This window comes from Saimiri boliviensis, chromosome 6 (genome assembly GCF_048565385.1).
Source record: "Saimiri boliviensis isolate mSaiBol1 chromosome 6, mSaiBol1.pri, whole genome shotgun sequence".
NCBI lineage: Eukaryota > Metazoa > Chordata > Mammalia > Primates > Cebidae > Saimiri > Saimiri boliviensis.
Window position 1 is genome coordinate 25,959,523 of NC_133454.1, and position 72,089 is coordinate 26,031,611.

Here is a 72,089-nt window from a genome sequence, read left to right on the forward strand (position 1 = left end):
GCCCAGGTCAGTGGAGCCAGTGGGAGAGACACTTTCGGAAGCTTTCTACACTCTTTTAATGGAGCAGAAGAGAATGGCGGGGATGTGGAGAAAATGTCCATTCTGTCTAGATAGGAGCAGGGATTTGCTTTTTCTCCCTGATCTGGTGATGGGGATGAAGAAACACGCTAGGTTCCTCACAGCATCATGGTCGGGGTCTCTGCCTGGGTAGGGGCCAAAGGATCTGGTGTCCACCAAAGACAGGACTGGACAAGTGCCCTTCTGATGCCACCACGGCTGTTCTGTGGCCTCCTCTGTGTACTCACTGTCCGTGGCTTGCACTTGTCTACTGGAAGAGAAGTTCCAGCCGTGGGCAATGGGGAGAGGGGCTGAGGGCAACAGCAGAAGCAGACGGAAATGCGGAGTTCAACCCCGGTGAGTCAGTTACCTGCTGTTAAAATCAAATGGTGCCGTGTGACACATGACCTCAAATGTTCATGACTCACACCTGCAGCCATTTTGTTACGTGTCGTGATTTTGTCAGGCAGTGCACTGCTTGGCAGGCGTTGCTTTGATCCACGTGGCTTTGGAAGAGGCCCTCTGGAGGCATGAAGTGAAGGCGGACCTGGCTGGGGCTCAGGGCGGCTCCGCTCACGTGCCCGGCGAGGATGGGAGGTTGGGCCCAGGTGGGCTTATCCCAGAGCCTGCCCGTGGCCTCTGTGTGGGGCTTGAGCTGCTCAGAGCATGTGCTTGGACTCCCAGGGGGAGCAAGAGAGACCCCGAGGAAGCATTCTGAGAGCAAGCACTGTCACGGCCGGAAGTGGACGTCAATGGAACGGCGGGAGGAATCTGACATAGCCGGCTCCATCTCACTTCTGACCTCACAAGCCACCGCCTTTGCTCACTCCTGCATGCAGGTCAAGCTAATCACAGGAAGAATTCAGATTATAGTTTAACTTTAGAACTGACTGTCGCTATTGAATCAGACCTCTGAGGAGACACATACACACACACACACACACATAACAGTGCTATTTTAAAGATTCACAGGAACAAGGTGGATCTCACAAGCAGTAGACCATGAACGTTTTGCGACCTCCTCGGGCCTCTTCTGACATCCAGCGGTCACCAGTCACCTCCGGACCTTCACCGTTCCCTTCCTCCTTCTCTAACATAGAAGGAGCCTCAAAACGATCAGCTTCAGATGGCTCTTCAGGGCATTAGTCCCCCGTCTTCCCAGTCTGCTGACTCCTAGAATAAAGTCCTCATTCTAGCCCCAGCACCTTGCCCCTGCACGTGTCTGCTGTCGCGCGGCCAGCAGTACGAGCCTTGCACTTGGCTGCGGTAACAGCTCCCTTAGGTCCGGGCAGCAAAGCAGGTACGGACACGGTCACTGCCGGCATCCTCCGCTGGCTCAGCTGTCTTACTGTCTGCTCAGGACAGGGCAGGGGACACAGCCCCACCTCTCAACGGGGGGTGCGCAGCCTTCTGCAGTTAACTTCCAATTCACCTCACTGCTCCTTTGAGAGAGTAACAGAAAAACAGTCACCATGAGGAAAGAAACTGTGCAATGTGACTCTGAGCCTTGGGCTGCTCCTTCGTCTCTAAAATGTGTTGCTGTTTTCAGTCCTGACTGGAGACACTCAGGGATCCGGAAACGTCCTTGTCCTGAAGACCCTCGCACTCTAGGGAGGGAGAGGGTCTGACCACTGGCCAAGCTTCAGGGTGGACTCCAAAGGCCCGGTGTGGGTCCAAACCAGGGTTTCTAATTATTTTACACACTTAACTCCAATAGAGATTTGGGGTTCCAAATTCTGCATCCAGCCCACATCATACCTCAAGGGCAGATTCTCTGGGAAAGGCTGCGCATTCACCTAAGGCCACGGTTCAACACACACTTGACTTCCCTATGCCATGGCTGCCTGTTCCTCCACAGGCTCTGGAAATGGCCTCCTGCCATGGCCTTGTCCTCTGCCTCTCTATGGGATAGCTGTCTGTATGGCCACAGGGCTAGGGCACTCATCTGCCTCCCCGGGCACCTGGTCACTGCTGCCTCCTGTGACTGAGGATGTACCTATCTATCCCTGGAGCTGGGACATCAGGGTGGGGAAGGCCACGTCCAGCCTGGGCCTGTGGGGACTCACTGCCTCTCTGGGCACCTGGTCACTCACTGCTCCCTCCTGTGACTGAGGATGTGTCTATTCCTGGAGCTGGGACATCAGGGTAGGGAGGCCATGTCCAGCCTGGGCCTATGGCCTCTGGGTCTGGGCCGTCCTCGGGAGCTCTGAGAGCTGAGTACCATGGAGAACAAGCAGGAATGATTTCTACATCCGGGAGGATATTACTTCATCTTTTAAACTCATCTTCAGTCACCGTAATGCTGTTTTTCAAAGAAACATGCCTTTGGGAAGAAACAGAATTGAAAATGAAGATGTTCCTGATACAGGACTTCTGAAAGGAGCAGCAGCAACAGAGTCCCCAGGGGTGAGTGGAGAGGGGACCCTGCCACAGAAAGGAGCGGGGACAGGCAGGGGGATGGCTCTCCGAGGAGTGGTGGCGCCCCCCGGGAGGGCGACTGCGGGGCACGCCAGCATTGCAGACCACGGAGGCGCCAGTTTCAGGCCACAGCAAGCCAGAGCCTTTCCTTGAAGTTTCATTTGCTTGGAATCCTCCTCTCTTGATAGATTCTTTTAAAAGTGCCAGAGCATCTGCAATTCTCTAGTTCCTGAAACAAAAATAGTCTCCAATTCTCACTCCTCTCCTTGGAGATTTGCCCATCACCACCCAAGCCCAAGGAGGCAAAGCTTCCCAGAGGACATATGGCTTATTACCAAGGCGAGAGAAGATGGTCTTGTGATGGTTCCGAATTAACCTCAAATCAGTCTCCCCGGAGTGTCCTGGGGGTGACCCTTCCTGCCTCACAAAGACCAGGACCTGACTGCATCCAAAGGCCTGACATGCGTCTTCCCAGGGGAAAGTCAATTCCGTGGCCCTGAGGGTGCTGGCTTCTTTTGCTTTTCATTTGCACGCAATCCTTCTCTCTACCTGACAGGATCTTCTAAAAGTTGTGAACCTTTCTGACCACTGCACACTGGCCTCTTTGCTGGCAGGGAGGAGAGGAGAGTGGTTGCCGAGAGCCTCAAGCTAAGCAGCACCCAAGAAGAGCCCCGCCTCCCCTGCCGGGCAGCCCTATGGAGGGAACTCCCGCTCAGCTGCCGGTCTGAGCACCAACTTACCTTTTCTAGCACCATGAGCTGAGTGTGGACCTCTGCTCCCCAAACCTGGTCCTTTCAGCAGTCCCCTGGTAGGATGGAGGCCGTCAGCTTCATCCACAACAGCCGCAGGAAGCCTAGGGCTCACCCTCTCCTTCTCAAGCACCTCTGAGGCCATTTCATCCCACGCCTGCCCCAGCTCAGTCTGCAGTGTGACAGGCTCCTGCCAGCGGGGCAGTGGCCTTTGCCATTCCCTGGCCTGTGTCCCCACTGGCAGCGACAGTCACCCTATAAGAACCCAACTCATGTTATCCCGTCTCAGCTTTCTCTGGCACAGAGTGGCAGAACACAACACAAATATGATGGTTCTGTCATTAGAGCTGGACACAGGTCTCACGGGTTCCAGCCAAGGCACCCGCAGGGCTGCGTTCCTCCCTGAGGATACTGAGGGTCCAGCTCCTTGCTCATTCTGCTTATTCAGGTCACCGGGGGAATTCAGTTTCTTATTTTAGGACTAAGGGCCTCTGACACACTCTTCTACCCTCCTCTTTGACCGACATGTGACCACGTCCAGCCGGCCCAGCTAGGACATCCAGGAGAAGCTCCGTCTCCGGGTACTTAGTACCCCCTGTATCTGCACAGCACCTCAGCATCTAAAGCAGTGTGTTCACAGGTCCTGGGAATTAGGGAGGGGACATCTTTGGGGCACCATTATTCTGCCTGCTGCACCCCCCTGGCTTCCATGCACCTGGGACTGAGGATGTATCTATCCCTGAAGCCTGGGCATTGGACAGGGAAGACCATGGTCAGCTGGGCGTATGCATTGCACAGTGGCTTGCCTTTGTTCTAAAGACAAAGAAACACGGCTTAAGAGGTCCCGGAGCTTCACTACAATTGTGCCATCCATGAGTTTCAGTACCGGCATCAATAGGGAAGGCCTGGGCCTGGGGCCTCTGTATCTTCCTGGTGTAGACCCAAAATGTGTGTTCAGGGGTGACTGAGCCCTCCTTACTGGGGGCCGTCTGACCCTCTAATCAAGAAAACAGAACGGTTTTCAGATCAGGCTGCCCAGTGTGTCTGGAGGGACGTAACCCCAATTAGGAAGCTCCATCCTGGAAACACTGAGCATCTGCGGGGAGCGCAGGGAGAACTGGGGGCCAGAAATGGGCCAGCCATGCACGCACGTGTGCTCGTGTATGGACTGTGTGTGTGTGCACGGTGGGGTGCAGGGATGCTGAGAGACTCTCTGTCAAATCCCTCAAATCCCGCAGTATGTTTTTAGTGATGCTCAGGTCTTCACTGAGAAAACGCTACTTGAGTTTTTAGCAAGCCTTTGCTGCAAGGTGGCTTATGCATGTGCTCTAAAGGGAGGTTTCCTGGGTCAGACCCTGGCTCTGCCCGGCTCTAGCTGAGGACTTTGGGCATTCCACTTGGCCTGTCTGTACCTCAGTTTGTCATCTATGGAAAGGAGATAAAAGAAGGTGATAACAATTTAACTGTAGACAATACTCCTTCGGGTTTGCTCTGTACTAGGGCTAACATAATTGCTTCCTATGCAATACTTCTGGCAGTTCTGAAACTTTTCGAGGTGGGTTCTGTGACAGCTTCTGCCTCACAGACAGAAACATGAGGCACACGAAGTTAAATCATGTGCTCGGGGCTGAGGGCTAGTACACGCAGATTCAGGGTCCAGCCTGGCTCCCTTTCCAGGGCCTGCCCTTAGCCCTGCTCCTACTGCATCTGGACTGGGGCAGGTCAGAGACCTTGGACAATGAGGTTGATTCCATAGGCAACAGGGAATCATAGAAGAGCTTGGAACTAAGGGAGTGTTGTCAGAATAGAGTTCCAGGCAGCAATGCATGGATGGATCGGGTGGGTCTGGAGACAAGACCTGTCTAGGTAGAAGCAGGATGCCCAGCACAGGGACAAGATGGAGTGGGATACTGGGTGCCTCAAGCCGAGTGTCCTGTTGATGAATTACCAGGCCAGAGTTTGGGGAGAGCATGGGACAGTTGGGTTCTGGAGCATCAGAGCTCCCCATGGCTGCTGGACTGTTCCTCTCAGAATCAGCACACTGAGTGATGCCTTTTGGGGAAGGCGAGGCAAGCCATGTAGCTATGAATTTACCTACAGTGTCTTTTTTCATGTGGGAATTCATTTTTATAATTTAATGCAAAGAATCTCACAAGGAAACCAGGAAAGGCAAGGCAGCAGGGTTCCAGAAAGCACATGGCATGTCAGGGTGTCTGTGACCCACTTCCCCAGCAACAATACCCCCTGCTGATGGTCACTGGGCAAACCCAGAGTTCTGGGAGCTCTCATTGTTAAACCATTGTAGTTAGAGTGTCACAGGCAGAGGAAGGCTAGAAGACACGTGTTCCACCCTCATTATGTGGGGGGAGAATTTTACTATATCTTTCTCAGAGAGCAGAGAGTTTCCTCTTTTATAAAAGTGCGTATCAAGCAGAAACCACATTTTTCCTCTGTAGTAACACATTCTTTGTGTCTGGTGTGCTGCTACAATCTACTAACAATGTCGTGCAGAGAAAGGAGAAAAATAGGCCAAGCGGAAGGATTTACTAGTTATGCAATGTACTTACATCCAGTTTAAGTTCAGCTTTCTCATCTGTAAAAGTGGGGCAAGAATTTGCCTTTTGATGTTGGAAGATCAACTTCAAGTTCTTGGCTGCGAGAGGGTTTGGAATTACAGAGCACTCAGCAGCGTTATCTCTGCTGGTGTTGGTGGGGTTGCCTCCAGAAAGCACCGTGCTGAAAGCAATAGTCCATTTTCTGAAGCTCCCTTCTCATAAGCTAAATTACTCCGGTGCCCAGAGCTCTCTGATAGACTCCTTCTCCAAATTAGAATCTTCACTTCAGAATCAGAGTTATCCTGAAAGGCACTGCCTCCCAAGTGCTTGAGTGCAGGAACATGGTTGCTAAGGACAACCCCAAGGAGGAGAGCTTTCCAGGGTTCTGGCTGAGCAAGGAGGCTGAGCAAGGGCCGATCTGACTCCCCTCAGCATGAAAAGCATCACGTTCCTTCCACCACCAGAGGAGGGCTCCAAGCCTGTGTCACCATCCAGTCACGGTATTTGCTCCTGCGCATTCCCTAAGGTCTAAGGTCTGCGTATGTGGTAGTCATCACCATAATCAGCAGCAGCAGCTACTGTAAACAGTGTTCAGTGCCCTAGTATACGTCCAAGAGGCCAGCCAGCGATTCTTTGCTGTGCCTGCATGGCTAAAAGTACAAATCTTTATGCCATACACTTGGCCGATTACTTAGAATAACTGTGGCTAAGTTGCAGACAGTAATATTTCTTTTTTAGAAATTAGACTGTAAGTTCTGGGTTACATGTGCAGAACGTGCAGGTTTGTTACATAGGTATACATGTGCCATGGTGATTTGCTGCACCCATCAATCCGTCATCAACATTAGGTATTTCTCCTAATGCCATCTCTCTCCTAGCCACCCCCACCCCACCAACAGGCCTCAGCGTGTGATGCTCCCCTCCCTGGGCTGATGTGTTTTCATTGCTCAACTCCCATTTATGAATGAGAATGTGCGGTGTTTGGTTTTCTGTTCCTGTGTTAGTTTGCTGAGAATGATGCCAATGGTTTTTTTTTTTTTTTTTTTTTTTAGATGGAGTTTTGCTCTTGTTACCCAGGCTGGAGTGCAATGGCGCGATCTCGGCTCACTGCAACCTCCGCCCCCTGGGTTCAAGCAATTCTCCTGCCTCAGCCTCCTGAGCAGCTGGAACTCCACCATACCCAGCTAAATTTTTGTATTTTTAGTAGAGACGGGGTTTCACCATGTTGACCAGGAAGATCTCAATCTCTTGACCTTGTGACCCACCCGCCTCAGCCTCCCAAAGTGCTGGGATTATAGGCGTGAGCCACCGCGCCCGGCGATAATGTTTCTTAAAAGTGCACCCTGGTGATCCCAATACACAGTCAGTGCTGAAAACCGTTCTGTTAGACTTTCAGAGGATACAAACAGATATAAGACACAAGAACAAATTGTATCCAACTGAGGAAGATAGAGCAGGTGCACACAGGGTCACAGGCACACAGGGCAGCAGATGCCCAGTACCAAATGCCGACATTAGTGGACAGAGTGAGGTTGTGCTGGACAACGTGAGGTCAGAAGGTGGCACAAGAGCAGGAGCAGAGGCCCCCCTTGGTAAGGGATCCCCATGAAGGCATGAGATCAGAAACGCAGCCTTCGGTGAAGAAAGCAGCCTGACCCCTCCTGGGAGGTGGAGGAAGGGTAGCGTTCCGGAACTCAATGCGCTCCCATGCTCTGAAGAGTTGGGTGGGTCTCGCCTCTCAAGGCTGTGTCATTGGCCCCACTGTGCCCTTGGTGTCTCCAGGAGTACTGAGAGGACTGATTCGTGTCACACTCTCCCAGCTCTGGAAGGGGGAGTGCAGAGAAAGGACTGGAACAGGGCAGAGCTCGGAGCCACTGGTGGTGGCCACTGAGTACACCAGGGCTGTGCAGAGGGGTAGGGAGTGCCTTCCACTGTCTCTGTGCCGGCTATAGTTTCTCTAGAACTTTCTGCTTCACTCTGTAAGCATTTAAGGAAGGCTCTTTCTGAAAGTCTTGGTCCATTACAACCACGCTACAGAAAACCAAAGTCAGGGCTGCTCGTTGACACCTGAGCCCTTGGCATAGCCTATGATCAGCATGTTCTCTGGGGCTAGCAAGCTGGTGGATGCAGGAACCAACATTACAGAATTTTGGGATGGAGGGACCTGGAGTGCCGTCGACTCCAGTGTGACTGAGGACGCAGCAGGGCCCAGAGCTCAGCCCGGGCACAGCAGGGAGGTGATGGAGGTTGGCTGGAGGGGCGTGGCTCTGAGTCTTGCAACTTAGCCCAGTGTCTTTTTGGAATCCTTCACATGTTGGGCCTTAGAAGACATGAGGTTTTGCTTCAGTCTAGCAGGACCTCTGAAACATCACAGGCAGCAGGGTTACCTGGAAGGCTTGTTAAAACACACATTGCCAAGACCCATGACCAGGCATCTGACTTCGTGAGTCTGGGACAAGGCCTGGGAACCTGCATTTCCATCAGTGTTCCCAGGTGATGCTGACACGGGTTTGAGAACCCCCTTGAGAACCTCTAAGTTGCAGAGAACTTTCTGTTTCCATGTGTGAAGGTCTGAGTGTCCGTCAGTGTGGCAAGGGTGAAAGGAGAGAGAGATAAGGAAAGAAGGGAAGGCTCACGGGGCCTTGAGTCCCAACCCTTTCCCCCGTTCCATGCATCCACCTGGTCCTTTCCCTTCCGGAGCCTCACCTTCCTCCTGGAGACAGGAATAGCAGTGCCTGTCCAGCCATTTCACTGAGCTTCGTGAGTTACTGTGAGACAGCATCATGGGATGCTTGCCTGACTGTAAGTGAAGTCACTGCTGGTTTCTGTGCTTGCTCTCTGTCCCTCACCCTGTTCCCTTGCTAGGACAGATGGAGAGCACATGCCTCTTTTGTGCCCAGTGGCTGCCAGGCACGAGCAGTCTGCTCTCCAGCTTCAGCAGGGGCCTCTTCCCCAGGCCTGGCCCCAGAAGGTCCCCGGGGAACCAGAGTGCTCCACTTAAAGGTTGTGTGTGGCATCTGGAGAGTCCTCCAGCCAAGATTCCAAGAGAGCTGGTCAACAGGAGGCTGATGGAGACGTAAGGCCCGGCATCAAGCATCATTTCCACATTGTTTGCAGAGCATTGCCCTCAGAGCAGCCAGCCCAAGAAAAAATCATAAGCTCGTCTGATGAAATCACTAGAAGAGATAGCTGCCCAGGGGTGGGTGGAAGTCGTTATTCATTGATTACCTACTATGTCCCACAAACCAGCCCAGGGCCTTCCACACACATCGCTCGTCTGGTTCTCACTGCACAGCATATACTCGACCTGACACACTTGACAGAGAAGAGAATGCTGGGTGCAGCCAGTTTATGTAGCTTGCCCAGGACCACAGAGTTTGAGCAAAGACTGCAGACTTTGTGGTGACAGCATCCGTCCCTTTGGAGCCTGACATTGCATTCTGCCTTCCTTCACTTCCCCTCCAGGCCTGAGAGTTTGGGGCAGCTGCAGGGATTTGGGGATTAATCCTGGAGAATCTGAATGATTTTGGTGGTGAGTAAATGTACGCCACCAAACCCAAACAAAGTAATAGAAACTCTACTTAGTTTGGGTTTGGGGGTGTATATTTATATGGTTTGCAGCATTCAAGTGTATGCTATGGTGAAGACATATACGTCTAATGCAAATGATAAACTCTAAGACTATGAGGTCATTAGTTAAGAACCATTCGGGGGAAGAGTATAAATAACTTTCTGACTTGACTGGAAATGTTGCTATCCACAAAGATCACATAAAACAATAAATTGCAAAATGGAGGTGCCCATGAGAAACTGGTCAGTGTGTGCCATTGACTCCAGTGTGACTGAGGACCCACAGCGCACAGAGCTCAGCCCGTGAGCGGCAGGGACCCATGGCTGCCATCAACCCCAGTGGGACTGAGGACCCACAGTGCACAGAGCTCAGCCCGCGCGGGGCAGGAAGGTGATGGAGATTTCCCCTAATTTCACGACGATCTGAAAAATGTACACTGTGTTAGTAACGATGAATTTATCAAACTCCAAACAATAAGTAAATTAGCCACACTAGAGCAAGGACTATATTATCTTCTGTCCTTGTTGTGGAAAATTATTTTACAAAATGACTGTTGTAGGATTAAGTAATCAAAGTATTTAGTCAACAAGCAAACAAACTAACAAGCAAAAACATTGGCAAAAAGGAATTATAGAAGGATGTCAGATATTTGATTAACTTAAGTAATGTTATTTTTCTGGGTTTTATGAATTTTCTTGGCCAGTTTTCTTAAATTAGTAATTTGTTGTGATTCTCTGCACTAAATATACTTACCATTATAAAACTGATTTTTTATTTATAATGTTTCTTTCGTTTCCTTCCTTCCTTCCCTCCCTCCTTCCCTCCCTCCCTCCTTCCCTCCCTCCTTCCTTCCTTCCCTCTCTCCCTCTTTCCCTCCCTCCCTCCCTCCCTCCCTCCTTCCCTCCCTCCCTCCTTCCTTCCTTCCCTCCCTCCTTCCTTCCCTCCCTCCCTCCTTCCCTCCCTCCCTCCTTCCTTCCTTCCCTCCCTCCCTCCCTCCCTCCTTCCCTCCCTCCCTCCTTCCTTCCTTCCCTCCCTCCCTCCTTCCCTCCCTCCCTCCTTCCCTCCCTCCCTCCTTCCTTCCTTTCCTCCTTCCCTCCCTCCTTCCTTCTGTCCACCCCTCCCTCCTTTCTTCCATCCATCCCTCCTTCCCTCCCTCCCTCCTTCCCTCCCTCCCTTCTTCCCTCCTTCCTTCTCTCCCTCCCTCCCTCCTTCCTTTCCTCCCTCCCTACGTCCCTCCTTCCCTCCCTCCCTCCTTCCTTCCCTCCCTCCCTCCCTCTCTCCCTCCTTCCCTTCCTCCTTCCTTCCCTCCCTCCCTCCCTCCTTCCTTCCCTCCCTCCCTCCTTCCTTCCCTTCCTCTCTTCTTCCTTCCTTGCTTCCCTCCTTCTTTCCTTTCTCCCTCCCTTCTTCCTTCCTTGTTCCTTCCTTCTTTCCTCCCTTTCTTCTTGAAGGAAAGGAAGGTCCACAAGCCAAGGTCTGTCGCAGCATCTAGCAGCTGGAAAAGGCAAAGATCCAGACTCTCCTGCAGCCTCCCGGAGCCAGCCCTGCAGACACCTTGATCGCAGCCCAGAAAGACCCATGTCAGGCCTCTGTTCTCCATAATTTGATAATAAAGTTGTATTTTAGGCAACTACATTTGTAGTTCTTTGTTAAAGGAGCAGTATGGAGAGTGACTAATGAACTTCCATTGTGTTAAACACTGACAATCAGAGCTGTTTGATACAACAGTCAAGTCAACCTAGGCAAAACACTTAAGGACGAAGAAATCAAGTCCTCACTTGAGGATCCTGAGATCTGAGAACAGTAAAGCCACTTCCTTCTCGTGAGACCAACCCCTCTCGCAGACCTGCTTCTGGCCTGGCTCCATGGAGTGGTGGGCCCCAGTTCTCTGCTCTTTGGTGTGGGCACACATGGCCCAGCAAGCTCTGTGCACGGCATTTAGGCAGCACGGCAATGCGTGACTTAACGCTCTCTCTGGGAACAGGCGAGGTGCAAGCTGCCAACTTGTCCCCCTAATGCTTTAATTGGTACTCACTCTAGACAGTTCATTTAAGAGTCCCTCGCCTGTGCCAGATGTACAGTCAAGCTGACCCGACAAGAGGGCCTGACAGTGGCGAAGCAATGTAATAATTAATGTGTCCTGCTTTCTTCTGCCTGGATTAATGTTTCGGGTCACTTAGACGTCACTCCTGGAAACCTTTTTGGTTTTCAGTAATCAGCCCTTCTCCATCCCAGAACCCAGTCGATGATCAATAAGTAGTTGAAAGTAGTTGCTGAGTGAATGCATGACTGAGTCAGAGACCTCAAAGGGTCAGGTTTCACTTGGTTCAAGCTCCAACCAGTCTCTGAGAGTTTTTTCCTCTGGAAAGTCAGAGCTCAGGAGGCCTTAGGAGGCCACAGGAGGCCAGGGTGCGAGCTAGCTGTGGCTGGGAACGTTGTGAGAGGATGAATACAGAGCAGCCCAGACATCCCGAGACCGCCACGGACCTGTCCGTCCAAGTGGCTGGGGCCACCCCCCAGCTGTGGGAGCAGAAGGGACCCAGCACGGCCAGGGACTCTCAGTACCCCTGTCCTCTGCAAGACCACGGCTGTCGGGGTTCGAGGCAGGGCTTCAGAGCCACAGACCTGAAACTCAGTCCCCCTCGACACCCTCACTAGATGGATGACTGAGTGAGCTGCGTAGCTTCTCCAACATCCGGTTTCCTTGTACGTAAAACGAGGATGATAATCACACCTACTTTATTGGACTGTCCCGCGGATTACATCAAATGAATCTCTTGGCACAGTGCGTGGCAGTCAGTAACGTCTCAATAACTCTTCCCTGGCACTGCGGGCCCTGCCTTCCCCCACTGCAGCTCTACCCCTGCTGCAGACACACGCAGGGCTGGGAGGGACCCTGGCCAGCACAGAGCGCAATCCTGCCGGGCTTGCAGGTGAGCAGACTGAGGTCCAAAAGCTTCAGCCCTGGGAGCATCAGGGACTGGCCCTTCACCACAGGCTTCCTCACCTGTTCAGGATGCCAGCTCCCCACATGGCACAGCCAGGACAGTGAGAGCCAAGGAGGGCCTGGCCTCGCATCCCTCGAAGCCTGCCAGGTGGCCCTCTGTGCCTGTGTCCCCTGTGTGCCCTGTGGCCCTTGTGTGCCCGTCTCCCCTCTGTGCCCTGTGTGTCCTGTGTGCCCTGTGATCCCCATGTCCCCTGTGTCCTCTGTGTCCCTTGTGTGCCTGTCTCCCCTCTGTGCCCCGTGTGTCCTGTGTGCCCTGTGATCCCCGGGTCCCCTGTGTCCTTTGTGTGCCCTTGTGTCCTCTGTATGCCGTGTGTGCCCTGGGTCCCCTGTGTCCCTTGTGTGCTCCTGTCTCCTCTGTGTCCCCTGTGTGTCCTGTGTCCCCTGTATGCCCTGTTCCCTGTGTCCCCTGTGTGCCCTGTGTCCCCTGTGTGTCCTGTGTCCCCGTATGTTCTGTGTCCCCTGTGTTCCCTATGTCCCCTGTGTCTCCTGTGTGCCCTGTGTCCCCTGTGTGCCCTGTGTCCCTTGTGTCCCTTGTGTCCTCTGTGTATCCTTTGTCTCCTATGTGTCCTGTATGCCCTGTGTCCTCTGTGTGCCCTGTGTCCCCTGTGTTCTTGTGTGTCCTGTGTCCCCTATGTGTCCTGTGTGCCATGTCCCCTGTGTGTCCTGTGTCCCCTGTGTCCTCTGTGTGCCCCGTGTGCCCTGTGTCCCTTGTGTGCCCCTGTCTCCTCTGTGTCTCCTGTGCATCCTGTGTCCCTTGTGTGCCGTGTCCCCTCTGTCCCCTGTGTCCTCTGTGTCCTGTGTCCCCTATGTGTCCTGGGTGCCCTGCGTCCCTTGTGTGCCCCGTGTCCCCTGTGTGTCCTGTGTCCCCTGTGTCTCCTATGTGTCCTCTGTGTGCCCCGTGTTCCCTGTGTCCCTTGTGTCCATTGTGGCCCCTGTGGCCCCTGTGTACTCTTGTGTCCCTATGTGCTACTCTGTCCTCTGTGTGCTCCTGTGTGTGCCCAGGTGTGATCCTGTGCGTCCCTATGTGCCTGGGTGTGGCCCATGTGCCCGGCACGCCCTGTGTGCCCCTGTGTGAGAGGTTCTCTCAGGCTGCAGGGCAGAATTCCAGAGTGTGCCTGCCTAGAGCTATGATGCTGAATGTCAAGAAGGGAGACCCTCAGGGCTTTTCTGTAACAGCTACATATTAGAGCTTTGGGAAGTCACCTAAAAGGAGATGGAGGTCATAGAGGAGCTGTCTTTGCTGATTTGTTCTTCCCTCCAGAATGCAGAAGCCGAGCCCTGTGGTTCATCCATCTGCCACTAGGCTCAGTCACATTAGTCACTGTGACCTGCAAGGGGCCGGGGGAGAGGTCAAATTCTCCAACTTGGGAGACAGGGCCCTCTTTGCCCCTTGAACAAGCCCGTGCAGTGACATATGTAGCTGTTTCTTCTAGGGTATACCCTATTTTTTAATAGAAAAATCTCCAATCTAACTCGGGTCATGCTTTTTGCTTTCCCTTCCTCCATCCAGGAAGTGACTGTGCTAAAATTCAGTTCATTTTCCTCCCTCAGCATCCGGTGTTGGTGCTGCACCCTCCGAACACTCTCAATTTATATTTATCATGTGCTAATTGTGCTTTTGCAGTGGAAGAGCGTCTAAGATGAGATGATGAATTTCCTTAATTTTTAGACCACCTCTAGCTAGCTCCTAAAGCTATGCCCATAGACATTTGGGCGTGTTCGTTTTCATTCTGAAGAAAATGAAGGGTTGTTCTTCCTCGCCATAATTGAAGTGGCGCTTGGCTGCTTGCACGGAATTCTCTCCACTTATTCTATCATTCAGCGAAGACACACGGAGTCCTGCTGCTCGCCTGGCACTGCGCGTAGTGCTGAGTGTGCAGAGATGAACAAGACGAACCTTCCCCGGAGGAGCTCGCAGTGCAGCGTGGAGACAAACGCAAGCACTTTGCAAACACGCAGGGGACCAGGGCCGCAGTAGCCCAGGGCGGCCGGCGGGGCCGAGGCGGGAAAGCCGCGGCTAGGCATTCCCCCAGGGAGGGCAGGGCGGAGGAAAGTGTGCCGAAGGAAGGCGCCTCTCCGCCAGGGGAGAAAGTCCGCATTCCCCGCGCACACCTTTGCGCACCTGCTGGGCCCGGAGCATCGGGGGGTCACGCGCCCTCTAGCGGCAGACGGGCCGTGGCGCCCGCAGGAGAGGGGGTGCCCGGGCGAGCGGGACCAGGTGCTGCCCTGAATCCAGCCTGGGAAGGCCTCGCTCAGGACGGGGCACCTGGCTGAGCCCTGGAGGAGGAGGAGGCCCTGGCCGGGAGAGGCCGGGGGAGGGGCGTGCTGTATAAGGCGGGACAGTGAAGGGGTGGCGTGACGCGCAACAGCCCGGAGTCCAGGCTGGGGAAGGCCAGGAGGGGAGGCGGGGCCCGGGTCGGGGCTGGATGGTGAAGGCAGCCGAGAGCTGCGGCAGGAGCCTAGGCGAGAACGTGCTGCGGCCTGGCTTTCCTTCCAGGGCCGAGGAGGACGGTAGCCTGGGCTCTGCGCCCTGCTTCTGCGCGCTCCAGGCCAGGCCTTCAGGATCGGGGCCTCTGCAGTTCCGAGGACTCGCTGGCAGGCGGCTGGGGCTGCGCAGCTGGCGGGTGGGGGCTGGGGGCGGGAGAGCGCTGTCCTCGGCTTGGGAGGAAGCACAGTCCCCAGAACGCCCCCAGGGACAGCAGGGACCAAGGAGGGCGCGCCAGAGCCAAAGCCACAGAAGTCCCTGCTACTGGGGCCGGAGAAAGTGCAGGCAGTTAAGCGCAAGGTGGAGCGCGCCCCTCGGCCCGCAGCTGCCCGAGGTCTCCGACCAGCTGGGCTGACCCGCTCTATGGATGAGTCTCTGTTCAGTTGTCACCTCCTCTGAGAAGCCTTCCCTGCCAGGGTGACTCATTATCCTGGTTTGCCAGGACGGAGGGGGTTCCCTAAGCAGCCTGGGAGCGGGGGTGATGGTGGCTTTCCTGAGCCCTGTCTGTACTGCGAGCCCCGCCCACGCTGTTGGATCACTCTGCTCCTCTGTTACTTTACAGCGGTGAACCTCAGTCTGTTCTCAGAAGGTGAGGTCCTCTTGCTCAGGGCTGTGTTTCCAGCACGCAGGCCTTGCCTGACACACGGCTGACATTCAGTGCACACTTACACAAGCGGATCAACTGCTCCGTCTTCCCCCAGATGCTCTGCGGTCTGTGCCTCCACAACTTGCCATCTCTTCCATAAGCGTCCATGTGCTCTTCTGTCTCAGAAAAAAAAACCTATTTATTTCTTGACAGCTCAGCTCAAATATCAGCTCCTCTCGACCCCAGGGACTAGCACGGGTCCTGAAACCTCGGTGCACTCCACAATGTGTATTCAATTAATGACTCTACGTTTATCCCTGTAGACGTCAGTTTTATTAACTTTGGCCTATGTTTTCTGAATTATTTTTGAATCTTTATTTTGTGATCCAATCTATTAGTGACCCATAACAGGCTATGTCATCCACAATTAAATAAATGTGCACTCTCTGTATTCATCCTGTTTTTAATCTATTTAAGATAGGCTGCACAGAACAGGGCTGATAAATGTCACCTGCCGTGCAGTTGAAAAGACAAATGAGATTGACCTGGACAAAACAGGCCTTCGCATGGGGAATTATGCTGGACAGAAGCTTGAGTCTTTCATGCATACAGAGAGTTTTTCCTTTCTGCCCCCATAACCATCCCTGTTCACCACAGTTTTCAAATCCTTAAAGGAACACCCCACTGTCACCAATCCCACGACATCCTCGCTGTTCTCCAAAATCAAATCTCATCTCCTTTCATCTTAAATACTGTAGGTACCTCCTTTACTCATTCATTCAATAAATACTTACTAAGCATCTTGCAATTTTGCAGACATTGTACTGGACACTGGGCTACAGAGAAGGATGAGTTATGGGTGGGGCTTTGCTTTCTGTTAAATCCATTCAGATGCTTGTCTTAATCCACACTCTGGTATTTGCGGCTTACACACATTATATAGAACTCTGAGCTTTGGTTTACCTGCCAGTAAAAATTGGGATACTGTGTCCTGTCTCACGTAGCTCTGCAGGTTAGGTGATGTTGGGAAGCACTTAGTGCAGCGTTTGGTCCGCGACAGACGTTCTGCAATGAGCATTCTCCTCCCACTACATACCGGCCTCTTCTAGAAGACTTTCTCCCCTCCCTGCTGCATCCAGCATAAGCCTTGACTCCCAGGAGACCTGCTGGTGTTTATTGTGCTGAATCGAGTTGGAGATGGGGTGTGATCCCCAAGAGTTGGCTTCTTGCCTCCCTAGAGCATGACAGCTCAGGAGACAGATACCTGCTGTGAGGTGGGAGGTCTGTGGTCTTGCCTGAGGTTCCCTTTGGGCAGGTTCAAGGTGCAGAATCTCTTGTGGACTCAGACTTCACAGGGCAGGGACTGGCTTCACCTGAGCACAGCGCCTCCAAGCTCATGGAGTGGGTGAGAGTCCCAAGTGTCAGTAGGTCCTGAGGTTGGTGCATCCTAATGAGGTGGCCTGTGCAGACCCAAGGGGCTTAGCCACCACCCATCTCTAGGGACCTGTTTTATCATCCCCTTTTCCATTCTTCCCTTCCCTCTTCGGTCTATTGCTTGATCGACTTCGTTTCTGTGCCTTCTCTCTTCTCCATCCCGCTTCACCATGGCTCCTCTTCTCCTCCCTGGGATGGACTTCAGCTCTGCCTCTACTTCCTTTCTTTTCTGCCCCAACTGCTGTATTCGGGTAAGTCCAACAGTGTGCCCGACGCTGTGCAGAGCACCCTGCAGAACACACAGAACAAACATGCATGCCCCCGTTTAGAAAAGCTTATGAGTGTCCCTGCGTATTTCCACGCTTTCCCCCTTTTGAATAGCGGTCCTGCTCCCTCTGGTGCCCTTCCCATTTGCTGCCTCCCTCTCTGTCCCTCACTACTCTGCCTCTTGAAGTGGCATTAGAATTCTAGAAAAGAAATCTATCTCACATATTACAGAGTGGCTTCTCCAATGATCTCATTGCCCTGATATAAATATACTTAAGGCAAGTAAAAAGTTATTAATGAAATAAACTATGAAAAATGTACAGAAAAGCCTTGAATTTTATACAGATCATTCAAAATGAAAACGAAATCTCTTGGCATCACGTAGCATGCCTGCTATCTATTCCTGTACATCTTTTAAAGCTTTGCAAATTAAGAGACATTGGAATATCTCGTTTTTTTGCACACATGAAGTTTTCTCCACCTCTGCTGCGCTCCACCAGAAACAGAAGATCACACTCAGTTCTCTTTAGACAGCCAATTAATATGTGAAGGCATTGCATTAACTCTGAATGCATTTAGTTTCTTTCACTTTTAGACCACCATGGTCCTGAGATGAGAGATGGGTAAGGCCTTTTTCAACGCTGATCTTGGGCCAGGTGGGAATTTGTCTTCCTGGGGCCTGGAAGCTCTCTGGGAACAAATGAGCTGGGAATCCCCAAGGAGGGACAGAGGAGGACGGGGTCAGATCATGAGCAGAGGAGGGAAGGGGCCCGCCTGCCTGTTCTGGCTCAAGCTGAGCTGAAATGGCAAATTCCTCATGGAAGGATGAGGCTGGAGGTAAGAGACTAGCATGGTGGCGGGGACTGCTTAGCTAAGGGGAGGATGTCAGCCCTGGGAGTCCAGCTGTCCCGATGTCCTTCAAATGCTGCCTCAAATATGATTCTTCCTCCTCGTCCCACCAAACACACGTTTTTTGGCTGACTGCACTACTGAGAATTCCTCCACCACATGCGGGCATTTTAATCCTCCATGCGATTGCATCTGGAGTTTTCTCCTCTCACGGTGTCCTCTCCCTGTGAGCTGCTCACTGCAGTTTTCTTTCTTGAAGACTCAGCAGGAGTAAGTTTCATGAGGTCCTCCTGCAGCTTTGCCTCTCTGTGCCCTCACCGAGCCTTGGGTGACGGTCGTTCACCCAAGTGTCTCATGGTTTTCTTCTCTGCCCACCTACCTCACTGTGTAAACAGAAACCAAATCAAGACAGAGCACTGACCTAAATGTCAGAGCTAAATCATAGAGCTTTAAGAGATTTTTTTTCAAGCTATTAGAAAATATTTTTGAGGCTCGGTGATAGAAAATATTTTTTAAAGAGGATACAGAAAAGAATATATGTTTAAATTGTAAATTTACCTTGATTAAATTACAAATGCTGCCCATCAAGAGAACATTCAGAAAATGTATAGGTAAATGACAAAAAGGGACATGTTATTCACAAGATACAGCCTAACAAAGAACTGGTATGCAGAATATTGAAAGAACTACGAGTCAATAATAAAAAGACAATCCAGTAAAGAAGTGGGCAAAATATTTAGATAGAAACTTCCCGAACAGACAAAATAAGCAAGGAACTCTTAGAACGCAACGGTAAGGAAATAAACAACCCATTTTAAAAGCGAACAAACAATCTGAACAGGAAGTACCAAAGAAGACCTGTGGATGGCGAATACCCTCATGAAACAATGCTCACTGCCATGCGTTAAGGAATTCACGGTAAACCGACGATGAGACGCCACTGCATACCTGCTAGGACACCCAACATCCAGAGCGCTGACCACACCAAACGCTGTGAGATATGGAGCAGCAAGGGCATCCGTGTATTGCTGCTGGGAGTGCGAAATGGCATTGCCACGTTGGCAGGCAGTTTGGTTGGTTCTTCCACCACAAAACATGCTCTTACCATGCGGTCCAGCAATCGTGCTTTTTGGTATTTACTCAAATTAGCTGAAAACTTACATCCGCACAAAAACCTAACACCGATGTTTATAGCAACTTCATTTAAAATTGTCAAAACTTGGAAGCATCCAAGATGTCTTTCAGTAGGTGAACTAATAAATAAATCATTATATCCAGACAGCGGAATATCACTCAGTGATAAAAGGAAATGAGCTACCACGCCATGAAATGACACGGTGGAACGTTAGGTATAGGTTGTTAAACGAAAGAAGCCAGTTGGAAAGGCTTCTAGAAGCTAGAAAAGTCAAGATCAGAATGACAGTCCTGCAGATCCACTGTAGACTTCCGTCCACCTGAATTGTAACATCATACATTTCAGTTGTTTTAAACTGCTAAATCTGTGGTTGTTTGTTGCAGCACTGAGAGGAAGCGTGTGCAGAGGTGACAGAGAAGAAGGAAATAAGAAACCAGGAAAAGATGAGGAAGAGAAGACAAAAGGCTTAGGACGGGGTGTGCCTGGTGACATGTAGGCTAAACCAGCTCCAGTGAGCTAGAACTCTTGTCTGCCCCAGGTAGCATCTGAGCTACCTCATGAGGATACGGGTAACACAGCAACTGCGGAAGAAGACTTTAATATCCATCCACCTCACTCCATTTCACCTGGAAAAATCTGGAATGAGGGTCCTTCCCACACAGGGGCACCATAGACAGAGTGACTGAGGTGGGGCTGGGCTGTGATCTCTGCAGCAGTTCCACGTGGGAACTGCCCGAGAACGATCTAGCCCAGACCTCAGGAAGGGGTTCCCTTGATGTCAGGTTCCGAACTTGAGGCAGGACCTGAAAGCTGGAAGCTTCTGTGGACACTCTGCCTGAAAAGACAGCGGAGTCACTTGCTGAGGATCGTGTTCTTACCTCTTAACTAAACCAGTGAAGTGAATGTATGTTAAAGACCTGCAGATCACTGCGCTGGGTGCCCAAGCAAAGATAGAAGATAATGCAATCTTGATTTTATCATCAAGTGGACACAGAGAAGCAAGAAACCATACATCTATAAACAACTTTGCAACAACTAAACCAGTATACTACAACCTCTGCATTCAGAGATTAGCAGACTCAGTTTCCTTTAGTTTGACCATTTAGGCAGTCAGTACATCCCTCATTTTCCTGGAAAATGAACCAACGGCCGAAAACTGCAGCGTCACTCACTCGTACTCCATGGAAACTGGCAGAGTGTGGAGAACTCCAAATCTAGACATAGATTTGCTGCAAGATAAATTCCTACTCATGACTTATTTCTTGTGTGCCCTAGGGTCCAGAATGACAACGAGAATATTTAAGAAGTTAAACAAGTGTTTGTTGACTAAACAGCACAAGACGGGAACAGTGTTTCAGGAGTGGTAAGGGGAGAGCAAGTGGCCTGAGGTTTTAAAGAGTGGGAGCCATCGTGGCAGAGAGAAGAGGGGGCACATCCTGAGGGGCTGGGGATGGTGGAGCGAGTGAGGGCAAGGTCACAAAGAAATCTGAGTGGAGGGAAGGCCTGGGTGTGTGTGTGTGTGTGTGTGTGTGTGTGTGTGTGTGTGTGTGTTTTCCAAATGCACTTCCCTGAGTCTGAATCCCTTCAGCCGCAACAGACCAGCGTCAGTGTTACCTTGACTGACTTGCTTTACTGTCCTTCTCTGCCTGGCCTTCTCTGTCAACCTGAGTCAGATTTTCACCTGATCCAAAACATTCTCTGCACTGTGGAGAGAAAAATATCTAAGCAGCTGCCATTGTACTTGTAGTTCTTGAAAACTTGCCTTGCGATATGCCCTTCCTTACATCCGTTCAGTGCTTTCCTACCATTTTTATGACAAAACCCTCTGTTTCTTTTTGGTTATCCTTCTTCTATTCTCGTGAACTTAAAAATCACACTATTTATAAATGTAGAAAGAAGAGCTTTTATGTCTTAAGAAGGGCTCACAAGCTCTAGGTGGGAAGTACAGCCTCAGGCTAAAAACCAGAAGCACTCATTGTAAAAGAGGAGGGGGCAGGAGCTTTACATAGAATGGGCTGGCTAAACATATATATTCAACAGGTTACAGTAGGAGCTGCGAATATTCACGATCGGGTCCTAACACATGTGCACTGAACAAAATGCACGTTACATACGACCCACGTTCTCTTCGGGGTGGAGACTTGACATTTAAATGCCCTTATACCCATGTATTAAAAGTGAATCGAGGACACCAGACGCTCAGTACACAGCCTCCGTGAACCCACCAGAACCAGGCCACGGTCAGTGTTCTTCTCATCAGGAGTACGTTGCTGATATCAGTGCCTTGTCCAATGAAAGTTGCCATCATGGCTGGTGGAATAGGGGCCCAGGTAGTCAGCATCTGTTACCCGGGTGAGCTGTCACTTTTTCACTATTGTTTGTCTCCAGGGTGGTGCTTGCTCAGCTGCCAGAGCAAAAGGAAAACCCTGTGGCAGTTAGAACACAGCTTATTCTTTAAGCGTGGGATGTGTGACTTAGCCCTTGCCTGGCATGGCTGTGGGTCTTGTTTACAAGCTGGTATCTGTTACGGACAAGTATCTTATTGTCACAGGCTGTTCCATCAGTCTTATGATCTCTGCTTAGTGATGCTGCTCAGTTGTTGTGTCTGAACTGCGAAAGGATGGCGGTATAATGAGGTTTATCCACACTTCTTCATCCCTCCATGCTCTCAGTGTTGTGATCCCTGCTGCTTCCTTCTCACCTGTCCCTTCCGTCTCTACCGGAACTCAGCCTGAGATTCCCACTGCAGGGAGGGCTTTCCCGACCCTCCCGGCTAGTGTTGCTCATCCTGGGTTCTCTGATGATAACTCACATTTTCGTCCATCATAGGCTACTGTGATTGTTTTTACACTGATTTGTCTCCAAAATAGATTGCGGTCTCCGTGAGAGCAGCAACAATGTTTTCATTGTATTTGTTTCCTGGTACCTGGCACAGGAAAGCTTTTCTAGGTGGATAAACACTGCCTCTCAGCTGAAAGGCTCCTTCCAGCACTGACTTCCTTTAGTAAAGTCTGCTATTACCCATTCTACAAGGCCCAGCTCGGTTTTCACTTGTTACATAATATTTTCCTCTATCTTTCTTCCTCTCCTATGTAGATTTAATCACTCCTTTCCTTAACTAGCTGGTTCCTACATCTATCTGTTGCTTCAGAATTTCTCTTCTTATATTATTGCAGTTGCTGACAAGGTATAGAACTCAATGAACTACATGAGATATTCAACGCTTGAGTATAAAATAGGCTTTGTGTTCTGCACCATGGTAGACTAATGTTAAGTTGCTAACAAGGTCAGCAGCTAAGGTCCATGGATGGGCATATTCATCAGAATTAATATAGAACTTGGCAAGGAATCAGTAAACACCCAATACATTGACTGAATAGTTGAATAATTGATTGAATAAATAACAATAAGTCAGCGCTGGTAGTCAAAATGTTACTGAATCTAAGAATAAAGAGGCAAAATATTATTTCTTCTTAAAAAAATTAAACCAGGCCGGGCGTGGTGGCTCACAACTGTAATTCCAGCACTTTGGGAGGCTGAGGCGGGTGGATCACAAGGTCAACAGATCGAGACCATACTGGTCAACGTGGTGAAACCCCGTCTGTCTCTACTAAAAAAAATACAAAAAATCAGCTGGGCATGGTGGCACGTGCCTGTAATCTCAGCTACTCAGGAGGCTGAGGCAGGAGAATTGCCTGAACCCAGAAGGCGGATGCTGCAGTGAGCCGAGATCGCGCCATTGCACTCCAGCCTGGGTAACAAGAGCGAAACTCCGTCTCAAAAAAAAAAAAAAAAAAAAAAAAAAAAAAAATCAAACCAAACCCTCCAATGCCAGTGTTTGAATAACTGTTATAACTGCCTGTCTACTAAGTAGATTTAAGAAAGAGTTAAAGGGGTTGACGTCAACAAAACTAGCAGAATAGGGAATTTCGAGAGCCCACCCCTCCGTAGAAATGCTTTTAAAAAAGCAGAAGCCGTCAGCACCAACTTTGTTGGAACTCGGAAAAACAGTCAAAAGTTTGCAGCAACTAAGCAAATGCTAAATAAGGAAACTGTGACTTAGAACCTGGTGAGCAATAGGGCAATGTGGCATTTTAATGTTGCTTTCTCCAGCCCAACCCTGGTGGAGCAGTGGCTTTGAAGACAGCAACCCACGTTCCTGCTGGAAGGACAGGCGCTTCTCGACTTTTGATGGGATTGCATCCCGACAAACCCATAGAAAGTTGAAAATATACGTTGAAAATGTATTTATTACACATAGCCTACGAAATGGCGTAGCTTAGCCTAGCCTACCATCAACATTCTCAGAAAACTTAACATTAGCCTACAGTCGCGCAAGAACACAAGGCCTGTTGGACAATAAAGTGTTGAATATCTCATGTAATTTATTGAGTATTGTACTGAAAGTTAAAACCAGAATGGTTCTATGAGGACTAAAGGGGTGGTTTCTATTGAATGTGTATATTGAATGTGTATTGTTTTCACATTATCATTAAGTAGAAAAATTGTAAGTTAAAACATTGTAAGCTGGGGACCACCTGTATCTCACAAAAGGAGCAAATGGACTTAGTTCCATGTGTTTGTCAGTTTTACTTGCCTGGAGTTTTCCAAAGGACTGACAGGCGCTGTCTTTGTTTCACCTAACTCAGAGCTCTCTCATGGTAGAAAAGTGGGTACACAGAGGGCGTTCCTTATAATCATTAAAAGGCAAATGAACATGCTACCAATGCCTGGGGCAAAATATTTCTGTAGGGACGTATAATAAACATGCCAGTAGCTTGGGAGGAAAAACTACAGCAATAATTACTTTAGGAAGTAAGGAACTGAAAAGGCTCTGATGTGCAATGAAGAGCCTAGAAAGCTGTGTGCCTGCTTCAAGACTGCTGGTGTGCCAGGGAAGGGGAGAACACAGGGCAGAGCACATGTTCAGAAAAGACTGGAGAGGATTCTGAGCTGTTAACTACAGATTAATTTTAGCCTCAGCACAAGTAAACATCAAGAAGGCTAAGAAAAGGTAATGAAGAAACTGGTTAAGCATGAATGGAAGGACCCAAATGCAGAGCCAATCTACAAATACCCGGAGAGTTCTTTTTTCTTTTTGTCTTATTTTGGTTCTCAGCATTTAAGAACGTTTATATTAAACCACTAGCTAATTATAAGTTAAAGGAATAGATACTACAAAAGAACACACATGACAAAAAATGCAGTCTGAAAAACAATTTAGAAAAGTTATTAAACAAAAAAGCGACCACAAATCATAACAAGCAAGCAATAATAAATGCTATAGAGAGAAAAAAATCATCATATAATGATATACAAAATGTTAATTTTCAAAACTATAATGATGAGGCATGCACAAAAGCAAGAAAACATGGTTAATTTACAAGAAAAGAAAACAAAATACAAACAACTCCTGAGAAACCACAGATACTGGGTTTACTAGATAGTTGTTGAGTCAAAAGTCTTAAGTGTATTCAAATAGCTGAAGGAAACTGTGGACAAATAACTAATGGACACGACTAGAATAACACATGAACCAATAGCAAACATCAATAAAGAGACAGAAAATGAAAATGAATTGATTAGGAAAATGGCACAAGGTAAAATGGAGAAAGGTGGCTGAGTGGACCTCTCTCAACGACCATTCTGCAGGAACACCAAATTGAACAATCATCCATGCAAGTAAGCACCTTCATAATACCAGGGGAGAGATCACAGTACCTAGTTTTAGCATAACAGGGAAAGATGTATTGTAAAGGGTAGGAAGGCAGTCTCTCACTGTCAACACCATCCTTCCCCAAGCCCCAGGCAGTGCATCAGGGAGAAAAAGGCTGTGTGTCTGGGTGAGAGAGAGTGAGAAAAAGTCTGTGTGCTTGGGTGAGTGAAAGCCGGGTGAGGATGGGATTTTGCATTAGAACTCAGTGTTCCCTGTCACAGTGGAACAGAACATCAGGCCAAACTCCACTAATGCCTGTGGAAGGGGCATTTAGATGAGCCCCAGGGCAGAGGGGACCCCACTGCCCAGTTAGGAAGAAACTGAAATGGATAAATTCCTGGACATTTGCACCCTCACAAGCCTAAACCAGAAAGAAGTTGAAACCCTCAGTAGACCAATAACAAGGGCTGAAGTTGAGGCAGCAATTAACAGCCTACCAACCAAGAAAAGCCCAAGTCCAGATGAGTTTACAGCTGAATTCTACCAGACATGGTAGAGCTGGTGCCATTCCTTCTGAAACTATTCCAAGCAATACAATAAGAGGGAATCCTCCCTAAATCATTTTATGGGACCAACTTCATCCTGATACCAAAACCTGGCAGAGACTCAACAAAAAAAGAAAACTTCAGGCCCATATCCATGATCAACATAGATGCAAAAACCTTCAAAAAAATACTGGCAAACTGATTGCAACAGCACATCAAAAAGCTTATCTGTTATGATCAAGTAGGCTTCAACCCGGGGATGCAAGGCTGGTTCAACATACACAAATATATAAAGATAATCTATCACATAAACAGAACCAAAGTCAAAAATCACATCATTGTCTCAATAGATGCAGAGAAGGCCTTTGCCAAAATTCAACAGCCCTTTATGCTAAAAACTCTCAATAAACTAGGTATCGATGGAAGGTATCTCAAAATAATAAAAGCTACTTATGACAAACCGACAGCCCATATCATACTGACTGGGCAAAAACTGGAAGCATTCTGTTTGAAATCTGGCACTAGACAAGGATGCCCTCTCTCACCACTCCTATTCAATATAGTACTGGAAGTTCTAGCCAAAGCAATCAGGCAAGAAAAAGAAATAAAGGGTATTCAATTAGGAAAGGAGGAAGTCATATTGTCTGTATTTGCAGATGCCATGAATGTGTATCTAGAAGATCCCATCATCTCAGCCCAAAATCTCCTGAAATAGATAAGCAACTTCAGCAAAGTCTCAGGATACAAAATCAATGTGCAGAAATCACAAGCATTCCTGTACACCAACAACAGACTTAAAGAGCCAAATCAAAAATGAACTGCCATTCACAATTGCTACAAAGAGAATAAAATATCTAGGAATACAACTAACAAAGGATGTAAAGGACCTCTTCAAAGAGAACCACAAACCATGTCTCAAGGAAATAAGAGAGGACACAAACAGATGGAAAAATCCATACTCATGGTTAGGAAGAATCAATATGGTGAAAATGGTCATACTGCCGAAAGTAATTTACAGATTCAACGCTATGCCTATCAAGCTGCCTATGACCCTCTTCACGGAACTGGAAAAAGCCACCTTAAACTTCATATGGAACCAAAAGAGAGCCCACATAGCCAAGACAATCCTTAGCAAAAAGAACAAAGCTGGATACATCACACTACCTGACTTCAAACTATACTACAAGGCTACAGTAATCAGAACAGTATGGTACTGGTACGAAAACAGAGATATAGACCAAAGGAACAGAACAGAGGCCCTGAAGGCAATGCCACACATCTACAACCATCTGATCTTTGACAAACCTAACAAAAACAAGCAATGGGGAAAGGATTCCCTGTTTAATAAATGGTGTTGGGAAAACTGGCTAGCCATGTGCAGAAAGCAGAAACTGGACCCCTTCCTGACACCTTACACTAAAATTAACTCCAGATGGATTAAAGACTTAAACATAAGACCTAACACCATAAAAACCCTAGAAGAAAACCTAGGCAAAACCATGGGGACTTCATGACTAAAACACCAAAAGCATTGGCAACAAAAGCCAAAATAGACAAATGGGATCTAATTAAACTTTAGAGCTTCTGTACAGCAAAAAAAAAAAAAAAAAAAAAAAAAAAAAAAAAAAAACAACAACAACAAAAAACAATCATTAGAGTGAAATGCCAATGAACAGAATGGGATAATATTTTTGCAATCTACCCATTTGACAAAGGACTAATATCCAGAATCTACAAAGAAATAAAACAGATTTACAAGAGAAAAACAAATGAATGCATTCAAAAGTGGGCATAGGACTTGAACAGACACTTTTCAAAAGAAGACATATATGAGGCCAACAAATGTATGAAAAAATGCTCATTATCACTGGTCATTAGGGAAATGCAAATTAAAACCACCTTGAGATACCATCTCATGCCAGTTAGAATGGTGATCATTAAAAAATCTGGAGACAACAGATGCTGGAGAGGATGTGGAGAAATACACTGTTGGTGGGAGTGTAAATTAGTTCAGCCATTGTGGAAGACAGTGTGGCGATTCCTCAAGGATCTAGAAAAAGAAATTCCATTTGACCCAGCAATCCCATTACTGGGTATAGACCCAGAGGATTATAAATCATTCTATTATAAATACACATGCACACGTATGTTTACTGCAGCACTGTATTCAATAGCATATACCTGGAACCAACCCAAATGTTCATTGATGATAGACTGGACAAGGAAAATGTAGCACTTATACACCATGGAATACTATGCAGCCATGAAAAACAATGAGTTTGTGTCCTTTGTAGGAACATGGATGAATCTCGAAACCATCATTCTTAGCAAACTGATACAAGAAAAGAAAACCAAATACCTCATGTTCTCACTCATAGGCAGATGTTGAACAATGAGAACACATGGACACAGGGAGGGGAGCATCACACACTGGGATCTGTTGGGGGAGAATAGGGGAGGGACAGCAGTGGGTAGGGAGGTAGAGGAGGGATAACATGGGGAGAAAGGCCAGATATAGGTGACAGGGGGATGGAGGCAGCAAACCACCTTGCCATGTATGTACCTATGCAACAATCCTGCATGTTCTGCACATGGACCCAAGAACCTAAAGTGCAATGAAAATATATATATATATTTAAAAATAAAAAATAAATATGTAAATAAAACTCAAAAAAAATAAGAAAGAAATGAAAGGGTGCTAACATGCAACAAGAAATCACCTAAAGGTGTAAAACGCACTAGTAAAACTAAGTACACAGAGAAAGTAAGAATACTCTTAATACAATAACTATGGGGCATAAACCACTCATATTTTTAGTATGAAAACTAAAAGACAAATCTATTGAAGATCACAATGAATCTAAAATTTTGTTAATAGATAAACATTCTATAAAGTTATAAATAGAGACAATAAAATATTAAAAGGGTGATGGCTTCAAAGTGTAGAGTTTTTTGGTTTTTTTGCTCCTTTGTTTTCTTATGATCAAAGTTAAGGGGATTAGTTCAAAATAATTTGTTATAGGTATAAGGTTTATTCTAAAGCCTAATGGTAACCTCAAAACAAAATCATATGATTGATACACCAAAAATAAAAGCAAGATATTAAAATATACTACTAGAGAAAAATCACTTATCTAAAAAAGAAGCAAGCCAGAAAGAAAAGGAGGGGATGATTTGCAAAATAAACAAATAACAAATAACAAAATGACAGCTGAGTTCCTTACCTTTCAATAACAATGTGGATTGTAAACGCTCCCATTAAAGCATATACAGAGTTGAGGGGATTGAAAAACAGCCCAGCTACATGTTACATGCTGCCCACAAGTCATTGACTTCACTTACAAAGACATGCATAGACTGAAAGTAAAGGAATTTATAAATATAGTCTTTGCAAATTCAAACCAAAAAAAGAGCGTGAGTAGCTAAACTTATATCAGATAAAACAGATTTCAAGTCAAATAGTGTAAAAAGAGACAAAGAAGATTATTATAATATATGATGATAAAGGAATGAATTTAGCAGTGAGATATAACAGTTCTAAACCTATATGTGCCCCATAGTGGAGAACCCAGATAAATAAAGCAAATATTAATACTTGCAGGGCACAAAATCAAGGTACAAAAATTAGTAGCATTTCTATATACCAGTATTGAACTACTTGAGAATGAAATCAAGGGTGCAGTCCCATTTACAATTGTCACACACACACACACACACACATAAAATACCTAGGAATAAATGTAGCCAAGCATGGTTATGGGGAAGATCTCTACAAGGAAAACTACAAAACACTGTCGAAAGAAGTTTTGGAGGATGCAGACGAATGTAAAGATATCCTAGGCTAATGGATTGCAAAAAATACTGTCATTAAAGTAATTTACCCAAAGAAATCTATAGATGCATTGCAATCCCTATAAAAATACATGTAACATTTTTCACAAAGGCAGTAAAACTACAATCTTAAAATTTATATGGAATTTAAAAAACCCCAAATAGCCAAAGCAATACTGATTAAAGAGAATAAAGCTGGAGACATCAAAATATGTTCAAAATATATTACAAAGCAGTATGGTATTGGTATAATAATGTACAGGTAAATAAAGAAAATGGAATTCAGATCCTAGAAGTAAGTCTACGTATTTACAACCAACTGATTTTTGACACAGGAACCAAGAACATACATTAGAGGAAGAAAGTCCTTGTCAATAAACGTTGCTGAGAAAACTGACCGTGTGCAGAAGAATAAAGCTAAATTCCTATCTCTCACCATATACAAAAATCAAAGCAACATAAATTAAAAGATTAAATGTAAGACCCCCAACTATAAGATTACTAGAAAAAATCATGGAAGAAGCACTCTAGGACATTGGTCTAGGCAAATAATTTATGGCCAAGACCTTTAAAACACAATCAACAGAAAATAAAAATGGACAAGTGAGGCTATTGTAAACTAAAAAGCTCCTGCATAGCAAAGGAGACAATCAACAGAGTAAAGAGACAACATATTGAGTGAGAGGAAATATTTGAAAACTATTCGATATGGGACTAATATCCAGAATCTACAAGGAACTCAAACAACTCTAGAGCCAAAAATAAATAATCCAATAAAAAAGTGGGCAAACGATCTGAGCAGACATTTATGAAAAGTAGACAAATAGCAAATAAATATGTGATAGAATGTTCAACATCACTGATTATCAGGGAATGACAAATTAAAGCCACTATGAGATATGGTCTCATCCCTATTCAAATGGCTGTTACCAAAAAGACAAAAAGTGACAGACGCTGGTGAGGATGCGCAGGAAAGGGAACTCTTATGCACTATCAGTGTGGATGTAAGTTACCACAGCCGTTATGGAAAACAGTATAAAGATTTTTCAGAAAACTAAAAATAGAACTACCATATGATCTAGCAATCTTACACTGTGCATTTATCCAAAGGAAAAAATGATCGGTAATGATCAGCCTATCAAATGGATACCTGCACCCCCATGTTTGTTGCAGCACTATTCACAATAGGGAAGATATGGACTCTAAGTATTCATTAACAGATGAATGAATAAAACGTGTGGCACATATACACAATGGAATACTGTTTGGTCATAAGAAGGAATGAAATTCTGTCATTTGCAGCAAGTTGGATGAAACTGGAGGTCATTATATTAAGTGAAATAAGCCAGACACAGAAAGACAAATATCACGTTTTCATTAATATGTGGGAGCTTAAAAAGCTGATATCATGGAGGTAGAGAGTAGAATAATAGATCACAGAGGCTGGGAAGGGTGTGTTTTTGTGTGTGAGTGGGTGGGAGGTGGTGCTGGTAAGAAGAGATTGGTTAATAGGTACAAGCATACAGTTAGATAGAAGGAGTAAGTTGTAATTTTCGAGAGAGTAGGGTAACTATAGTTAAGCACGGTGTATTGTATATTTCAAAATAGCCAGAAAAAGGAGGAGAAAAGTTCTCAACCCAGAAATAATAAATACTCAAAGTGATGAATATCCTAAATACCCTAACTTGATCACTACACATTCCATGCATGTAACAAAACATCACATGCACTGTATAAATATGTACAACTATTATGTATCCATAACAACCTAAAATAAATTTAGAAAAGGATTAGAAATTCAGGAGTTGGCTGGGTGCAGAGGCTTATGCTTGTAATTCTAATACTTTGGGAGGCTGAGGTGGGAGGATCACTTGAACTCAGGAGTTCAAGATCAGCCTGAGCAACATAGGGAGACCTGGTCTCTACAAAATGTAAAAATAAAATTAGCCAGGCATGGTGGCATCTGCCTGTGGTCCCAGTCACTCAGGAGGCTGAGGTGGGAGGATTGCTTGACCCTAGGAGGTTGAGGCTGCAGAGAGTCATCATTACACCACTACACTTCAGCCTGGGCGACAGAACCAGACCCTGTCTCAAAATACATACATACAATAAAAAAATTCTGGAGCTGCAAATAACAATCACTGAAATCAAATATTCGCTCAGTGTTTTCAATGGCAGATGTGAGCAGGCAGGCAGTAGCGTCAACAAACTTAAAGACAGGTCAATTGTTGTTATCCAGGCTGAGAATCAAAAGGCAAAGGAATAAAGAGCAGTAAACGAGGTGAAAGGTGCATGTGCAACACCCATTACATTCATAACGGTGGGTCTAGGAGGAAGAGAAGGAAACACAGGGGCAGAAAAATATTTGAAGTAACAATGGCCAGAAACTTGCAAAACCGGGTGAAGGACGTGATTCCCCATACTCAAGAAGATCAACAAATTTGAAGCAGAATAAAACATAAAAAGATCCATACCTAGGCAAGCTATGCTCAAGCTGTCAAGATTCACGACGATTAAAAAGACTTGTCATATGCAAGGGATCCTCAAGATGGTGAACAACTAATTTCTCATTATAAAGCATGGAAGCCAGGAGCCCTTGGGATGCCATATTCAAAGTACTTATAGAATAACTACATAAAAACACTAACCAAAAAAATCTATCTTTATAAAGATTCATGCAGGAATGTGGAATTCTTACCACATAACTCATTATTTAACAATGTGAACACTCTCAAAGCAATCTATTTGGCATTATGTGCTGCCCACAGATTTTTCCAATATCACCTAGTGCTATTATCAAAAGAAGGAGAGAAAGAAGAAAAGCAAGAGGAAGAGAAAGAAGAAAGAAGAGGAAGAGGAGGAGGAGGAGGAGAAGGAAGAAAAAGAAGATAATTAAGCTATTACCATCTCAAATAACCATCTCAAATAATTAAGCTATTGCCATCTCAAAATCTCAACATGACTTATTATTAGTCAAATGTAAATTAAAACTACATGAAAAGATACAACTTCACGTCCATTTGGATGGCTATTAAAAAATATAAATAAAAAAGAAAAGAAAGTAATAAACATTGGTGGAGATGTGAAGAAATTGGAACCTTTGCGTATTTCCGGTAGGAATTTAAATGGACACAGCTGCTGTAGAAAAGTCTGGCAATTCTTCAAAAAATTAAACAGTTACTAATCTTATAAGTATCTAATCTTATATAGCGACTCCGAAGAATGGAGAGCAGGGTCTGAAACAGAGACTTGTACACAAATATTCATTGCAGTATTTTTATTATAGCCAAGGAACAACCCCAGTATCCATTGACAGATGAATAGATAAAATAGAGTCTATACATCTAACGAAACATTGTTGGGCCTTTAAAGCAGTGCAGTTCTGGTCGTGCTCCAACACAGATGAAACCTGAAAACGTTACCCTAAGTCAAATAAGTCAGTTCGAAGCAAGTGCACAATCCACTTGTGTAAGTTGCCAAGAGTTGTCAAATCCACAGAGAGAGAAAGTAAAACAGAAATTACTAGGACTAGGAGGTGAGAGGAGATGTTGCTTAACATTATTAATTATTTTGGGGGTCGTCAAAAGACAAAGTTACAACAAATTTAGTTTAAAGATGTAATCGGCTTATTTGCAAGTCTGGAATCAGGCAATACCACATTCTTGGCTGGAGCGCGGTGGCGTGATCTCGACTCACCGTGACCTCTACCTCCCAGGTTCAAGCGATTCTCCTGCCTCAGTGTCCCAAGCAGCTGGGATTATAAGCACTTGCCACCACACCTGGCTCATTTTTGTTATTTTTAGTAGAGACAGGGTTTCACCATGGTGGCCAGGCTGGTCTCGAACTCCTGACCTCAAGTGATCCGCCCACCCAGAAAGACATTTTATTATGACGAATTGAGTCACAAAATTGTGGAGGCAAAAAATACCATGATCTGCAATCTGTAAGCTGGGCACTTAGGAAAACCAGAGATGTACTTCGATTTGAGTCTGAAGGCCGGGGAGCCAGGACAGCCAATGTTCTAAAGCCCAGTTCAAGGGTAGGAGAAGGTCAGATGAGGTGTCCTTGCTTAAGCAGGGAGGCCCATTCCCACTGATGGAAGCCGGTTCGTTTTCTCTTTCAAGATTCCGTTATCTCATTTGTAAAATGGGAATAATAATAACCTGATGGGTTTGTTTGAAGATCCAATGAGGTGCTGTAAAGAAAGCTCTTAGAACCTTGTCTGGGGCATAGGAAACACTGAATAAACGATCACTCCTCCTCACCCTTCTCCTTCTCACCCTTTTTGTCCTCCTCCTCCTCTTTGGCCTCTCCTCCTGCTCATCTTCCTGCTCTTCCTTCTCCTCTTCTCTCCTTCTCCTTCTTCGGGGTATTTCTTACTCACTGGAGGTACATTTAGGACATTCTCAAAACCAGGCTTCTCAGTCCTCAGGAGTCAATGTGAGGGTTCTGGGTCAGCAGCCTCAGCAATTCCTGTGAACTTGTTAGAGATTCAGAAGTTTGGGCCCCACCCAGAACTCCCTAATCAGACCTCTCACCAGACTGACCAGGTGACTCCAGCCCACGGTGCTGAGAAGTGCTGCGGTGCTGTGGCTTCCTGGCAGCCTGCTTTGGCCTGACGCTGACTTCATTGATCTTCTGCTCTGAATCTACTCATTCTACACCAACGTGCAACATATCAAAGAAAAATGAAAATGACAACGATAAAAAAATCGCCTCAGAAATCATCTATCGTAATGTTTCTTATGCTGAGAACAAAAATAAGTAGGACATTTTTCAAATCTTTTCTTACACATATTTCACTTCTTCCTCACATCCAGCTTGGAAAATAGAGAACAGTGACTGTTCCATTGCCTAAGGCGAAATGCACTGGAAACTATGGTAAAATATGACCCGCCCAGGCCAAATGTCTGTCCTCTCTGTGAATACAGAATCATAGGGCAGAGAAATGTTTCTCCTTTGTCCAGAAGAGTAATCTCAAAATCTCTGTGAACTCAGCAGGAGCCTGGCAGGAATTCTACAAGGAGCAAACCCAGGCTGAGAACTTGACAGCTGTGAACCTCAGCTACAGCCCAGCTGCGGTCAGTGCAGAGTCCCGATCCTCCAGGACAACATGGTGGTAGCCCTGTCTGCTTTTGGTTCTCTTCTTTCCTCTTTTTCCCCTTGCAGAGCCAGGCCAAGATGTGACCAACTCACTGCCAAAGCTCCCTGGGGATGGAGACTGAGTCGACGCGGGAGAAATCGCTCCTCTGCTGGAATAAGTCACCACCTCAGGTAGAAGACAGAAGAGAGCTATGTCATCAATTAATCCCCCTCAGCATCATGCTCCTCAACTCCCTGACACTTTAATGAGCATGCCCAGATTTGTGGCCTGACTCCAGGGGAGAAAGCAAGGGAGAGAATGATTAGAGGCCCCTGACAAGGGAACAGAGAAATAACGTAAATGACCCAAGGGATAGCAGATTCAATTACAATATAAAGCGCTCATTGTGGATTAACCAGTCCTTGGAGACAGCAGGGATTGATTGGTGGGTGCTGGCTGGAGAGCAGAGGGAAGGTTGTGCTCCATTCTCTCTTGTCTACGGAGGCCCTGCTGGGCTAGCAGAGCCCTTTCGAGGAGGCTTGCTTGGGAGACTCTGTCCGTCAAGAGATGGCTCTGGCCTCCAGAATTTGTGAGATTGGTCCCTCTACCTCCAACACCCTGACCTGTCCTGGAAGAGGTGGGAATGGAGGCTGGAGTGTCATTCCCAGCCATGAATCTTGGGGAAGGAAATTCCCTTGCCTTCCTGGATTATTCTAAGGAACACTGAAGAACAGATACTCTTGCTAAATATCATTACCCACTAAAAATACTATATTTGAGGTGGGTGGAAGATTATTGCCTCAGTCCTTGGCATTGTGCACTTTTATGCAAGCCGCTTTTGTTTATCAGGGGTAGATTTGCCAGAGAACAACAATAATCAATTACATCACAATCAAGACTAAATGCACCCAGTTGCTTTTTTTTTTAGCATCTTCTTCAACACACAGTGGGCCCAGTTTCCACATGGTACAAGAGCATGAGACAGCTTTGCCCAGAAGAGTCCTTCACGGAAACTGAAGTAGGGGAGGTGGATGAGCCAGTGAATCTGGCATCCTAGACATGACTAGCCTGGGCCCTGTGCATCCCTGGAGAGTTATGCGACCTCTCTGGACTCCAGTTTCCTTGCCTGTACAATGGCAAGAATGAATGGGATGACCCCCAGAGCCTTCCAGTCTACTAGCCCATGACTCTATTTTGCCAGGCTAGCCCAATTCTAGTTGCCAATGTCTCCTGTCCCTCTTCGGTCTCCGTTTCCCATCAGTATTAAAATCAGAGTATGCATTGAGCACAGAGAAGGGGTAGTCAATCTCCTGAAGTGGGGCCCTGTGAGAAACCCCGGCTGGAGTGCAGGGCATAAAGGGCCTGGGGCTATAGCACATCATTGGGCCCCGGTTCATCAGGGAATGCTGACTCTTCTTCCCCTCCATCCCTCAAAGACAGTTCCCAAACTAGTCCTCACTGACTGTCAGAACTATTGGAGTTATTTTAGGCTTTGCGAGTTTGCTGCGATCCTTAGAATGAAGTATAAAAGTTTTCTTTTCTCTGGACAAATATGCAACTGAAGATTTTCTTCTCGGCCTCTTCCTAGCACTCCCCAAGGCTCAGGAAGAGCACCTGCTGCCCTGAGGGGGGCATGCTCTGTAGTGTTGGCTGCAGCAGGCATGGATTCAGTGGCATCATCTTTTCCCTAGGCCTCTCAGCGACAAAGTGAAGCAGGTGTCTAGAGTAAAATGTATTGTCTGGAGGTGATGACTAGAAGATACGTATATATTCTCCCTTCTAGGGCATTGATTGCAATACCCTGAAATTGGGGCAAGAGTGTCTTAAGTCTCCACCCCTGCAGCCATGGGAACTACCAGTGTTTCTTCTGGGCAGATCCATCCTTCCATCTTTCCTTCCTTCCTTCCTTCCTTCCTCTCTCTCTCGCTGTCTTGCTTTCTCATTCCCTCGCTTTCTTGGAGTCTTGTTCTGCTGCCCAGGCTGGAGTGCAGTGGTACAATCTCAGCTCACTGCAAGCTCTGCCTCCTGGGTTCAAGCGATTCTCCTGTCTCAGCCTTCCAAGTAGCTGGGATTACAGGCGCCTGCCACCACGCCTGCCTAATTTTTTGTATTTTAATAGAGATGGGATTTCACCGCGTTAGCCAGGATGATCTTGATCTCCTGACCTCGCGATCTGCCCACCTCAGCCTCCCAAAATGCTCGGAGTACCGGTGTGGGCAGATTTTTTGCCCCTCCGTGCCATGGCTTCCTCTAGAGTTAAACATAAAAAATGTCTGCCTACTGATGGCTTACTGAAATAAAAGAGATCAAATACTGAGACCAGAGCCTGGCATTTGGCAGAGGCCCCAGAAATTCCGTCTACTTTTAACAAACGGAATTATGCTTCCTCTACTTTATTAGGAGTAGAAATTTTCTCTTAAGTTTATGCATTTCCCCCGCTTTGAGACACCGAGGGAATTTCTGACTGGCAAATTTCATTTTCCCCGGAGTTTAGAGGCAGCAGCGTGAGCTGGTCGCAGGCGAGGACAACTGTGGGAAAATGAGGCATCGGAGTAGAAGGAAAGGCCCGGGACTGGGTGCCCGAGGAGTGGCGGAACGAGCTGAGCGCGACCTGCAGTAGGTTCCCAGGCTACCTTAGGAGAGTGCTCGCGGATCTGGGTCTCTTCCACAGGGCTTTCTCTTGGACATGCCACGTAGTCATGGGAAAGTTACACAGCGGGGCTCCTCCAGGATCTAAAGTTTAGCACAACACCTACAAATAAGGAGGCGATGGTAACGCTTGATCTAAGAAAGATGATGAGGAAAACAAAACACTAGAGGGCCTGAACAACTAGGATAAAGGTTTCAGGACGGGTGGGCTGAAAATTGCGATGAGGCGGAAGAACCGTGGCCGTCAGCTTCCACGAGCAGGTGGCCACGGGCTTGTGGTTCAAGTCGGCTACGGGACTTCACCTTGGGAGCAAAGCTGTTCCTGGCGACGGAAGAGGCCATGAGATGGGAAGGCAACCTCTATGGGCTGGGAGCCAAGGTGCCTGGAGGTGGAGCTTCCGGCATGAGGGGCCAGGGAGCACATGCATCCTGTGGCTGGATTTGGGGTGGAAGGGAGACAGTGAGCAGGTGCTGGGGCTCTGCCATGTGGGGGTGGAATAGGATGACAGTGAATGACCACAGTGAGAATGGGGAAGGCGGGGGTCTGCAGGCAGGAGCTTTAAGTGACAGAGGTCTCCACAAGATCGAGAGAGAGGGGTAGCAGTCAATGCAGACTTTCTATGTTTACATCTATTACTAGTGGCCTTTAGAATCACACTTTCTCCCCAAAACCATATGACAAAACCAGCTTCACAGACAAGGGAGGGTCCTTTATTTCTGTCCCTTTCTTACGTATTCCCAACCCAGCTCAATCTCACCCAGTCCAGCCAGACGGGTTGCATCCACCCCAGCTGACTTCCAGCATTAGCAGGTAAGAGGGAAAATGGGTTGCAGGGGAGCTGAGCTCTCCTCTCTCATGTTACTTCCCTCCTTTCTGCCTTCCCTGTGGGCCTCTGACAACATGTTTATCTTCTTCATATTTCAAATTTGATGATAATTTCAGGAAACACTTTTCATTCATAAAATGCAAATATATTCAACATGCTCACTCACTAATATAATTTTCCCATTGATGTTTATGCCGTCTGAAAATTCTTGCAAGCCTAAAAAAAAAATCTCTGGAACATTCATTTTAATTTCTTCTAAGCAATGCTAATGAAGTCCCTGAATAGAATGAAACTTTATGATCTTCTTAATTGATTGTTTGGACATAAATTATTTCCAATTTCCGAAGGATCAGAGTTTTCTCAGCTCAAAATTCATCTTCAAGTAGAAGGGAGTTCATGTGCTTTTTAAAGGAATCTGAGTCCCTTGACACTAAAATGGGGCTTGAATTGCAAAGTATGGCTTACCAAGCCCACTGAAGACAGCCTTCACCGCTGGGAAGGTTTGCAGAGGCCCAGAGTCCAGCCGCTGCCATGTCACATTGAGGCTGAACGGCTGCTCTCGGGGGCTGGGATGGACATACTGGCCAGGGTCAGTAACATTCAGGCTGTAAATAAAGAGGCACCTATGTCAATTTCCTGACCCTGCCTACGAAGCCATGAACTGAAGGCTGCTGGCAGGAGGGGATCGTGCTGGTTTTGAGACCTCGGTGAGTCCCGTGTCTGGAACTCGTTTATTGCAATGACTCCCACAGCTCCGTGTGCATCTGTAATGGCCATTGAGCAAGTATTTTCCAGTGCTTCCCATTTAATGCTGAAATAGCCTTCTAAGGTAGGTGGTATCATTACGTCCATTTAAAAATACAGGTGTCAAGGTCCAGAGAGAGGATCTTGTCTACAACAGCAGTGGCAGAGCTGGGGCTTGAGTGCAAGGGACCAAATGCAGAAGGAGACTCCAGGACTTGGGCCGGGACCTTCAGCCTTCTGCCTGCTGTGTTTTGTTCTTATCATTGATGCTGTTGTCATTGATGCTGTCTGTCTGTGGGTGTGATCCCAAACAAACCTGACTCGTAGGGAGAGAGTTAGGGAAGAGAGAAGCTCTTGGCACCATCCTTCTGTGTCCTGGTGGGCCAGCTGGGTTTCTCCTCTGAAGGGAGAGGCAGCCTCCTGGAGGCTGTTTCTCATTCTGTGACTCCCAGGGCAGGGCAGGGCGGGCCGGATGTCAACAGCATGCCTGTGGCCCAGGAGCCTGTTCGTCACCTCCTTCATCGGCGCTAGTCAGTGGATTCTTCCAAGGCTGAAACAAGTTCTTGAGAGCAGCACTTGAGAAAAATGTTCACGCTGGCACTTTTCATGGCATCAGTGAAACACTGTGTTTGACTCTGCCTCGGCTTAATGTCGGGGCCTGCGGGTACCCGGAGGAAAAGGCACCTCTTCCCAAGATGAGTTCACCAGAGTCCAGGGGCTCCCAAGGTGGACCAGAACGCTCACTAGAGCGGGTCCCTCAGGACCCCGGCATGTTCCTCCCTTCCTCCTGCGTCTCAGTCTGCCAGCCTCATGTCCTGACACTTCATCCGGCTCCCCCTTGGCATCGCCAGCCTTCTTTCTTCTTCCTGGAGTCCAACCTCAGCGAGAAAAAGACTGCCACACTGCAGGAGGGTGGCTTGCAGGTCTTCTCCCCGCCTGTGCCTGGACAGATGGAGCCTGCTGTTCACACCCCACCCGGGTTCTTTCCCACTGCGCGCCTCCTCACCACATCAGGACAGCACCAGGGGAGCCCTCTGCGTTTGTCTCCAGCCATTTCTGCCACTGCCTCACTGCTCTCTAGATTCATCCTGAGACCCCAGCCTTTCCCATGCCTGTCCCCGGATCTGGGATCTGCAGCTCTTAGGTGCACCAAAGCTAAAGGACATGGAACGCAGACATCAGAACGAGCAGACAGCAGGCTTTCAGCACTGTCACCAGACCCAGCTCCACTGGCCACAAACAAGCACGTGGGGGTCCTCAATCCAGAAGAAAAGCAAATATCTCCATGTATTGGTTCTTGAATTCAACACTCACCTCTTCCAAAGTGATGTTCCTACTTTTCATGTCACATCTCTGAACAGAAACCTTGTTACATAAGCTAAGAAATAGGTAAAGTATTGACTATATCTGACACAGAGATGAGACCACTGATGGGCTGGCACTCTGACCAGTCAAGGGCTGCTACCCAGCAGAAACCAGAGCCTCCGAAGGCTTGCAGACGACCAGAAGCTCCCAGCCCCACTAGCTCAGCTAGTGCTCACGGAAGGAACAGATGGTCTTCCTTCCTCTTGTGATTTTGATTAGGAGAAGAGCATACAGATGCTCTCTTCCACAGAGCTTACTGAATGAGCCTTGGGTTTGCTGATGGGGAAGGTAGCATGTGTGTCATAGACAATGAGGCAGTGGCATCCCAGGAAGGGACCATTCCAAGTGGCTTTGAGCTTCAGCATTTTTACCACATATCTCTCATGGAATACAACATAGGGACAAAGAGAACCAGAAGGAGATTTTAACCTGTAGCCAGAAATCACATTTTTTCCTAATGCTGGTATTGTTACTTAAGTTTGCTATGCATGACCGTCTTGTGACTGATTGTGATAAGAAGCAAATGATCAATTAAAGTGGTGTCATTGAGAGCCAGAATTTTTAGCATAAGATAAAGAAGAATCAGATGTAAGACTGATGAGGTAAAAACCCTGTAATTTATAAATGCATATTATCTATGTATCTCCATCTACTGGAGGCTGGAAACAATGGACAATTCAGTAGTAATGAAAACCTGTGACATCCAAATTGTGATGATTATACGTCGTCTATCATCAGAAGGAGCCAACGGTTCTTGGAAAAATGGCTGATTATAGGTCTTGGGCAGGAAATGTACAATTTGAGCCTGGAACATTTTGTCCTACTAGAAAGCAAGGAAGAGATTATAGAATTATAAGATCATGTCAGAAAGGCTCAGGAGGCAGCATTAAGAGGCTCCCACCAGCTGAAGATGGGACAATCTAAGCATCATTAAATTTAATAACCATATTGAATGAAATCCAGCAAATATATTCAACTTCATCATTTCATACTGAAATGTTAAAAAGAATATTAGGAAAACTAATTGTTGCCTTAGAGGACGTTTGTGAACAAACAACATAATTTCATTATTTTGCAAACCAGAATTAAGCAAGCATTTATTCTGTTTTTCTGTATAAACCATTGTATAAAATGATTAAATATAACATAGTTATGCCATAATTTAATGTAATAGATAATGAGAACTTTTAGAAACCTTCTTAACAGTGTTATTGTTGGTAGATTATGAAGGAATTATATATGTAAAATGTTACTATTTTGCAACTTCTTAATAAATTAATGGAACTAGGTAACAGCTGGTCAGATCCCAAATCAAGGACAGTCAGACGTTAGGTGCTACCTGATTGATGTAGTTAGCACTGTCTGTAAAGTAGGGTCACTAGAAACGGAATCTTATTTTTCAAGTCTGTAGTTATATCTACTAATATCTTAAAAATAAAGAAGTGGAGAAATGTATTTTAAAAACAGACTTCACTCAAGGAAATATACACTTTGAGAAATTACAGGACAAATTTGCAGGTTTTGTCTACAAAAAAATTGAGGGGATTGGAGAGAGAATTTGAGAAGATAAAGAGGAGGTGATATGGAAAATATGAAACTGATGAGATAATTGATGATGGCAATAAATTACTCTTAACAATTTTAGGTGTGGTAATGGTACTGTGATTACGTTTGTAAGATAAGTTCTTGCTAACATTTTTGGGAAAATTGGGAAAACATGAATATGGAGAGGAAGTAGACATCAGTGTTAAGCTTAAATGGAATGAACCATTGAAGCGTGATTATGTATCATGACGCTTGTGTTTAGGAGACAGATGCCAGCACATCAAGGGCCACCTTGTCCTGAGGGGCGTGTTATTTAGTTTCATATGGTTTAGATAGATGATTATAAGCAACTGTATGTTTTTATTTTTCTTTTTTTTGAGACGGAGTTTCGCTCTTGTTACCCAGGCTGGAGTGCAATGGCGCGATCTCGGCTCACCGCAACCTCCGCCTCCCGGGTTCAGGCAATTCTCCTGCCTCAGCCTCCTGAGTAGCTGGGATTACAGGCACGTGCCACCATGCCCAGCTAATCTTTTGTATTTTTAGTAGAGACAGGGTTTCGCCATGTTGACCAGGATGGTCTCGATCTCTCGACCTCGTGATCCACCCGCCTCGGCCTCCCAAAGTGCTGGGATTACAAGCTTGAGCCACCGCGCCCGGCCATGTTTTTATTTTTCAACAGTAATTGAAAGAAAATCTATTTTTTAGAGCTATATAACAAAAATACTTCCAAATAAAATGATGTGATTTGCTTCAAAATAATCTGTACACTGTAGATGTATGTACTACAAATCATGATAGTAATGAACTAGTATATAATGAACTAGTATATAGTAATGAACTTAGTGTATAAGTGACTTTCAGTTATAAGAAAGTGGGTCAAAGTGCAGCCTGATGCATTTTTTAATTACAGCTACATTTATGTTCAGAATGTAGCTGTAATTAAAAAATGCATCATTGTTAGTGCTGGAAGAGTGGCTTCAAATCATTGCCGTAGGTAACTATGGGAGCTCAAAATGACCGCGGTGACAGCATTGAGCCTCCACTCCCAAAGGTAGACAATCAGTAGGGTGAGAGACAGGAAACATGGAGTCCAGGCCTTTTATCTCGCTCCCAGCCCAGGGCTGGGCGTTGCGGAGCACTGCTTGGGATGCAGGAGAGGGATGACATCTTCAGGAGGGAGGCCACTCATCTGGCTCCGATAGGGGAATTGTCAAGGGGTAAGTCCTGTTCCTCACCCCTCTAATGACGTGTAGGAGATTTATTGACATCACTCCTGGCCCTTGATGTGCCAGCATCTGTGCCTGCTCTACAAGGTGCATTCGTTACAGGATTTTATCACTTTGGGATGATGGAAGATTTAAAAAATACACACAAAAAGAGGTGGAACAGAACAACTAATCTCCTTGTACCTATCACCGAGCTTCAACAATTATCCAAATTCTCCATATTTGCCAGTTCTGTTTGATTGACACCTCCACTTTTCTTTTTCTGGGGTATTTGAAAGCAAATCCCCAGACATTCTATCATTTATTCTCTAGGTACATCACCAGGTATCTCTAACTAATAAGAATACTTCCCCATAAACTCCTTTCTCTTATAACACTTAAATTTTTAATTACAAATTGATAATTATACATTTTAATTCATAAATGAAAGTTTTAATTATAAATGCATAATCTAATACCAGCCCCTATTCAGATTTCCCTAATTGTCTCAGAGGCACCTTTCTGCACTTGGTTTCTTAGCAGCGCCCAAAGCCCACCAATTGCATCTGGCCATCTGCCTCTTCAGTCTCTCTCCCTTTGAGACGGTCCCTGACTCCTCTCTGTCTTATTCTTCGTGGTTGCTGTATTGGAAAAATGCTGTCATTCTCCATGAAGAAGGTCTCACATGCTGGATGTGCTGGTTTGCTTTGTTGTGTAGTGTAGCAACTTGTGTTTCCAGCCCTGTAGTTACTACAATCGAATCACCAGAGCTAGACTGGCTACACTCAGCCTCCGTTTCTGAGGGCAGGGATGCCATCGCGGGACCTTCCTCTCTCCTCACACAGTGAGCCAGCTGCTGTCTGATATCACTTCAGCGACTCAAAGATGGATTAGTTAAAAAAAATTAAAAACTGATCAGTGTACTCAGAGTCTCTCTGCTCTCTCTGTTATAAAATTCCGTCATTTTTTCCACTAATGGTTTTAACATCCATCAATGGATATTATTTTATTTGAATTTTCAAAGTGTTGATTTTCCAATTCTCTACTTCTGTATTCATAAGTTTTAATTCTTTAGAAAGAATAATTTTGTATTGATACATAATAGTTGTACATATTTATGGGGTGTATATGATATTTCAATGTATGCATCTAATTTGCGATGATCAAACCAGAGTAAATGGGATCTCCATCATTGTAAACATTTATCCTTTTTTTGTGTGTTGGAAACACACAAATATTCTCTTCTAGCTATTTTTGGAAAGTATAGTAAATTATTGTCAACCATAGCTGCCCTATTCTACTGGTAAACACTAGAACCTAATCCTTCTGTGTAGTTATAATTTTGTATTCATTAACCACCTTCTTTCCATCCCGCCCCTTTCCCCACCACCCTTTCCATCTCTGGTAACCTCTATTCTATTATTCTATTCTCTCTCTCCTTGAGATCGATGTGTTTAGCCCCTGCATACAAGTGAGTACATGAAGTATTTGTAAAAGGGAAATTTTTCTTCAACCATGGTTACTTTGAAATACAAACTTGTATAGTAAAGTTTAAACTTGTAAAGCATAAACATGTATAATAAATCTTATTTTCTTTTAGTTTTTGACTTTTGTATTAATGTGTTCATTTTATAACAGCTGGGTCCATTAAATATGTAAGCAATTGATTAGAAATTCATGGATTTGCATATTTGGTAATTTGATGCGTTTCAGTGTGTTGCAGACTTACCCATTTTATGGTTAAATTGTTAAGTCTTAGGCCAGTGGTACTTTCTTCAGCAAATGACTGTCTTTGTGTTTTTGAACACTTTATTTTGAAAAACATTAAGCATACTTTGTGGCTTTTCTGACATGACACTAACAGGCTCATTCATCTTCATCCTTTCTGGCACAGTAATAGCGTCCAGACATAACCTCGTACATTCCCTGCCCAGATCTAGAACCTGACATTTCCTCAAACAGTCCAGGTATAGTGGGAAGATAAAGCCATAGGCCAGGTTCCCGATATGTGGAGTACTTTATTTACCCTTTACCATAACCCCGAAATGTACCCATGATAATTATCTAATTTTTTTATAGACGAAAAATCCAAATTTCAGTTTGACAACAAGTTGTTGTCAAGATTACATTGATATGTGACTCTTTATGGCTGATTTACTCATCACAGCCACACTGGGAAATAACCCAAACATCCATAAGCTGGCGAATGGTTAAAAATGATATATTCGTGTACTGATATACTGCTTGGTAATAAAAAAGGAACACATCGATACACAGAGTGGCATGTTTGAATCCCAAAAGTAGTATTTGGGGATTTCTGAACTAATTTATTCATACTGATTTGTTCGTGTAGAATTTTAGAATTTGAAAAACTAATTCACGATTACCTGGAGCATGGATTGGAGTAGAGAGAAATGGACAGCGAAGGGCATGAGGAGGTTTTCAGGGTGAGGAAAACTGTGATGGTCACACAGCTGTGCGTTTATCAAACCACATCACAGCGCATGCATGCATATGATCAGATGTAGTTAGAACTAACTAAAGTTCATTTTAAAAAGCCAACCAAGGGATGTCCTAATGATGGCTGCAGTAGACCATGGGGTCTCCTCTGTAGGGACCTCTGAGATGTTCACAGTCTGAGACCAGTGCTGTTTATCTGAAGGAGATTTACACACTAGCTGCTGTCTGCCCTGGCTGAGGGCTGCCCCTGCAGGTGCTTCTGAGCTGAATCTGCCTGGTTTACCTTCAGCCATGGCAGACATGTACTCTGGCCCTGAGCCTTTCCCAGCTGCTAATGCAGCACACAGATGGCAGCACATCATACTTAGTAATGATAACGTCGGTAACGCAGGCAGCAGCAATGACTGATGCGGCTGGCCCCTCCTGCCCTCCGCAGAAGCTGCTGTTTCTGGGGACGGTATGGCTGAGGTTAATATTTTCAAACTCACGCATGAAGTTTTCATTTTTCCTGTCCTCATGTGTGACTTAGGTGAATTGTCCAAGTCTTCTGACACAGCGCCGTCAAATGAGGAGCGATATTTAAACATATCTTAATGACACGATACAAAATTACTATTGTGTTTCTTGTTTTGCAATATCTGCATTATGCAGATTTGAGAGGCAGCTTCTGCCTAAATATATAATTAAAGCTAATTTTGAATTGACTTGCTATTTGATTTTCTATTAATATTCTTGGAGTAACAAGTTCATAGCTACCCAAGGCCCATTCACCTGCACTCACAGGCACCTCACTATTACCTGGAGGGTGTGGCTGAATTTGCCCTGCTGGATCTCAGGGTTGCTGTGATTTCCTCCCTCAGGTTTCCTCCTTGTTTTTAAAAAAGCCTCTTCTACGCATGTGCGATTTCGTGTCTGGATTATTTTGTGGGATTAGTAAGCACTAGCTGGCTCTCCTGCCAAGTGTTGTAAGGTATTATGACAGCCCACGTGCCCGTTCTGCTGTAATTGTTCTTTGTGTTACATCTAAATACTTACAAGCCTTAGAATATAATATTGTGATTCTTGCTATAAGCAGTCACATGTATTTTAAAGAAATTAAGTGGAAAAATAATCCTTTAAAAAATCACATCTTTACCACATTTTAAGAGAAACGTGAAAAACATAAAACTATTTGGCTGAGAGTGACCAGGCTGTGGCATTCAGTGTCATGTCACAGTTGAGGATGTGAGGGAAGCACCCACCGTAAAGATGGCTTAGAACTCCTAGGGTCACACCCATGTTGGGTAGCCTGAGAGGCTTGGCTCCTGGGCTCAGGAGAATCACTTGCAGGGAAGGGGTGGGCAAGGGAGGCTCTGGGCCTTGCTTATCCCCACTGGTCATGGCCGGAAGGATGTTGGGATGCTCTGGGATGAGGAATTGAGGCCCAGTAACCGTAGCCGAGTTTCTGGGTCTAAAGGCCAACTCCTCGCTGCCTCTGCTCTGCTTCCCAGGACTCAGTGAGGGACTCCAGGGGACTTCAGATCCACCCTTCCCAGGATTCCTGGCCTGTTCCAGCCTGGCCTGAGGCAGGGAGGAAGGTTAATTTCATTGAAATAATTGTTTACTTTTCTGTACACAAGTATCATAAATATCCCCTGCAGAAAATAAATGAAATACAGAGAAGCAAACAGAAAAACTGGAATCATCATGATCCTCCCCACCCCAGGGATAATCATTCTTAACACCCCCTGTTTCTGATCGTTTCTCAAGATGCCCTGGATATTATAGGCTTGTAGTGAAATACCCTTGTCAAATCCTGCACGGTAAGGAAGTAAGGGCTGTGTGGAGCCCTGCAGTGAAGAACTCTGTCTTCCTGACCTCCCAGACTCATTGGACTGTGGAGGGCATTGCTTCTGGGTCAGGCTGCTCAGGAGAGCCCCAGTTCTGTGCAATCCTTCCTGGGAGGTGCTGGAACACACCTGAATAAGACAAAAAAAAAAAAAAAAAAAAATCCCAGACCCCAGGGGGCCTCAGGGACTCGGCCCTGAGAAGGACCCTCTTCCCCTGGACTCTCTCTCCAGGATTTCTCACTAATTGCTGCTTGTGCCCCATTCTGGTTTAGGAACGGATTCTCTCCCAGCTGGCTGAGAATCTGCTGGGACATTTTAAATAAAGCCTTCACAGAGGACTCAGGGAACGTAGAAAGGAGATGGACAGGGTGAGTGGAGCCTGTGGAGTGACCGTTCTCCCAGACAGGAGCCGCACATCTTGGGGAAATCTGTAAGGAGGAACTTGACCAACTCCAGGTGCTCTGGGCAAGTCCTTAAGCCAGGCTGACACCCAAAAGAGAGTAGGAGAGCCACACCCAGGACGCTAGTCTCTTCTTCCATGCCAGTGAGTTTTATTTCAGAGCAGTGACCTCTTCCACGTGGCTAGTGCCTGGAGATGGCGACCCGTTGGGGACTGAGGTCTCCCCTGCAGCCTGTGAGAAGACAAATGTGTGCGGGTCTGGGGGTAGCAGGGGTGATGTGTTCACCTGTGGCAATGTCTCCCGCTGCTGAGAAGTGCTGTTTGCGGCTAGGCCGCCTTCTGGGAAATCTGAGCTGTGTTAAAGGTCAAATTTAACACAACTGACCCTCCATGTTGGACCCTCCAAGTCCCTCTCACGGCAATTGCACAGTTTCCTGGCTGTCGCTCAATGGTGTCTGGGCACGTCCTGCCTCTGCACACAGTGGGGTCTTTCCATGCTGAACCCATCAACCCCAAATCTTCCCAACCTTCCAGCAGTAGAGGAGAGGCCCCTCCCTACCACAGAGATTCCTTGGAGCACGCGTTCCAACCCCACGCCTCCCATCTCCTTTATTTTCTTCTATTCATTTCTTCTCATTCCTGATTTTCTTCAGTTTCTCTTACCCGCCCCTGCGCCTTCTCATCTTAATCCTCTCAGATGGTTGTAGCTTGAGACGACACAGAACACTCTGCTTGCTCATCCATAAAACACGCAGCTTGGATTAGATGGTTTCGAAGGTCACTTCCACCCCTCGGTGGGGTTCTGTGTAGAACAGGGTACCTGACCCCTGATCCCTGATCCCTGATCCCTGATCCCTGATCCTCGCCTCAGTTTAACCACCAGCTCTTTGGGAAGCTGCTTATCTTTCCCAGCTTACAGCTTTACTCATCCTTCCAGTAAGAATCGTGGACCTGAAGTCCCTAATGCTGCTTCCTGATATACAACTGGATTCCATTCCAACGTGAGATTCTAGAGAGTGCTCCCTGTGTGTGTATTTGTATAGGGGTGGGGCGGGTGGCCTCAGTGCAGACACATGTAAGTTATCCAGTGCTTCCTGAGGGACGTGTTCATAGGCTGGCATGTGTTTACACTATTTCAGACAGTTATATTTAAACTGCTTCTAGGTACCTTACAGCAGAATAAAAATGAGTTTCAAACCTTTTTTTTTTTTTTTAAAGCAAATTCAAGTCAATGCTATGGACTTTCATTGAATCCCACAGTGATCTGGAGTCTATGCTAGGTCAGGCCAGTCTTAGGCTTGAAACGTCGAGGGAATGAGGGCAGAGATGGGAGGGGTCATTGTTATTCTTTTTTTTGAGACGGAGTTTCGCTCTTGTTACCCAGGCTGGAGTGCAGTGGCGTGATCTCGGCTCACCGCAACCTCCACCTCCTGGGTTCAGGCAATTCTCCTGCCTCAGCCTCCTGAGTAGCTGGGATTACAGGCACGCGCCACCATGCCCAGCTAATTTTTGTATTTGTAGTAGTGACGGGATTTCACTGTGTTGACCAGGATGGTCTCGATCTCTTCACCTCGTGATCTACCCGCCTCGACCTCCCAAAGTGCTGGGATTACAGGCTTGAGCCACTGCGCCCGGCCATTGTTATTCTTAAAGGCCTCTCATCCAGCCTTGGACTTGGAAGCCCTTCTACCCCGAATTAACAGTCATTAGCCAAGATTTTTTTTTTTTTTTCAGAGTATCACTCTGTCACCCAAGCTGGAGTGCAGTGGCTTGATCTTGGCTCACTGCAGCCTCCGCCTCCCGGGTTCAAGAGCTTCTCCTGCCTCAGTCTCCTGAGTAGCGGGATTATAGGCACCCACCACCATGCCCAGCTAATTTTTTTGTTTTTAGTAGAGATGGGGTTTCAGCATGTTGGGCAGGTTGGTCTTGAACTTGTGACCTCAGGTGATCCGCCGGGCCTCAGCCTCACAAAGTGCTGGGGTTATAGGTGTGAGCCACCGTGCCAGGCCAGCCAAGCCTTCTCACTTCCAAAGCTGCTTTATTCCTATCATAAACATGGAAAGTGGAGTCTTCGGAATCCAGGCCTCCCTTTCCTGTCAGCTGCTACAGTAACTGATAATTAGGCTTCTGACTCCCTGACTGCTCTCTGCTCATCTGAGTTTCTGAGTTGCAGTTCAGGGTGGAATCAGCATGGCTTTGATGTTATGAATCTGGCCTGAAGTCATGTTCTTGTCATTGTACTTTCTGGAGGAAAAGTTAGTTCATTTCTCCAGGGCACAAGTCAATTGCCTTTCCTGCCAGGTGAGACCTGCTGCTCTGTGTGCTTGGAGGAGGCCGGGCTGGTGCGCTCGGGCCCTCTGAAGTGTCTCATGGGCCATTAGCACCACGCCCTGCTCACAGCCAACTCATCAGGACGGGTGCTTATTAGAAAAAATGTTTCCATAATTAAGTGACATGATAACTCCCTGAAAATGGGAGATGTTTGGAGAAATGCTACATGGCGGCCCCATGGGGACTGGCAGCCCCTGCTGTCCTCCACTGCAAAGGAGCCTTCTGATCACCGGGGTTCAGGGCTATCCAGGGGGTGCCATTCAGCCTCCGTTGCCAGCAGCTCTGAAACAGCGGCCTAGGAGAGGCTCTGCCAGAGCCCAGCAGCGCGGGTTCCCTCTCTCCAAGGCTGTGCAGCTACACTGCTGTTGTTTGCCAGGTTGTCATCCACAGAGGCACTGCCGCGCCCTCCGCAAGGCGACAGAACTGCTAGGAGGCTTCATCATAAACTGAGTCTGGACAGCAGAGGGGAAAAATCCCAACCCAGGCAGGCACGATACTAGATTCCTGCTGGAATAAACAGGAAGCCCTGTAATTCACACTCTATGATGCTGCAGTCCCTGCTTCTCCTATGTTGTGTTTCTGAGGACTTGGGTTTGCTCCAGCTGATGTGCAAACTTGAGTCTGGGTCTCTCATATATTTTCCCCCAGAGTAGAAGATAAAACAAAGGGATACATTCATTGCAAAAATGATTATAATATGGCATTGGTGATGTACACTTTTCAGAAATTGTCATCTTTGGATTTCATTCAAGTACAAACTGAAATCCGTTGCTTTGGGAAGCATAGCACCGATGGTGGGGTTCCCTATCCCGGGTCAGGGTGGGTGGGGCAGGGAACTGACTCCAGCTCACAAAGCTTTGTCTCCCATCCCGTCCGACAGCTCAGATACAGGCACAGTTTTCTTCCGTTTACCCGTTCCTCTGTCTTGACTGTGCCCCGTGCCCGGGAGACTGACAGAGGGCACACGCTGGTGTGGAGGACATCTAGGTGTGTATATGTGCACTCTATGATGTCCTCACAACAATGAAATCACCTAACTCTGCATTTCACAGAATGCACCCATGCTGTGATGCTGAATTTGTCTTTTTCTTGTAAATTCCGTATGCATTCCTGAAAGCTCTACCCTGGAGGCGCTGGCTCCATCAGGTATCTATCAGGTTACCTTAGAACTTCCAGCTGGAGGGATCTGTGGTTTTCTCTCCCTGTCCACATCAGGTCAGTACAGGCTGAAGGATGCATGGGGCTGGGATCCTTTGTGAAAACTCTCTCCACGGGGCTGCGGGGGAGGATCCAGTCACCGTGAAGACAGGGTGCGCGCCTACAGAGGACGCCTCTGTTGATAGCATTTCCACTGAGAACATTCCGATGGTATTTTGTACCAGAAATGTCGGAACATACAAGTCCCTTTTCTTTGCTACTCTTCCTCCTCATGAGTTTTCTGAAGAAAATATTTGCATGGGTTCACAGTAGCAGAAGAAAAAACAACATTTGATTCTTAGCTGGAGCCTTTCATGCAAGCCTGAATTCAAAAGTATGGGACGAAACACATAGGGAATTTTTTTTTTCTCGACTGAGGGGACTTAGTCTAGAAGCAGGGGTCCTACAACTTTCCCTTCTGCATTTGAACATCGGAACCTCAGGTCTGGCATCAGACAGGCTCTCTAGTCATGTACTTACTTGGATTTTTTTCTTTTAAAAAAATTAGTCTTGATTATGCTTTCAGAATCAGAGAATCACAAGGTATTTTAGGAATCGCCCAGAATGGAATGGTAGGTGTACCATGAGCTGTATATTGAAAACACCTGAAGAGCTAAAATAAAACAAAAAATAGGGAGGCCCGATCCCATGCTTGGACATTCCGTTTTCTTGCCTGGAGTACAGTCTGCCCCCACCCCAGTGATGCCATTTTGCCGCTAAACTTGCGAAGCTTCTAGATTGCCAAAGTGTCTTAAACTTCGTGAGCATCAGAAACTCCCGCGAAACTTTTCAATCCTCCCACTGCCCAGGACCACTTTAGGCCTATCAAGCCCTGATTTCCGGTGATGAGGCCAGGACACCTGTGCTTTATTAAAAATTTTACTGGCGAATTTGATGCAACCCCCCGGTGAAGACCTGGGGAGTTGATTTAGGCCAAAAGTCTTTATTTTAATTAAGTGAAAACCAAGCCAGGAAAAGTGTATTGTGCATTTATTATACAACAGGCAAATGGACTGGAATATTCCAGCCGGGTGGCTCAGAGGAGCTCTGCTGGAAGGGAAGGGCCACATAACTGGGCAGCTATGGAGAGGCAAGTGAGGTGCAGGCTTGTGTGTCAGTGCAGAGCCTCTGCAGTTAGGCTTGGTCACTGTGTGGCCGGCTGATCTGGCTTTGCTTTTTTCAATTAAATAGATAAATTCTGTGTTTTACTTAATGCTTATTGTTTACTATGTGTGCGTCTAAAGGGCAGGGGCTAGAAATGCCAGGAGGTCTATTAACCAATGCTTCAGCAATGGTTATCTGAAATAACAACAGCAAACACAGGCGGGAGTAATCCACTGTAATAAGCAAGCGTTTCACGTGACAGTTTTGGAGCGTTAAACTTCAGAATGAGAACTTTCTCATCTTACGGCATGTGAAACTATATACAAAGGCCATAAAGATGGAATGAGGATAGGGAAGCCCTGTGGTCTGAATGAACAAGAATTTAGGGGAGAGGAGCAGAGGAGGAGCCGGGGAGGGAGGATGGAACCCTCCTGGCCCAGCCGGCCAGCTCCTGCAGGCTGCACGGAGGAGCCCCGCGGGGGCTGCCATCTGATGTGAAGGCTGCGAACCCAGTGGAAATGCCAAGCCTAAACTGTATCCATAAATAATAATGACTTTATTTTCCCCCATTGCTAATTAGAAACAATAATATACAAGGAAACAGAAGTTACTTAATGTATAATTATTCAGTCAGCAATTTTCAAATCATAAATATGGATTGCTGTGAGTTATGGCGTTGAAGCCTTCTGAAATAGAGCGCAATATGCAAATGTGATTAATACAGCTAGGCTCCCAGTTGCTCTGAAACCCGCTTTTCCTTTCTTCAATAAAATAGTGTTGCAGCCAGGTGTAGGTCATTAGCATTGATAAGTAGCAGTCCCATTTCACCCCGTTTCCTGCCTCTTCACTCTCCTGCAGATGGAAAGGGTGAGATGGGTCAGCAGGTTCCTCTCAGATGAGCCCTGGAGACCTGAGACCAATGGCGATCTGATAAATAATTGGCGGATGGCTAATCAGCTTTTCAAAGGTTAAGTGCGGACCTCTGCAGAGCATTCTGGAATGACAACACAGGTGAGCATTCCACCCTCACCTCTCCCTGGGTGATCTCAGTCCCCTGCCCACCCATGTTGCAGCAATGCCCACAGCCTCACCCCAGCCCAGACCCATCTTCTGCACTGCAGCCTCTTTCTGTGGCAGCCTCACCAGAATAACTCCCTGCCATCCAAAACTTAAAGCACACAAATACAAGCCTTGATCCACGCCCTGCTTCTTTCATCGATCTGTTCCTACTTCAGCCTTTATTATCTCCAAAAATCACACCAAGCCAGAAATATAACAACTGAAGTCAGAAATTGCTCATCAGAAATGTAAGAGTCACTTCTAATCCATAAGCAATTTCTGTCATTTCCTCTTCCAAAATAGACTCCTTTCTTCCTGAGCCTTCACAGCCACTGTCAAGACCTGAGCCACAGTCATCCTTCATGGCAGATCACCGCTCCCCCTAGGAGACATATCCAAGTATAAGCATGGTTCCTCCACGGCTCCCCCCATTCCAGCCTTATCTCCCTCTAATTCATTCACCATAGAAAATTCGGAGTGGCCTTTAAAAATATATCTTAATGGGAGGCTGAGGCAGGATGATCACTTGAGCCCCAGGAGCTCAAAGGCTGCAGTGAACCATGATCCTGCCACTGTAGTCCAGCCTAGGTGATAGGAGGAGGCTTTGGCTCTCTCTCTCTCTCTCTCTCTCTCTCTCTCTCTCTCTCTCTCTATTATATATATATATATATATATATATATTCATTTATATTTATGTAAATATATGTGCGTGTGTATATTATGTGTGTATAATATACATGCATATACATATACACACGATGGATAGATAGACAGATGGATGGACAGGTAGATTACACTATATACCATTGACTTTTTTACTTGAGACTTCTCAGTAGCTCCCATCAGCACATTAAGCCCAGAGCCCCGACCAGGTCAGCGTGGCCGTGTGGTGTGGCCGCTTCCCACCGCGCCACCGCTGCCCTCGGCCACCCCGGCCTGCTCTTGGTTTCTTGGAGTTGCAGTGCTTTCCCGCCTCGGGACTGGAAAGTGCCATCCCCTCTGCAGGACATCGTCTTGGTCTCCCCCACCCTTCGGCTTTCCCGTCTCATCTTTCAGAGCTTAGGTGTAGGTCACCTTGAGAAGGGCCACAGCGCGGTCCTCCCTGCCTCTCCCACGGCATCCGGACCTGCTTTTCCTGTCACCTTACAAATCATAACCACGGATTCCTCTTGTTCTCACTTGTCATGTTTGTGTATGAGCGGCATCGCTGTGGAGTTGGGGGAAGAAGCTCTGAGCAGGATGCAGGACAGGGGTCGGTCCCACGGAGCTGCCACCTCTCCTCACCCCTCTGGGCAAGCCGCTGTGCCCCTTTTGACTGGGCAACCTTTCTTGTATATGAGAGAATTGAGACAGGCGCCTTCATGGGTCTGAATTCAGAATAATAAGAGATATTTCCACTCCCAGCATCACTGTGTGGGCACCTGCTATGTGTATAAGGACCCCACGGTGCCTCAGCAGTTACCTTGTAAAACGGGGACTTCGTGGGTGAAAATTTTAATCGTAAAACCTATTCAAGTCTAAGTGTCTCTGCAGGGTCTGAGAGGCTGTCTGAAATTGCCCTCTGTGTCTGTGAACATTTGGCTGACAGCGGGGAGTGGGAGGGGAGACAGGGCTGTGTGCACCAGCTGTCGGAAGCCGAAGCCGTGGGGAACGGTTGAATTCACTGAGTGGGCAGCGGGCGCACTTGGAAACTGACATTTTTCAGGAGCTCAGCGTGGAGTGCCCGCGTGATTTTCATGAGAATGGGTAGTACGAACTTCAGAGCAGTCAGGGAGCAGGCCCACTGTCTCGTCAGGAGCCCAGCGTCACAGATTCCTCCCTCACAGACAGCTGTGGGTGAGAGGGCCGCTGGCCCTTTATCCAGGGTGGCCCCTTGTGTCTGCACGAGGTCCGCCTGCCGCAGGAATGAGAGAAACAGATGACTTAGATGTGAGCACTGAAACACTCTGTTTTCTAAACAAGTTTATGCACATGAGCGCTGGACATAAAATGGCCATCTGGAAACCACCAGCAGCATCGCCCTGACGCTGGCAGGGGCGGGGCTGTGCCAGGTCACACTCTCTTCGGCCAACTCAGGTACAATTCAGTCACCAGTTCCGAAAGTCATAAATCTGCCTGACTGGAGAACCAGTCTAAATGCCCCTGACGCTTTTCAGGGCTTTTGGTCCTCCTCTTTGGCTTGAGGTACACAATCACAAAATAAGAGATACGATTGTGCCAAGACCGTGTTTCCTACGGGGCCAGAGAGGAGAAGGCTGAGGCAGTGAGGACTCGAGAATATGGGCCAGCCAGCAAGTAAGAGCAGAGGAAGGGGAGGGAACAGGGCAGGAGGAAGGGAGGGATGCGAAGAGCGGGATGCAGGTGGGGTGGACAGGAAGCAAAGGATGAGCTCAAGAGATGGGAGAAAGTAAAAAGAGAGGGAGAGGAGAGAGACATGGCGGAGGACATGTGAGAGGTGGAGTGGCTAACAGGAGAGGGAGAGGAGCTTTTTCTGGGACATGTGATTTGCACACCCTCAAAAACATGACCCAGGCAGATGAAATCAATTACCGCATATGTGATATTGAAAAATTCACAATCTGTATACGAACGTGACAGCAACGTCACGAGCTCATTAGCAATCTGCAAATACACAGAGAGATGCATGTTTGAGGCCACGCCACGTATCTTCATCGTTTCATCCCCCGGCCCCCAACCCCTGCAGACCAAAGAATGTCATCTCCTTCCGAAGAAAAGTTTTTCTCTGACTCTAGTGTTCTCCTCTAGTTTCAATTTGAACAGTCTCCGTTGCTGAACCTTACCGGGTTATGAAATACCCTGGGAATGACGCCTTTCAACCAACCTGAACGTTAGTGCGTTTCACAGCTCATCAGCCCCACAGCCTCCAGTCTGCTTGTGGTGCAGTGACACAGCCTCCTCCAGCTCTGGAGGCTGTGCGGCGTCACATTCCTCTGCAGGCCTGTGGCCAGCGTGCAGCAAACATCTCTTTTGTCTGGACTATGGTGCCCCACACTAGAGGATGCTGTAAGGGCACTGGGGCCTGTCGGCTGTTGTCTGTTACTTGCTTGGAATGCTATTCCATGAGCCTTTGTTAAGGGAGTGAAGTTCGTGGAGGCACATGAAGACTAGAGAGGCTCATTCTTTGTGCTGATGTTGATCTCCACCTGACTTATGAAATAAATGATTCACAGAAGACGATTTTTAATCTTTAACAAAATTTGAAACGTTATAGATTCACAGGAATTGGCAAAAATACAATGCAGATAGTTTCCATGCACTCTTCAAAGTTTGAATTTTGTACAACTACACACAATATAAAAATCAAGACGTCGGCATTGGAATGCTGTGTGTATAGTTGGTTCTCTGTTCATTGATTACATGTGTGGATTTGCAGAATTGCCACTCAGTCAAGACGCAAACTTGTCCCGTCGTCACTAGTTCAGATTGCTCTAGTCATATCCAGCCTCCTGACCCCCACATCCCTAATTCTCAACTTAATTTTTTTCTCCATATCTATAATTTTATAATTTTAAGAATGTGCTAGAAACAGAATCACTACGTGACCTTTAAAGATTGGCTTCTATTCACTCAGAATTGTGCCCTTGAGGGACACTCAACTGGGTGTGTATATCAAAATTTTCCTCCTTTTTACTTTTCAGTGGTGGTGTGGATCTACCACAATTCGTTTAACCATTATCTTATTGCATGGTATTTCAATCATTTCCAGTGTTTGAATATTGCAAATAATCTAATACAAGCACTTACGTTCTGGTTTTCGTGTGAACATAGGTTTCCTATTCTCTTTCCAGGTGTGCCATTGCTGGATTATACGGTAAGTATATGTTAGTTATTTTTAAATTTCCAAACCGTACTCCAGAGTACCATGTTATAACCCACCAACAATGTATGAGAAATGGAATTTCTTCAGATCCTCAGAAGCAAGCGTTACTGTAGCTATCTTTACTTTTTGTTCTTTTCATAGTTACGTAGTGTTAGCTCATTATGGTCTGAATTGGTATTTCTCCGACGGCTAGTTATACTGAGCGTCTTTTCATGTGCTTATTGTCTGTTTGTACCTCTTCTTCAGTGAAACCTCTATGTTTTTCTAACTAGTTAACTGAACTGTTTCTATTTGTGAGTTTTGAGAATTCTTTATATACTCTGGATAGTAGTTCACTGTCATGTATGTGTTTTACATATGTTTTCTCACAATCTGTAGGTTGTATTTTATTTCTTTTGACATGGTCATTTGTAGAGTGAAAGTTTTAAATATTGATAAAGTCCAATTTATTGATTTACTTTTTATTTATTTATTTATTTATTGCCTTTTAGGTTTGAGGGTACATGTGAAGAACATGCAAGACTGTTGCATAGGTACACACGTGGCAGTGTGATTTGCTGCCTTCCTCCCCTTCACCTATGTCTGGCATTTCTCCCCATGCTACCTCTCCCCAACTCCCCACCCCCTGCTGTCCCTCCCCTATTTCCCCCCAACTTGATTTACTTTTTAAACGGATGTGGTCTCGGTGCCATATCTTAGAATTCTTTATCAAGCCTTAGTTTTAACAATTTTCTTTGTTTTTTCCTAAAATTTTTATAGTTCTTCAATTCGCCATTATATCCATGATCCATTTTCAGGTAATTTTTTTTTTATAAAGAATGTGGTTGAGATTGAGGTTAATTTTTTCCCAATGCTATTTGTGGTTCAAGCATCACTTGCTGAAAAGACCATCCTCCCTCCAGTGAGTTGCTTTTGCAACTTTACAAAAAATCAAATGGGGATATATTTACGGTTCCATTTCTCTTTCATTGATCTGTCCTTGGGCCAACAGCACACTTTCTTGATTACTACAGATGCAGATTCTCCTCAAATGAAGATGCAGTTTTCTCCCAATAAGTCTAATAGAAGTTAAAAATACCGTACGTTGAAAACGTATTTAATACACCTAACCTACCGAACATCAGAGCTTAGCCTCACCTACCTTAAACATGCTCTGAAGACTTTGTTTGGGCAACATCATCTAACATAAAGCCTATTTCATAATAAAGTACTGAATATGTTATGCAATTTATTGAAAACTGTACTAAAAGGAAAAGCAGAATGGTTGCACGGGTTTGACCATTAACATACACAGCTGGAAGCTCACTGGGCCTGAAGAACATTCGAAGCCCTGAACTAAACTTAATTGCTGGACGATGGGTATGCTGCAGTGCTAGGGTCGGCAACCTCTCTCCCTTCTGATATGGCTTGAGAATTGCTGCTGGAAAGCTCTGGGGCACCGACACTTGATGGTTTAGCAGAAGTAGTGTTCCTCAGGAAGACGTCATGTTTCAGTGTCCGTTGCTTATCCTCGTGATCTTGAGGCTGGCTGGAGCTGAGGCTCCCTGCTGCTGCCCAGCCCTGTGATGGTATCATAGGGCATATCACTAGCACAGGAATAAAAATTCAAAACTTGAAGTGCTGTTTCTACTGAATGCATATTGGTTTCACACTGTTGTCAAGCTGAGAAATCCGAGGTCAAGCCATCCTAAGTCAGGGGCCATCCTCATATTGTAGGTGTTAAGGTCAGATGGAATGACTCCTCCCACTATTTTTCAAAAGTGTTTTAACTATTCTGGTATTTTTTTCATTTTCATATACATTTTATGACAATCTTTTCTATATCCACAAAATAGCTTTCTGAGATTTTGTTAGGAATGACTTGCATACCATTTTGAGGAGAACTGACGTCTTTGTTATATTGAGTATTCCAATCCAGGAACATAGCATGTCTCAACGGGTTTAAATATTTTTTAAATTTTTCATCAGTAATGCTGTAGTATTCATCATACAATTTGTGTATATGATTTATTAGATTTACATATAAGTATTTTAGGTCTTTTGGTGATTATAAGTGATTTTGTATTTTAAATTTTTGTTTCCACATGTCCATTGCTAGTATAAAGAAATGCCATTGATTTTTGTATGTTAACATTTGTATGAGTAACCCTGTGACCATGCTGAACTTACTTACTCATTCTTGGGATATTGTTTTTTTTTTTTTTTTTTTTTGAGACGGAGTTTCGCTCTTGTTACCCAGGCTGGAGTGCAATGGTGGCACGATCTTGGCTCACCGCAACCTCCGCCTCCTGGGTTCAGGCAATTCTCCTGCCTAAGCCTCCTGAGTAGCTGGGATTATAGGCACGAGCCACCATGCCCAGCTAATTTTTTGTATTTTTAGTAGAGATGGGGTTTCACCATGTTGACCAGGTTGGTCTCGATCTCTCGACCTTGTGATCCACCTGCCTCGGCCTCCCAAAGTGCTGGGATTACAGGCTTGAGCCACCGCGCCCGGCCTTGGGATGTTGTTTTGTTTTTGTGTTTTAGATTCCCTGGGATTTTCTACTGAGGTAATCATGAGATATGCAAATAGAGAGAGTTTTATTTCTTCCTTTCTGATGTGTTTATTACTTATGGCTGGAAGTTCCAGTAGCGTGTTGCATAAGAATCGTGAGAGTAAACACCCTGACCTTGCTCTTGATCATAGGGAGTGGGATGCATTATTTGTTGTACTGTAAACTGTGGAATTTTGTAGATGATCTTTATCGAGTTAGAAGATTTGCCTTTTAGTTCTAGCTTTCTGAGAAGTTTTTTCATGAATTTAATTGGTACTGAATTTTGTCTAGTGTTTGATATGGTCCTGTAATTTTACTCTTTAGTCTTGCATCCCATAATTATTGTGTGTACATAAACGAGCATACAAATAAATGGATTCTATTTGCTAATGTACTCTCAAGGATTTTTGCATCTTTATTTATAAGCTATTTTTGTATTATTTTATTTGATTTGGAGATCTGGGTGGGTAATATTGGCTTCAGAAAAGGAATTAGAAATTAGGAATTAGGAATAAGTATTCCTCCACTTCTCCTTTCTGGAGAGGATTATATGTAAGTGATATTAATTCTTCTTTAAATGTTTGGTAAAATTCTTAAGTGAAACCATTTGGGCCTAGAGATTGTCTTTTTGAGTTTTAAATTACAAACTCAGTTCCCTAAGTAATTCAGGCACTTTCAAATGATCTATTTCATGTTAGATAAGTTTGTGCTTTATGAGGCTTGATTATTTTGAACTAATTTTTCAATTTCTGTGTCTAGAGTTGTTCAAAGTATTTCCTTATTATTCTGATGCTCGCATGGTCAACAGTGATATTCTCACATTACTCAACTTCCCCAAATCATAATAATACAAAAGCGTTTGTCACACGTCTTTCCATTCTCTCCATTCTCACCCAGGCTCCTGATGAGAAGCAGACGATGGGAACTGCTGAGTGACCTGCATGCGAGTCACATGGCATCAGATTCCCTCGCTGGTGCTGCCTTTTCCCCATGCTCCCAGTGCCTGGGAAAGGATACAGGAGTGATGGGCAACACACAGAGCTGTATCTACCTGTCATGACTCAGTTTAACTTCCAGGTTCTCAGTCCAGGAAGTGCCTCCTCTTGTAGAGCCAAACAAACTCAGTACTGGCTGAATGAACTTCGGGCCTATGGAGCCCCACATGTATCAAAGCAGCTGTGGCTGCAATCCCTCAAGGAGATTAAGGAGAAGAGCAAAGGACCAAGCGATGAAAAGGGTAGAAAGAAGGAAGGGAGGGAGTGTGGAGGCCATGGAAGCTGACCTACGGGGGTATTGGCTGCCACAATGAATGAGTGAGATCCTTCCTTTCATCCTGCCACATGGACGTGCCCTGGGGAACAGTGTGTGTGAGCAGGGAGGAAATGTGGCTGATGGAGGTACAGCTGTTCTATGCCTTCCTTCTCAACTTGCTACCCATAAAGAGCATCTCCGAGTGGATGAATAGCTTTTGAATCCTCTTATAGATTTTCTTGCTGAATTTTCATTAGTAGCCTCCTCATCTCCCAGAAATGTCAGCTTGTTCCTTTTCCTTGAGAATCTCGAAACTTCAGGATAGGGGCCGCCTCTCAGTGGCTGCTCAGGACAAATGAATATTTTCTTGGACCAAAAGGGACAACCCAGCTTCTCTCTGGGAAGGTGGTTCTGAGAATCCTCAGGTGCAATGTTTGTGATTAGGGGACTGGAGTAGCTGTGAGGCGCAAAATTAGGAAGACAGAGTGTGGACTTCACAAACTTCTTGGCTATGACCAGAGTGGAATTATATTACCAGGTCAAGTCATTTTTCTCAATATTCCAGATAGTAATTCCTTTTATTGCTGAATGGTGTTTCATTGTTTGAACATACATTTTGTTTATCCATTCATTGTTGATGGATATTCAGGTGGTTTCAAATACAGCTTTTGTAATAGACTGAAAAGGAGATATCCATGTCTTAATCCCTGTGAATTAATCCGTGAACGCTATTTAATAACATGTGGCAAACAGGACATTGCAGGTGTGATGCATTTAACAACTTTAAGGTGTAGAGATTATTCTAGATTATATAAGTGTGCTCAGGTAATCACAATAGTCCTTATAAGAGGAAGACAGGCAGTGTTAGAGGTAGAGAGGAGCATGTGGTATAATCATGTTCTGTATGGATTCCATGCCCTTAATTTTTCTCCAGCTCTGAAATGGAGCTATAATCACAGCTCTAATTTCTGGCAGAGAATCCCATCAAACTGGAGATGCCCTCTCATTTAGGCAAAGGGAATGGCCCAGGAAGAACATTCTGATTGTCACTTTTTTCCAGTGACCTCTGCCAGCAGCTACTTTACCCCTAATCTACTTTCCAGATTGCATCCACGCTGGGATCCTTTCTCTAAGTTTGTTTAACTTGATGTAAAATAGTTTTCACAATTCTAGTTAAAATTACTGTAACTGTTTATAAAATGCATTATCCTTGCTTTACAAGGAATCTTGGCATTTCTTCAAATCAGTACCTTGTCTGATGCCCTTAAGAAGAGTTCTAGGAAAAGCAGTAAGAGGGAGACTTGGATGACCTTATGTATTTCTATCCACCTAAGTCAGATGCCACAACATTTAGAGAAATTGTGCCCAGGGCTTTGTATAAATTACTAATGATGTTTATTTAGCATATTTAATATGTGTATGTACCACACACCCTAATGTTTAACAGCTTCTTAAGGAAATGAAAACAAAACAGATAATAACTGATTGCAATATGATTGATAAATAGAATCAGAAATAACCAGAGGAGCAAGTGTTACTAAGCACATTCACTGATAGACATATAACTGCTGTCACTGAGCATCAACTAGGTCTCCAGATTTCCTAATTAGAACCAAGGAAAGCAGGCTCCATAAGGATGGCCATCTGTGGGGAGCTCACGACCAAGCGGAGATAGCAGCTTTGGGCATTTCCACATGGAGCACCTGCACTCCTCATCCATGACTAAGCAAGCAACAGATACAAAAGAGCTTGGTTAGAATAGACCCTGCGGAAGCTGAATCAGATCAAGAACATAAGAAGCCCAAAGTGTATTAGGCTCAAGAGTTCCTGAGGAAATCTTGAGAGATCATTAGTCCTGGCAATAGCTTCGTGTTAGCAACTAATAACTCATCAGGCTGGACAGCAAGAGGGGAAATGCTCTTCTACAGAGCAGTCCCTCTGGAGTACCTCAGAGCACCCAGCTGTTGCTCGTTCCTCCTAGCCATAAAAACCCCACGCCCCAGGAAGTTGGTGCGACTTCACTGGCCCCTTCCCCCAGGACCGTGGAACCTCGCCCGGGAGTTAAATAAACTGGCATTTAATCTTCTAAAAAAAAAAGTGTTAAAAATTTTTTTTATTTAACAATAGAAGGTTGTCAGTAATGCATTAGGTTCTCAGTAATGCATTAGGTTGTCAGTAATGCAGAAGGTTCTCAGTAATGCATTAGGATGGCAGGGTGCAAACCCTTTCAGAAGTTAATACCTTTTATTTATTAGATCAGTTTTAGGCATACAGAAAAATTGAGTGGAAAGTTCAGGATTTCCATATACCTCCTTCACCGTGCAAGATGGTTCAGCTTTCCCCGATTCTCTTTCATTAATGTGGCGCATTTATTACCAGCAATGAGCCAATGGTGACATGTTATTAACTAAAGCCCATGGTTTACATTAGGGGTCACTTTGTGTTATGGATACCATGGGTTTTGACAAATATATAATGATGTGTATCTGCTATCAGATACATGGTCTTAGTACCTGTGAGGATCCGTTCCAGGACCTCCCCCTGATACCCAGATCCACACATACTCAAGCCTGCAGCTGCCCCCAGGGAACCCAGGGGTCTAGAAAGCTGGCCCTTCATATAGGCAGGTGTTGCTCCCTGAGAACCTATAAATGCAATCAGCATCTGGTTGTGGATGTGGAGCCCACCAACTTTGAGGCCCACTGTATTTATATTTTAAAAATTCATGTATAGGGGATCCACACAGGTCAAATCCACATTGTTCAAAGGTCAACTGTGGTATCATACAGAATAATCTCACTGCCTCCAAACCCCCTGTGCTCCACCTGGTCAGCCCACCTGCCTTTACCTTGAACCCATGGAAAAATATTTTTAAAGTATCGAAGAAAAAGAATCTGTCAACTAAGAATTCCATACCCTTGAAAAACAGCTTTCAAAACCAAAGATATTTCCAGACATATAAAAGCTAAAAGAAGTCAATACCAGTAGAACTTTACTGAAAGAAATATTAAAATAAGTTATTTGATGAGAAGGAAAATGATAACAGGTGGAAATCTGGATATGTTTAAGGGACTGAAGATTACAGGGAATTATAAATATGCGGTTAAATACAAGACATTGTCAACTCACTTTAAAAGTGAGAGAGAAGTATATTGTCCTATGGTTCTTATACTATTACCGAACTATATATTAATGAAAGGAAGACTGGGATTGGCTAAAAATGTATACTCTAAGCCCCAAAGAAACCCTTGTTTCTAAGGATAAATCTGATGTGATTCCTCTATGTGTATGTATGTAATCTCTATCAGCATTAAGTCTTTCGCCCACCTGTAGCTACTTTTAAGGTTTTTCCCTTATCCCTGTTTTACCTACTCCCTGGATATAGGTTTCCTCATGTTTGTTTGTTATTTGTGTGTGCACACTTAAAATATTTACTGAACTCCTTCGGTCTATAAGCTTACAGTTTTCAAAAAGTTTAGAAAATATTTTGGCATTATTTCCTTTTCTTGGTTTGTTTTTTAGACAGTCTTGCTCTGTCGCCCAGGCTGAAGTGCAGTAGCACAATCTTGGCTTTCTGCAACCTCCACCTCTTGGGTTCAAGCAGTCCTCCCACCTCAGCCTCCCAAATAGCTGGGATTACAAGTGTGTGCTATGCCTGGATAATTTTTGTATTTTTAGTAGAGATGGGGTTTCACCATGTGGGCCAGGCTGGTCTTGAACTCTTGACCTCAAGTGATCTGCTTGTCTCAGCCTCCCAAAGTGCTGGGATTACAGGCGTGAGCAACTGTGCCTGGCTGGTCTTATTTCTTTACAAGTATAGACCTCCGTGGGAGGCCACTGGAACTGCACCCAGCTGAAGGAGATGGTGGACCTCACTGTTCCATCCAGGCTTTCTTGGTGCCTTCCACAGGTAAACATATTGGGCTGGGTCCACTTTTTATAAACGTGAGAAATAGGACTAATTCCTCAAAGTTCTAGATTACATTAGACTGAATTAAAATCCTCCAAATCATATTAATGGGATAGATAATTCCACATATTCATTATACTTTGAGACCACTGCCAACAGATGCATAAAGAGCCCAAGAATTAATTATACACACACACACACACACACACACACACACACACACACACACACACACATATATATATATATATATATATATATATATATATATATATATATATTTGTCTTTTCTTCCTTAATAGAGCAAGGCATCCCTTAGGTTCGGAAATGTCTAAATCTAATGGAACACTGAAAAGTACTTATTTGTTGAATGTGTAAAAGATACTACGGAACAAAATTCCAACACAACATGTTTTAGGGATTGTTTTATTGACATTATTGCTAGGGATGTCTTCTGCAGGCTTCATGGATGTGGCTACAGACTGTATCTCTTGAATAAAAGTGAATTGCTAAAGATGAGGTTGTTGACTTGCCTAGGATAAGAATGACTACATTTGATTTCTAGTATAAAATTAATATGACATCCCCGATCTGTCTGGTCTGCTCAGTGGGATGATTTACTTCTAAAATTCTTGGCTTATTATTGAGTTTCTGGCTCCCAGCATTGAGGGCCTCTTACTAAGCAAGGCTTTTCTACTCTAAAAAATTGAAAGTGACTGAGTTGCTCTTTAGAGAAAGGTCACTCTTCCATCCACTGGAACTCTTAGCACTATTTTATCTTACAGGAACAGTACTTCATGCAAAGGGGCATGCAGCTGGGCCATGGACCTGCTGAGAGACAGCAGAATGTCTCTCCACTGCAGACCTTGCTTTGAAGACACTGTGGATTCACCTTATACCATGTATGGCCTTGCACAGCAGATGGGATAAACTGACTCATTAACAAAGTCATATGCATGTCATCATGGGTCATATGTTAAACTCCATTCAGAAGGATTCTGTATATGTAAAACATTTATTGAGCATTTAACTATGTGACACAGACTGCCAAGGAGTTTTTATATGTTAATTCAGTTGTGCCTCATAACAAGCCTATGGTATAACAGTATAATGGGCCTTATGTTAAAAGTACAGAGAGTTTACATACTATTTTCCAGGCAGCAAATGGCATACTCAAAAGTTGAACGTTTATAGTCTTATTCTAGAGCCTGAACTCTTAACCAGTATAGTATACTATACTGGCTTTCACCATATGAATTACAACTTCTCCAAAGATATACTCAATGTAGAAGTCGTTATGCAGGGAGGATTGATGTACTGGATGTGCCACTGAGTATGTACCTCTGCAGCTTTAAGTGTATGTGTTTATGGGTATATGTTTGCACATGTAAAACGTGTGTGCATGCATTATTGATTGATAAACATGTTTATTTGCAGTAATATGCTTGCATGTATGTAAGTACATATATGTAAACAAATACACACAAATATAATTTATGACCAGCAAAAGGTGCATTTAATAAACAGACAATAGAGAAACAAGCTTGTAGGAGACAGAGGTCATAGGACTAATTCACAGACATATTCCTTGTCAGAAGTTCTCTACGTAATTTAAACTAGAGCTAATTTTCTTTTTACTTCATTTGGGATCTGAAGGGCTTGTCAAGGAGATGAAGCAAATGAGAGTGAATTGGAGGAGGAAGGACGTGGGAGCTGGAGGTGGCAGGAGTGGGCTACGTGGGGCGGGGCTGAGGGGTCAGAGGCTGAGCTCACCACCTGAGGACAGGAAGACTGAGCATTCAGTGATCATGAGTTTCTGATATCACCAGGTGAAGAAGATGGAACTGCAGAGACCTGGCTTCCTTCTGCCAAAGCCAACCACGTGACAATCACAAGCGTTCCAAACAGACAAAGCGATGTCTCAGGGCCAGAGCTTAGTCACCCTTGACAGAAATGCCCCCACACAGCCAGCCCTGCTGCTGTGCCCCTTGACTCCGTCAGTGATTACATGCAGCAGTTATGTGAGGACTGTCCCCATCATTCCGAAAGGTGCTGCTGGAGACGCTGCCAATATAGTGATTAGTGTCCTGTTACTTGAGGGCCTTAGGAGTATTTTTAGAGGTCAGTTGTTATTTCAGAGCAAATGGTAACTTGAGTTTTAAGTAATGCATACAAACAGAATCACCCCCAAAAGTCAGTGAGACAGCACAATTTGAAGAGATAGCTCAGCCCTGCACAGCTAAGGCTGAAGCATGGCAGAAAAATTTGGGAAGATGTTTAAATTATCAGAGTATCACTCATGGGCAAGATAAGGACCAGTGTATGCAGGGACACTGTCCTGCATCTTGCCAGGAAAGAATTAGGAGGATTCTAACTACAGTGTCTGATTATTGGGAGATGCTAGGACTGAAAAGATGGCTCCATGTTGAAACCAAATAAGGACAGAAAACAAAAACAGAAAAAAAAAAAAAAAACAGCTGAGGATAAGACGACTGAGTCTCCCCAGTGGCTCTGAGCCCTCAGTGAAGAAAGACTCTAGCATTTCAGAGAGGGGGCATGAGCTGGGAGGAGATGGTTATGCACCCTCCATGGCCCTGATAAACAGCAGCCTGCCAATCCTTTGCCCTAACGGTACCACCAGCTTGGCAGATCCTCCTAATTTCCAGCTGGGATGGGGGTTCTGTCAACAGCTGATTGACATCCTGGAGATCTCTCCCATCATAAATAGCCACTTCTGGGTTTCTGAGTCTTCTGAAAAAGAGACTGGCCCTGGAAGCCTCTGCCTTCATGACCTGGACTTTCATGTTTCTCTGGGTCTTTGAGGGACTCCTGAACCAGGCTGGGCAGAACTTTCTGGAACCTTTCATCAACATGAAGAGTCTTTTAGCAAATAACTCCTATGAGTCTTCCTTTCAAACTTCTTTAAGTTAACCAATATTAATGTAGACTCTCTGAGGTCTAAGAAGCAACTCCAAGCTTGGGGAGCTCACATCACCACATGAAAGACCTAGACTAGAGCAGGGATTCAGATAAGCTTAATTCAAGAAGATCAGCGGTGCCCCTCTGCAAAAGCATGTGTGCTGCAGGGTACAATGGGGTCAGGGGGATGTGAGGGGAAATTAATTCCTGAGCTGTGTCATGAGAGGGCTGCAGGCAATGTGCACAGCTGAGAGGGCCTGGTGCAGTTCTGATGGAAGCTCAGAAGCCTGCAAGGAAGAGCTGAGACATTGTAATTTACACAGAAACGTGACATGAATAGTGCCAATGTTACGTTTCTTGCCTCAGAGTCAGTCCTCATACTTTCTAAGGAAGAGGCCCTTCCAGGGAATTGGCAGTGAGAGCTGCTCCCCTTCTTTGAAAGAGGGAGACCCTTTCCCCAACCCCAACCCTTACCATAAGTGAAGAAGTACCCTGGTTAGGCTCAGGAACAGAACTGAGGACTTGAGGAGCTGGTTTCTCATTGCCTTGTGGTGCCTTGCATTCAGTTACCCATTGGGAGCAGGTACCTCAGTAGACTGCACAGCCTGGGCAGAAAAAATGGCTGTTTGGATGAGCTGGAGGGGCTGCTTTACAAAACTCTCTCACACCTCGGATCTGAAACAATCCTACTGGGGTATCCTCCTTTCCAGGTTAGCTGGGAGTAAGCATTCTCCTTCTTGCTCTGCAGAGATCACCAGTCCCGGGGAACCGGAAGGCCTGCCTCAAGATGAAACAGACGGACATCAGCAGGGCAGGAAGGCCAGCCTGGCAGGTAGGAGGGGGACCTCTCAGTGTTTCCTCCAGACCACTCCTTACTCACTGGTGGCAATGGTGAGTAATAAATAAACAACAGTTATGAGGGGGTGCATGTAAATCAGTTAAGAATTATTTTAGCAGCAAGGAACAGTGACCTGTGAGTTTATCTTTCTCTATAATATGAAGTCTGGAAATAGGTAGCTGCTGAATCAATGATTTAGGAGCAGATACCTAAAAGTCTCTTGTCCCTTCTCTCCTGGACATACATGGTTGTCACAGTATACTTCACTAAGTCCATGATTAATGCAGAAAAGGGAGGAGGAGGAATAATGCTTTATGTTCAGTTTCTTACTCTTACCAAAATTATAGGTTGCCCCAGAATCTCAAATGATTTTTTTTAACCTCTTATTATACAGAGTTGGGTCGAATGTATTCCTGAGTACAAGAAAAGCTGGAAAAGGCAGTATTAGACTCATTAGCTTCTACAGTTTAAGCTAGTAATAGAGATGTGGGTTAGAGTATGGGCTTTGAAAATGAGTTGGTTAATTAACCAACCTCATGTGTTACATGTCAGTGAGATTGCCTAGGTATTTCAGGACAGTGTCAAGTTAAAAGGATTTTGCCAGGACCAATATCAATATTTATATTAAATATAAATAGACTAAACACTCAAATAAAAATGTTTTGTTATACTGGGTTAAAGAGTCAAGCCTGAGTACATACTGATTAAAAAAGAGGAATTTAAAATATAAATACTAATATGCTGAAAATAAAAGAAAAAAGAAAAGCTATACCATACAAGCACTAATTGTAAAAATTCTGGAGAGACTATACTCATATCTGTGAAAGTATTCTGTTTAGGCAAGGTATTATGTAGAGATAGAGATTAGATCTTTCATAAGGATAAAAGGTTACCTCATCATGAAAACAAAAAAATTCTCAATGTGTATTCAACTGACAAAGTTTCCAAGTATATGAAGAAAATCTGACACAAGAAAAGGCAGACAGAAAAATTTACAATTACAGTTGAAGATTTCAATTTTCATTCTCAGTAATTAATGGAACTATTGTACAGAAAATGAGTAGAGATGTATAAATTCTGAAGAGCATTATTGAATCATATGCAAAACTTAAAAAATGCTACACTCTGTAGCCACAAAATGCACATTTTAATTGAGAGCGCATAGTCACAATTTTGTGACAATATTGACCGTATACTGAGCCACAAAGTTGATAAATTTCATGGAGTTCACATGATAGAGAGGCTGTTCAAGGACCACAGTGCAATAAAATTAGAAATCAACAAGAAAAATATATCTAGGTATTTCTCAAATATTCAAAATTTAAGCCAGTCATTTCTAAAAAAGTCACTAGTCAGAAAATATAGTAAAAATGAGAACACACTTGAACTAAATTATAAACCACATATATCCATATTTGTGGGGGACAGCTAAAACAACACTTTAAAATATTTAACTTTAAAAGTTCACAGTAAAAATAGGACAGATTCAAAATTAGCAATCTAAGGTTTCTCCTAATTAGGTTAAAAAGGAAAAATCCATATTAAAGCAAATAGAAAGAAAAAAATAATAAAGACAGAAGCCAAAATCAATGAAACAAATATCAAACAAATGGTAGAGAAAAATTTTTAAAGACTTGCTTTTTTGAAAAGGTTCAATAAAATTGATACATGTTCTGTTTGATATAATCAAGAAAAAGAGAAAGGACAGATTATTTGTATAGTCATTGAAAGAGGGAGCTATGACTACAGACCCTACAGATATTAAACTAGTAACAGGAGGATATTATGTACAAATGTATACCACATTTTTTTTTTTTGCAACATAGAGGAGGGGATGCTTTTAAAAACAGTACTTAATAAAACAGATAGAAAATTTGACTAGCTTTATATTAGTTAAATGAATTAAATTCCTATTTTAAAATCTTCCCAAAAGAAAGCCCCAGGCTCAGATGGCTTCACTAGTAAAACCTATCAGGCATTTAAGAAAATAAAATACCAATCCTGCAAAAATTACATAAAAATAAAGGAAAGGGTACCCTTTCTAACTTCTGAGGTCAGCATAACTCTGATGTCAAAACTCGGTAATAACATCGTGTAAGGCTGAGAATAAACGTCCCCATTCCAAGAAAAACTTGGCTTAAGATGAGTTACTTTTTAAAGTTTTGGCCTTTTAACCTCAAAATCAGAATGAAATGGCTTTTTTTTTGCAATGTTACTTAATAAATAGGGGACTAGGGGATGATATGTGTATATGAGCTTGTGTGTGCATTTCTTGCCCATAGCAGGTGCACCATAAATGAAAAATAGTATTCAAATATCTTAACTTTATCTTCACATCATTGAAATCACCATACACCTTCCAGTGTGTTCCCTCTGAAGATGGCATGCACTTGGCTATGGCGTGGATTGATTGATTAGCTGATTCAATGAATGTTTATTGAGCACCAGTGTGTCCTGGACACTTCCTTAAGTGTTGAATGTAATAGAAAGCAAAAGACAAATTCCCTACCACTTAGAACTTATATTCCACTGGAGAAGAGACAATAACCCAGTAAATATCAAACACAGAGGCTATAGTGACAAGTAATGACAAGTACTGCCAAGACAAAGCAGGAGTGGGGGCCGGAGCGAGTGGTGAGGACAGAGGTGCTGTTGTACACGGTGTATTCAGAGAGGCCCTCCAAGGAGGTAAAGTTTGAGCAGACAGAGGGATAAGCAGAAAGGCTGAGTTGGGAGACATCTGCAAGAAGTTTTTTTTAAAAAAAAAAAACACAGTGAGAACAAAGGTCAGGAATGTGTCTTGCCTCAGCCCTGTGACTGCCTGGTCTAGGGATGGACAGATAGGGAGACTTGCATAGGAGAGGCTGAGACCAAGATGTAGACTTTTGTTGTGCGTGGGCTGCTGAGAAGGAGGCAAACCCTTTAAGATCCTGGGGCTCAGTACTCTCTGTGCTCCCCCTTGAGATCCACTGAGGGACAGAAGTTACCAACCCAAAGACCCAACATGTTTTCAGTTGTGGGGGCTACAAGTCTCCCAAAGGACTTGTCTGTGTCAAAACCCTGAAACCTGTGAACGTGACCTTGTTTAGTGAATGAGTCATGGCAGTTAAAAAATTGAGATCATCCTGGATAATCCGAGTGAAACCTAAATCCAGGGAAAAGTGCCCTTGTAAGAGAAGGGCAGAGGATGATTTGAACTCAGATGAGACGTCCACGTGAACACAGACACAGAGAATGGAATGATGGAGCCAGCCACACACCGAGAGACCCGTGGAGCCATCAGAAGCGGTCGGAAGCAAGGAAGCCTGGAGCTTGCAGAGGGAGCACTGGCCTGCGGACACCTTGATGTGGGGTTTCTGTTTTCATCCACCCAGTGTGTGCTAATTTTTATGGCCGCCATGGGAAATGAATTCACATGCCATTGGAGAGCCAAGATGCAGATGTGGAAGGAGACGCTCTCTCCCACCTAGCCTTGAGAGAAAGCTAGAAAGCCTGTAAAACCACAACTTGTGTTAATCCCTGTCAGAAAGCTGGGGATGTGAGGCTACTGATTAATCTAAATTGCAAAGAAGAATTTCCTCAGCCCCAAAGGGAGGTGAGTGGGAAGGAGCCACCTGGGAGGAAGGAGTGGCGGCCAAGAGGAAAGCGCTGGAAGTCAGCGATGGGTTTAGTGAACCTGTAAAAGCTGAGTGTGAGGTGGGACAGAAGCATCGAAGCTCTGGGAGCCCACACACCCACAGGCTCTTTGTCACGAATCTCTCCTTTTAGGAGAAAGATGGGGGCTGATGGGGGCACAGAGAGAGCCTCCTGCAGTGGTACCGGTATGCAATAGGTGTCAACTTGGCTGTGGGGAGTC